Raw genomic sequence first — 51,283 nt, 5'->3', positions numbered from 1 at the left:
GGAAACAGACTTAAGAATTTTAAAAATAACAAATTGGATGTCCATGGCCAGGGATAGAAGAGCTTGGAATTCGATTCTGAGGAAGGCAATGGCCCATCTTGGGCTGTCTGGCCATTGATGAAGAAGATGCACTTTTATATGTGTGTTTATACACAAACATACATGCATATCTACATATATATGTGCATATGTGAACGCATTCATCCATATATACATTTCCAAATTCGGTCCTGATAACAAAAGTGTACCAAATTTTGCTCCACTTGTTAAATGAATAGTGTAAGATAGAATGGTTCTGGTTTATTTGATTAAGGACCATTAATTTCCCCCTGGCACCCTGCGCCGACCCACCCCCCAAACCGTTGCCACAAAATATTATCACGCTATACCATATTTAAAGAAACCAAACAATGAAGAATCTGCACGAATGTATGCACATTTCCCACACCGCGACAAAACAACGGTACCCAGAGACATCAAACCCCGAACAACGCAATCCCCCACCAAACATGGGCATCTGGAAGCCGTAAATTGGCATTTAGAACCTGCCCCACTATCGATTCCATATTCTACAACACCCCAACGAATGTTTGATCAACAAGCTCGACGATTCCAAAGCAAGCAATGGCAACACTGTACGGAACAAAAAAAAACATTCCCATCTCCAGCGCGAGAGACTGTGCATCGGAAATTCTAAAGATATTCTTATAACACTCTTTCTTTCAAAGCAAAATACTTTTTTATGCAAAAATACGATTTAGAACAAATACCTAAAAGTCAAAGCACACTCAGGCTATCTACCTAAGGCCATAGATGATGCCCTTGTGTAGTACTTTCCATTGAAAACTGGCACATATTCATATTATGTGTATATATGCATCAAGAAACTGACATTGTCCACAGTAATTTAATATACTTTATTCTGTGTTACATATGAATGGTACAGTGTTTTTGAACAAAGCTATATGAAGCATACACAATCAACCTCATTCAAATACTAAATATTTAAGTATTTTCTGATTTACCAACACCTAGTTTCAGCATTTTATAAAAGTGTTAGGTTCTTTTTATGCATTTCTGGTACATATGCAACCGTACTTATACGAAAGAAAGCATTGGATTTTTACCTTAAGAACAAAGAATCAAAAATTTGCATTCTATGAAATTGTACTTTTTAAATGACAAAATTTTAAAATGTACAAGCTGAGTATTAGAATATGGTTGGAAAATCAGCATAAAATTTCTTGTTTCTACCAAAATGCTTTTAATATTCTGTGATGGAATGGGATAGCTCTTTTGAAAATTAGATTATGGTACTTGAAACGGCTTCTTGTTTGCTTAAGAAATACAACCAGATAGTGAAGCTCTTACAACAAATTTTATCTGATTACTATAATTTATGCCTTTTTTTAATGAAATGGCTGTTGTATAAAATAATTGTAGTTGTTTATCTAAGAGGTGTGTTATATTTTCCCATGAAACCATTATGGCATACTAAAATTCATTTGATAAGCATAATTTATTTTTGGTTGTTGGGTATTATATTTTATATATATATATATATGCAAAGATATTATGGTATACTGATGATTATCTTCGAACTCCTAATATTTTTACTCTACCTTCAACCATATTCGGCAAACAAAAACTGATAGCAATGTACGTTAGCCCCAATAATGGATAAGCATGATATCAAAACATACTCATAAATTCTGGATGGTTTCATATAACAATGAGAAATCCTTAATAAACCACTTTTATCTGTTGATTAGCTAACCAAATAAATAGGATATGTTCCTCAAAAATTTCCACAAATTTCAACATAAAATTTTTCAAGGTTTTTTACATGCTATATCTGTATAGTTTCTGTTGATCATGTAACTCAAAAAAAAAAAAAAAAACTTTTTTTTGTTTCTCCAAATATCTGTCAGAATAATTTTTGTAAGGATAATATTTCCATCAATCTTCTTGACCAACAGGAAAATATGTAGATAATGTGTGAAGTTATTATAGCATAGAAAAAGACATGGCACCAATTTTACAACAAATCTGGAATTTTTTTAATGTGTCTTTGGTTACTCTAAATGCTATAATTTATTCAGGAAATTTAAATAATTCCTTTGCATAATGTAATTCATATCATTTATGTTGCTACAATTCTGTTTCAATACAAGACCATCATGTCAGTGTAAGATTTCCTATGTTCTTATGTATGTGTCCTTGGTTTTTAATCTTTGTGTAATATAATACAGAGAAGCTCGTACTATGAATTTTGATAAGTATAATTTATTCTTGTATTAGGTTGGAATGGACTCAGTGTTTTCATATAGGATGTTTCATATTCAAAGTGTTAGTTCAGCGTTTCATATTCAGAGATGATGAAATTCATACAATGTAATTAAATAATAGACTTATCACACAGACTTTTTAATAGATTTATTCTTGAATTTTTGGCTCAGATATAAAGTTAATAATTAAAAATAGCATTAGAAAAGCAAAGCTGGTTAAAAGAAAACTTCAGTTATTTTTAAAATTGATATTTTATATTTAAATGCTTTTGTTAATATAAAAGCAACAATAAGCACATTTCTAAATAATAAAATTATTAAGAATCCTTAAGAAAATTTGAAACATTTATAAAGGTTTGCAAGGTGAAAACATGATCAATTTTGTTATAAATCACATGGTTTTGACATGTTTTGAGTATGCTCCAGTGAGATTGGTAGAAGCTTGGTGATCATTGCCCTGCTATGAATAAATCTTAACAGATACAAGATATAACATGTGAATATCGAATCTAAAGGAAAGGTAAGGTTAGATTAGGGTATTTAAAAATGACTAAGCACATTGATTATCAGCCTGAAGAAGAAAGCCTTTATGAAGAAATTTATAGGGGAAACTGGTTCGTATTTGCAAAACACATGCGAAAAATAAAAATAAAAATAAAACCTGCACAGCCAGCTTGTTCACCAGGATTGAACTGCCAGCATTCAGTCATTTTAACCACATATAGGGCAAATCTAAAGAAAATGCTTGTAATATCATGTAATCAAAAGTATGTTATATGGCATGTTATATGGCAGGATTGCTTTCTAAAATTGACAACATTTTGGACACACTTTCTGGAAGCAAGTGGTTCTCAACACTTGATTTAAAGAGTGGGTGCTGGCAGGGAGAAATACATCCTGATGACCAAGAAAAGACCACATTTACTACGGGACAAGGACTTTGGCAGTTCAAGGTGATGCTGTTTGGACTTGCAATATAGGAGATTCGTGAAGGACATTTCTTCCATCGCGAGTCCCACTTCACAAGATGACAGAGAGTAAGCAAAAGTTCTTGTGGACAAAAGAATGTGAGGATGCATTTAACAACTTAAAGGAAAGTTTAACATCTGTTCCAATCCTGATGTATCCTCAGCTCGACAGACTATTTATTCTCAACACAGATGCGAGCAATGAAAGTGTCGGTGCTGTTTTGTCCCAAGAAATAGACGGCCAAGAAAGTGTAGTAGCTTACTGGAGCAAGTGCCTTTCTAGACTGGAGAGGAATTACTGTGTCACTAGGAAAGAGTTGCTCGCCATAGTTAAAACCGTATAACATTTCCATCACTATCTATACGGCAGAAAATTCCTGCTCTGCACTGATCATGCACCATTGAGCTGGCTTTTAAATTTCATGAATACTGAGGGTCAAATAACCAGGTGGATACAGAGACTTCAGGAATATGACATCACTATCCGTCATCGTAAGGGATCATCACACGGAAACGCTGACATCCTGTCTAGAAGACCTTGCCCAGAAAGCTGCTGACATTGTTCCAGGGTGGAAATGAAATATGAGATGCTTAATCCAGTTGTACGACAAATTACAGCATCACCATCGGTTGATCGAGACCCGTGGAGTGATGATGCAGTCAGGAAAGACCAGCAGGAAGACTGCGACATTAAACCCATAATTGATTTAATGGAGTCATCGAACAGAAAACCTACATGTGAGGACATTTCTATCTATAGTCCTACAACAAAACAATACTGGGCACTCTACTATTCACTTCACATTCGAAACGGCGTCTTATACTGGAAATTTGAATCGAATGATGGGAAGACTTTCCGATGGCAAATCATACTTCCAAAAGCCCGAATTCCTGATATCCTTAAAGAGCTACATAACAACTTAACAGGAGGACACTTTGGAATAATGAAGACCTTGCAGAAAGTTCGTGAGTGCTTTTACTGGAATAATGCTAAGGATGACGTGCAAAAGTGGTGCCGATCTTGCGATGTCTGTGCAGGTCTGAAAGGACCGAGGAAACACAGCCGAGGAAAGCTGCAACGTTACAACGTAGGTGCGCCTTTTGAACGTATCGCCTTTGACATCTTGGGACCTCTGCCACGAACTGCTGATGGCAACAAATACATACTCATTGTCATTGATTACTTCAGCAAATGACCTGAAGCGTACCCTATTCCTGACCAAGAGGCTGTCACAATAGCTGAGATGATGGTACAGCACTGGATTTCCAGGTTCGGAATGCCTCTGCAGTTACATTCTGATCAGGGAAGGAATTTTACCTCAGCAGTAATCAAAGAACTATGCAAATTACTTGGCATTCACAAAACTCAAACAATGCCATTACATCCCCAGTCGGACGGCATGGTAGAGAGGTTCAATCGAACCATCCTTAGTAACCTCTCATTAGTGGTTTCCAGAAACCAATAGGATTGGGACAAAAAATTACCACTGTTTTCGCTGGCTTACCACAGTGCTGTCCAGGAGACTACCGGATATTCCCTATCACAGATGCTCTTCAGTCATGACCTTCGTCTGCCTTGTGATCTCTTGTTTGGTAGCCCTCCGGATACTCCTTCATCGCCTGAGGAATATATTCAAGATCTCCGGGCCCGGTTTGAAGTGATGCACAACTTTGCACGAGAGCGAGTCAAATTGGAGATGGAGAAGATGAAGACTCGATATGACGCAAAAGCTACTGAACATCAATTCCACAAAGGAGACAAGGTATGGTTGTGGAATCCGACACGACGGAAGCGAATCTGTCCGAAATTACAGTCACCTTTGGATGGTTTGTACACATTCCTAAACAGGCTGAATGACATCGTGGTCCGGATCCGTAAGTCTTCAACTAAACCTCAAGTCGTTCATTAGGACAAGTTAGCTCATTACTATGGCCATAATACGTAGTGTAAATAATTGTAAATAGTGTAAGACCATGGTCCTTTTTGTTTCGAAATGTGCATTTAGTATTTGATTTGTATTCGACAGCATTTGATTTGTTTTATTTATTGCATTTATTGTTCATGTTGTTTATTATTGTAATGTAATGCTTATTATTGTATTTATGACTTAGTTGTAAGTTTGGCTTCCTATCCAGGGATTGTACTGCTGGGACGTGCAGTCCTTGGGAAGGGGGCAGTGTTACAGATTTGATATTTAAATAGCTAATGTTAATTCAATTATAAATTCAATTGTTTTATTCCGCGTGCAGTGTAGCGCATGACGAATATTATAGGAAAGCTAAGCCGGAAAATTAAAAATACAACAGCACATGCATTTAACATTTAATAAATAAATATATTTTTTTTTTATTTCGATAAAATTCTCGTGCATGATTTAAATCTTATAAAAAGGAGGAAAACCTCTCAATTTAGTTGTTGTTATTTTAGTTAGCTTGTTGTTGTTTTAAGAGTTTGTTTTAGAAAACTGCTCTTGTTGACTGTAGTGAATTCTCAGATTAGCTTTCTCCAGCTGTTTTAAATTAAGTTTTCTTGAACGTTTGAGTAGTTAAAAGATAATTACTGTGAGATATTGTAATACTGAACAAATATTTGAGGAAATGTAAGCATATTTGTTGTGATAATAATAAATTTTGTTCATTTTTCATCGGACTTGTGCATTCATGTCGTAACGAACCCGTACGCATGCAACAATACTGTAAAATGACAGCAATTCATAATACTATAAAAGCTACTCTTATTGCCCACTAAAGAGCATTATTATATCAATTTTTTCAGGAAAAAAAATGGACACAAGTATTTTTCCCTTGGGTCTTACTACTTTCTTCTTAATAGTAACCATTTTAGGAACAAAGGTCAGTTGACAAAAAAGTGAGGTATGAGAATAAAAGCTCTTCTGGGCTAAAATATATATCTTAACACTGTACTGATAGGTCAAAAGATATGTTACTTTTAAAATATTTGTGATTTTGCTGTTGAATTTTATGCAGCATATGTGAAAAGAAATTGGTGTTTAATAATAAAGACAAAAACAGTTATATCCACAAGACTGTCTATAGAGCAGATAGATAAATTGCAAGATCAACAAGAGCATAGAAAACCTTAACAAACTTCTGGTGCAAAATAAAAATCTGAATCTTTCAGATTTTCCCCTCCCCTTCTAATTCTTTTTTATAACAAAAATTTTATACCATCACTGAAAATCATGGCCTTGACCAGTTAATACTTTCAATATGGAAAACATAATGCAGAAACGCTCTATATTGCCAGATAAAAAAATTTAGTAGTTATCTTTGCAAATGGACACATTTTTGTTTCATCATGTTGAACTAAACTGGTGTGCAAAACTTAAGTAACAATGTAAAAATTTAGCAGATAGCCATGAAATTGCAGAAAAGAAAGCCTGGAGATCCGTACAATGAACATGTAAGTCAGTAGAAACGTCATGCGTATGGAAATATCAGGAACGAAACGTCAGAAGCGACGTGAGCGTACACAAAACGCGTGATGTCGGCGCATGCAGCTCAACAGTAGAATAAAAGGAAGGACGGAGACGCAATTCAACATATTCGCTGCAAGTGCCAGTGAGTCAGTTCATGAAATATGGCTAGAAGAAATTACCTGGACGACTTTACATGTGGAAGAATGATCGGAAAGCTGGAGGAGGCATGTACTGTCACCAGTGTAGCTGCAGAGTTTGGAATCAACAAAAGTGTTGTTTCGCGTGCTTGGAAAGCATTCCAAACCACAGGTACAGCTGTTAGAAAGGTTGGTGGTGGCCGCCCGAGGACGACAACTGCAGGGGATGACCGATATATCGTCCTGCAGGCGAAAAGAGGCTGACAGCAGTCAGCAAGCACCATTGCTCAGCAACTCTGTATAGCAATGGGGCGACAAATGTTGCAGTTTACTGTGGCCAGACACCTTCACAAAGGGGGCCTATTCGCCCCACTGTCCTGAACGCTGCCTCCCGTTGAAAGTTGGCCACCGACACCACCGTTTACAGTAGTGCAGAGAGCACAAAAACTGGACAACTGGTCAATGGAGTCAAGTCCTCTTTAAGGATGAGAGTCGGTTCAATACCAGAAGCAATTCTCAATGCGTTTTAATTCGGAGAGAGGTCGCGACCCAGTTTTATCCCAGTAACATCAAATAAAGGCACCTTAACGGTGATCCTGGAGTTCTTGTCTGGGGAGGCATTATGGTGAATGGGCGAACTGAGCTCCACATTTTCGACAGAGGGTCTGTAACCGGGGATCGCTATTGTGAGGAGGTACTCCTTCCCCATGTGCATCTGTTCTGAGGTGCCCAGATTTAATTTTTATGGATAACAATGCACGGCCACATCGGACTCTTGTCATTGAGGAGCTACTGGAAAGTGAAGATATCACTCGAATGGATTGGCCAGCGTACTCCCCAGATTTAAATCCCATCGAAAATGTGTGGGATGCTTTGGGGAGATGCATTGCAGCCCGCTTACATCCTCCGGAGAACACCCAACAACTCAAACAGATGCTGATTGAAAAATGGGCACTCCTACTGCAAGAAATGTTGCTCCAGCTGGTTCTGAGTATGCGGAGACGGTGCGAAGCAACCATTGGAGTGAGGGGAGGGAATATCCCATATTAAGGAACATCTGCTTGTTGTTCTTCCTCTTGGATAGACAATCATGAGTCACGATACTATACGTTCAATAAAGCTTGTTTTTGTTTGATTACATACCGTATGCATTGTATTCCTTTTTCAGCTCCGATGCTTTCGTCATCCTTTGCATACATAATACTCTCCTTCATTTCTGCATTTCATGTCTCTCAGTTGATTTCTCACGGAGTTATGGCAAAAAAAAAAAAAAAAAAAAACCTGCTGTTGCTTAAGTTTTGCACACCAGTGCAGATACATGCAGCTGTCCTTATTAAAATGAAACCTTTTTATAATTTGCATTAAGTCTCATTTTTCATTAGCCACAGCAATGAATTTTTTTCTGAAATATATACATCATTTTAATAAATAGGTTTTATTCAAAGAATATAGGCACTTGTATGATTGAAAGTGTAGAGTGGAAAATGCTCAAAACTTAAGAACAATCCAGTACTATAGAATATCATTTGTTTATAATTTAAATACAAAATAATTCTTAAATCATTGTTTTCAAGCCTCTTTTTTACTTAACTTTTTCTGTGCATTTTCTGATAACTAATAAAGAATTTATTTCTATTTTTAGAAGATCTATTAACAGTAGCTTTGTCAATAGTACAGTTATCTACCTCCCTCACCTACTATTAAAATTTTTAAAACTGAACTTCACTCCATACATTCTACGGAATCAGTGCTCTTAATTATCAAGCTAAAAAATTACAATCAATCAATTTCATTTTCAATAATAATAAATCTTCATACTTTGGTTCTTTACACTTCTTCATAATTTGCATGAACTCACAAAATTGTGCAGCTCCCAGTTTTGATTTAGCCAATTCAAGATAAGACAAAGCATCATTCACAGAGAGTTTGAATTTTTGTTGGCCTTCTATTAAAAGCTTCATAGCCTGAAAGTGATCAATCATAAGTTCAAATAATATTCATGTAGCAATAGCTAATTATTGGAAAGCATCAAATATGATTATAGTATTTGATTAAAATATTAAAGCCTGACTAAACAGTTTGATTCATTTGAATGAGCAAGCACAGAGTAAAGGTATTTTTCTACAATTCTATACTAAAAAATCTAAACTTGAGAAAAATAAATTTCATATTTGCTATATGGCATCTGTGATATTTTATTTGATAAAAATATGTCTGAACATACCTTCCTTGGAAGAATACTTATAACTTAATGTTATTAAAATAAACTTCGAAGCCCCATTTAACACTATCCATAAAAATGCTATTTTGGCACAGTGCAGTTGCCACAATGGCAGTAATCTCAGCATAATAACAATAAATGAACTTCTGCAAAATTTGATTTTTAACAAGACAACAGCTGTACATAAGATTTAAAATAGCATCACCAACACCAGATATTGCTTAACATACTGTAGTGACATATAACTACAGCTTGGAATAATAGTGACATATTATACAAACAGAAGAATTCCAATGTACTGTCCGTGTCCAAATACTTTTCTAACAGACTAGCTGAGTCATCACAGAAAAATAGGGATTAAACTCTATATTAATTCTTACTGTACACACAGATTAACAATGGAACTTGTTTAATTGTACATTCTATGTCCCTGTTAAATAAATGTTAAATCCTTATTTAATACTGCTTTGTTTTTTATTTTGCTTTATATCAAATTAAAAAAGAACAAAAAGCAAAGAACTCTAAATTTCATATAATATAAATGCATTAATAAATATCTTAGTACAGCTTCAATAGTTATCAATAAACAGATTATATAAAAAGCCTGCATTTAAATCTACATCAGTTATAAAAAAATATTTCTATGGATAGTGTGTTGTTGCTGCCATCACCGACAGGAAATAAAATTGTTACATATATGTAAAAATCTGGTTGCAACAAAAGTTTTCTGCCAAAAAAAAAAAAATAAAATAAAGTTAGAAACAAAAAAAAAAAAAACACACAAAAGCAGTACCTTTAGTGTGGGTAAGTAATTACCACCCAAATCTATGATTTTCTGCCAACGTTTTGGTAGTTGTTCAAAGCCTTCAACCCAGAAACTTGGTGCCCGCGAGTCCAAACACAGATCAACCTCATTTTGGATGCCCTGTGCAAAATGAAAGATAGCACCAGCAAGATGTAGCTGCACAAGTGAAAAAGGTCGATGTCCGAAGGAGCAATGTTGGAGCTATATGGTGGGAATGGCAAAAGATCTCATTGAAGGTCATACAGAGTCCAGCCAGTGAATGCAGACATATGTGGTCTTGCATTATCTAAATTGAGCATTAACTTCTTGCACCGAAACTTCTTTCTTTTTTTTTTTTTTTTTCATAACCAGTCACTATCCGGTCAAGAATTTCGTCCTTGTGTTGTTATTTGAGCAGATTAGTGTAGGCCCGAACACATATGTCCTTATCTAGAGACAGCTTATGTGGCACACCCAGTGATTGAACTTGTATGTCAAGTTCATGCGACGCATAACGTGCCTAATGGAGATTGCACTAACATCTAACTCCTCGGCAAGCTTTTGAGTAGTTAAATACTGAAATTCTTCCACAAGTTCTCACCGGTGGGACTCATCAACATCAGTAGGCTGGCCAGAGCACTCTGCTTCTTGAATGTCATAGTCCTTGTTTTTGAACTTTTGGTACCAAGTCTTCACAGTGTCATATGATACAACATTAGCATCTAAAGCTGCACACATGATTTCGTGATGTTCTGTAACTCACTTTTTGCAACAGAACTGGAAGTAAATGATGGTTCTAATCTGGTAGCATGATAGTTCCATTTCAGACACCTTGTACTTAACTCTAACATATTTTTTTACAAATTTCACAACAAAGTGTTCTAAAGTTCTGTTTCTTTCAAATACCAACAATCGTTTGACAAAATATGATTAAACATGCCAACGTAAAATGTTTGTGCAAACAATATTTGCAATGGCGGAAAACTTCCAATAATTAAAATTCAGTGAAAAAAACTTTAACAAAATGAAAAAGAATGAAAAATAACTAATAATTATTCATACACTTTTCCTTTATTCTGAATATAAATTTTGCTACTCAACAAATATATAAGTTTTGCAGAGATGCTATAAATTGTAATCTATAACTGTAATCAACATTCTTAGTAAAAATTACAATATAACCTTGTTTGTTCCCATATGAGCAAGGCATGCATTAAACTGTGTGCAATAATGAGTATCAACATATTTCTCAGAAACTTGCTGTTGTTGCTCCAAATGGCTGAACACTTGCAAGTGAAAGCATTCATCAGAAATGACTAAAACCCAATCAATCATTCAGCTGTCTCACCATCAAAAGCATTTCACAGGGGCAAACAAATTATATACATGAGAATGGAAAGCTCAATCCCAATTTTGATGGAGAAATTAGATGGATCCAATAGTCTGCCACCCTCCTTCCCTACGAGTCTTTCAAGAAGAATTTTCATTTTAAGCATCTTATGCAGTACAGACACAATACATTTACAGACAACCAAGACTTCTCTGGAATTCACCCCTGGGCCCAATAATATAGCAACTACATTCACTAACTACTATACCAATCAGAGTAATGATTCCTTAGAAAGTATCAAAACTATTAAGCTGCCTCTTGAATATGTGAAAAATGAGTTAAAATAAGAAGGGAAAAAAAGAATACTACTTTTTTTTGTATATCTACATAGCTACAAAACACAGTACAAAGTCCTGACTTGTCAAACTTTGACATCTCTGGATCTGGGAATTTTCCGGATTTCAGATCATCAGTTTGAACCTAGTATGGCATACGTGACATGTAGAAATTATAAAATTAAAATTCTGAAATATGTGTCTATGAAATAATGAAGCATTTATGATATCTGGGGAATCAAAATTTACCCTCCCCCTCAAAAAAAAAAAAAAAAAAAGCAAAAAACTTCAATGTTTATTTGTTTGCTTTATTAAACATTTCCTTTAAAGAAAGTTGTTAAGTTGGTTTGTGTTTTGTGCTAATACATTCTCTTTAATTTTAGAGACAAACATAATTTCTTGTATGGTTAAAAAGTACTATATTTACCGTGTTGAGAATTTTCACTACACTGTCAGTCGAAATTTTTTAATTCTCAACAATCTCTTTGTCAACTTCTTCACTATCAGTAAAAAAATTTTCAGGATTTGGAACCATACTACAGATTTTGAAGTCCGTTTGTTGACTGATTATTGGGGCATTGTAAACGCAATGAAATACTTCTATTATATCATCTTCAGTTATTGCCCCTTCTGTAATTTTTCATTATTCATTTATTGGAAAATTTTGTTTTTGTTTGCGATATCTGAAAACCTTCCAATTTGCAGCTAACATCTTAGTGAGCATCCTCTATATACTACTGCCAATGTATCATGAGACCAGCAACTAAAGACATGCTTTTCCACTAAAATTAATCTTGCTCCTATTGCCTACTGAGGAAATTAAGCCTGAATTACATTAGCTTTGTTATTTATTTTACTTACAACCCTTGGTACTTGCATACTACCCCATCAACTGGGCAAATAGCACAATTTAGAACTAATTATGGATGATCCTGTCTTTTTGAATTCCATAATAACGACCAAAATAGAAAATCTATTTTTAGAACTTTCTCTTAAATTTCTCCTCACCAACACACTTAACACTTTGCAACACAGTTGGCTTAAGTTTGTACTCATCATCAATCTAATATCAGCCTAACAGGTTACCATACTCTTGATATTCAACTACTGATATTTAAACAAAAATTGTTTCAGATATCCTTGCCTAAGCCATTTCTCAGACTGCTGTGAGTTAACAATTCTGAGGTGATGAAAGCAAAAATAAAAAAATTATTTGCCAGGTTGGAATATAGGTTATATAATATTCAGTAGGCATATAATCACTGATAAACCTTGATAGGATATTTTAATTTGAGATATACACTGGTTATCATAAATTAAGGAAAAATCACATAAATCACGATTACTGAAAAAGTTACATGTAGAATTTAATGAAACTTACCCGCAATATACAACACATAGTAAGGTATCAAATAACATAAAAAGAAATTACCAGACAAATATAGTAGTATAGAAATTAGCACATGTATAAAATGAACAAATCGAAGGTGTCAGTTTGCTATAGGAAAAGTACCTTCAATATGGAATATGATCGCCTCTAGAAGCAATACAGCACATACAGCGATGTGTAATGCTTTCAATTATGTGGTCTATCAGTTCCATAGGAAGCGAGAGCCATTGCTCTTGCAAAGCAGTTGCAAGCGCGACAAGGGTCTGAGGGGGCGGATTGAGACTAGCTAGATGTCTCCCTAAAGCATCCCAAATGTGCTCGACAGGATTCAAATCCGGGGATCGAGCTGGCCACTCTATGTGCATAATTGTTTCCTATTGAAGATAATCATCTACGGTGCGAGCCCTGAGGGGTCTTGCATTGTCGTCCTGTAACAGGAAAGCATCACCTATTGCCCCGGCATATGGGCGCACATAAACATCAAGGATGTCATCTCTATAAATCTGAGCATTCACGGTTCCCCTTGGAAAGACATGGAGGTCTGCATGTCCACCCAAAGAGATGCCACCCCAAACACAGACACTGCCCCTTCCGTATGCATCTCTTTCACGGATGTTTGACGGATGATAACGGGTTCTAGATTCTCTCCATATCAAATAACGCCTACTATCGCTTTCTAGACTAGACCTGGACTCATCCATAAAGAGAACCGCCCTTCATTGATCAGGCACCCAGTGGACATGTTGTCGTGCCCACTGCAAACGGTCCCTCCTATAGCATGACATGAGCAGCACACAAATGACTGGTTGCCTTGCATACAGACCACCTTCGTGAAGCCTTCTAGGCACAGTTGACGTTGAAATGAACCTTCCGGTGGTTGCAGCAAGGAAGAATCTAAGAAGAGTTGGAGTAGCGGTTCTATTTCTGCGTGCACATAATGTCAAATATCGGTCATCGGCGCTTGTCGTAGCAGTTGGCCATCCTTGGCTGAACTTCCTAGATGCCGAATCTGCGCTTTGAAATTGCCTCTATGAACCACAGAAAGACTCACATTTAGCCATCTGGCCACTTCTATTTGACTTTGTCCTGCCTCTAGTCTCCCAATAGCTCTCCATCGCAGTTCTGCAGGCAAATGATGCCTGGAGGTCATTGTTACGAATTGGTTATCTCAGATTTCTGATATCACTGTCACAGTGAAATATGTGGGCTTACTCTCAAACGTGGACTTTTATGCTCCTCGCAGATGACGTATTCCGAAAGCAGCGCCACTAATTTGCACATCGTGGTTTTACTCAGCTACTCTTACTTGGCAACATATTCAAATTTTACACGGTGTGGGTTATTTTTTAGGGAGTTATCGCTATTTTTGTGATTTTTCCTTAATTTATTATAACCAGTGTATGTGGAGAAGCAGGTAGCTATGGAGCCAAATTATTGATCATATAGATTTATGCTAATAAATGATTTAATTTCTTCGACATAGGGATGTTTTATTTAGCAATGAAGTGAAATTGAAAGACAGGACTCTCCACATACTTTATTATGAAAAATGTCTCCTGTGTATGCACAAATCATTAGCTATTATCGGAATCTAATTCTATCTCTCTTTTCATAAAACGTCACTAGAAAAAAGTGCTGGCTGGGAGGTCCAGATAATAGATAATTCTGGATATTGGATTGGATTTTGAACCTTTCTACTGTATCATACAAAAAAAGTTTGTAAACTCAAAAAAGAGGAACATAAAACTTCTCTTAATCATCTCTAACAAAATAAACTTCACGGGAAAATTCCTTACTTAGGAAAATTATTTTGTTTTATTTTTACATACATTTTGTCTTAAACTGCATCATCAGATTTAACAGCTAAGAAATCACTGAGCATCTTACAGGACAATACCATTTTCTTAAATCAATCACCCTCAATTGAAAACATACTTAATTCACTAAATACCTAAGATCTTGGGACCACAGTGATCTAAATTTATTATCATCCATCTCAATAACTGATTCATTTTAAGTCTGTATGCTTGATGCTTGCCATTGCTTGTCAAAAAAAAAAGAAGAATTTTATTGCTTACAGACTAACATAAAAATCATCTTAAAGTAACATCAGTCTGTTTCTCTGTTTAGATTTGTTTTCATGGTAGAAAATTCTGATTAGCATAATTATAACAAGTGATGGCAATGAACACAAAGAAAAAAATTTAAAACATGTTTTTAAATTAAAAAATTTTGTGACACACCTCATATGGTCTCTTGACCTGCCCAGTTAGTTATGTTGAAACGTGGGTTCGGCTATATTACCTTAATTCCTTCCCAATCAAGTTTTAAGGGAAGGGGGAAACCTACTCTATTCATATAAAGAAATACCATCTAGTATAATTCTAAGATATCTTAAGGCCTTTAAATTTTAGATTTAATTTTTTTATTCAGCCTATAAATAAAAATACTTGCGCATATGTTTGTATGTAAATACAGTACAAAGTATGAAATACGGACATCTATTATCCGCAATGATCTAAAATCCAGACCTCCTTCAAGGACATTTAAAAAAAAAATTTTTTTTTTTTTGTATGCTTTACACATGCGCATTTGATTCTTCCTTCCATAATAAAACATGTGGAGATTTTCACTTAAAAATTCCGATTCATAATTCCACTTAGGCACTAAATAAAATACCTTGTTATGGAAAAACAATCATGTAAGCATAAACTTGTGAGATTGATAATTTGGCTCCATAGCTGAGTATCTGCTTGGCATACATCTCAAATGTTCCATTCCGTTTACCACTGTTCGCGAACATTCACTTATTTTATATCCCTGATGCCGACCTGGCGAGTCATTATTTATTATATTTTGCTTTCAACACTGCATGTTTATCAACACCTGACAGTTTCAGTAATAACTCATGCAGTGATGTCTAATTTTTTTTTTTTTTTTTTTTTTATATTAGTAACTGAATAACAAGAGTATGGCAACCTTTTATGCTAACATCACGCTTGGTGATGATTATAGATTTTTAAATGTTCTATGAAATGTTGACGAGGAAAAATTCAACAAAAATTTCTTTTCATATGCTAAAAATAGATTTTGTTAATAAAACTCATAGGCCAAAAGATTACATTTAGTGCTATTTTAATTAAGAATAACTGATATGTTATTCAGCATAAATCCAGAAGCGGCAGTAGAATATGTCGGCACTGGACGGCAGAATTTAGGGAAGACGAAATTTTTGGAATTTGGGGAAGCACCAAACGAGAAAATTAGGGATGAGAAGTTTTTATGATTTAGGGAAAGCACTGAGATGCAAAGTTTAGGTGGGGTGAAAATTTAGAACTTAGGAAGGCACTTTGTAGCAGAATTTAGGACCCGTAGAGACTGAACTATGCGGTATTTAGCGCAGGCCCTAGATAAAGCGTTAAGTATATGTGGGAGTTTATTTATTCAGGACTCAGATTTGTTTTAAGCATGTGCAAGAAATAAACATAGGTATAGTAAATAACTAAACTAATACAATTCACGCTTAATTCAGTACGCAATAGGAACAAGACAAAATTTAGTAAAACAACTTAGCTTTCGTCGCCAATCTTGTGATACACAGCCAATAATGTATAACGGATGCTATTAAGCTAGGCTAAAATTATCTTTACTGATTCTAAGGCATTTCAGTTAATGTAGTGGACTGCGCTGCTCCCTAATCTTTTAGTTTGATCCAGCTTATTATTTTTTGCAGACTGTTATTATTATGGCAATTTTATAAAAACTAAGTTTGAACTTTTGATTATGTCAAAAGAGTTCCCAATTCTGGAGCTGCCAAAGGATCTACAAAGCGGAACCATGCTTTGGTGTCCATTAAACAAAAAGTGAAATTGCTGCAAAAAATGAATAAAGGCATATCCGTCTCCAAACTATGCTAGGAGTATGGCATACAGAAAGTCAACTGTATATGACATAAGAAAAAAGAACTTTTTGAATTTTTTGTGGAAGCAACTTAAACAAATTAAACTGAAAGAAATGTTTAATAAAGTAAACAAATAAATATTAAGCCTTTTTTTTTTTTTTTTTTTTTTTTTTTTTTTTGTAAATTTTGATACCCTTTACATCATAATTGTTCTTTATTTCATAAATTATGATTTCATATGTTTAATAGTATAATTTCTGCCTGCCATCTTACCAGATTTAAATTGATGATCTAATATCTGGAATCGCCGAAGTCTCGACGAGTCTGAATTTCGGACTTTGTACTGTAATTATAAACTTCTTCTTTTCTTACTACAGCTTCACACTCGATTGATTTTAATTCTGATAAAGTTTGTAGCCTTGGAAAGAATTTACAAGAAACTATCTTCATCGTGTATAGTAAACACTCGCAGCCAGTTGGGTTCTTTTTTATTAATTTTCAACTGTGAAAAAAGTCTGTTCACACATAAATGTACTCCCAAACAAAGCATTTCTTCTTAATGCAAAATTTAATAACTGAGCTCATTTATTTTTTGACAAATATGAAAAGAAGATAATTGAATCTATATCTTCAAATCTCTGAATAAGATTTATCACACTATAAATTAATTAGCTATAGTAGCATGTATTTTAGTGTGATTTTAATGAAGACAAAAATGGTGTTAACTCAGACTTAAAATAATTAAAATCTTGAAATCTGAAACAAACACCATATTTGCAACAAATACACAATTGAAACATTTTTGCAGGAATCATAAAATTGCTTCAGGGGCCGCATGTGGCCCATGGACAACCAGTTTGAGACCACTGGACTGTGGTAAACAATAAATCGCAAATTCATTCACTATCCGTACAATCCAAGTTTTTTGATATACATATACAGAAGGAATTTAAGAACAATTTACATTTATTATAGTATTTAATACAATTTTGCCAGTTTATTTAAAATAACCGCATAATTCAACAGAACTTATTTAATATGTACATTATCAATATTTAATACAGTTATATAAGCAATTTATTCCAAATAACATATATAAACATATTGGGAAATTCTATTTATTATTTTATTTAATATAATTTTGCTAGCAGTTTACTTAAAAAAACCCAATGGAAAATTTATGTTTACAGACTTATTTTGGTGGTAAAGCTTCAACTATTGTTGCTAATAATGCATAAAACATCAACTAAAACTTTTTCCATTGACAGAAGAATGAAAATAGTAAGCATAACATGTATTTTGTTGTCGTTGTGACATATCTCACCGACAGTAACATCAGAACAAGCCCATGGAATTCTTTGTGGCAAGAAGTGCAAGATGCACCTGTCATTAGCAATTTAAAAGTATTCATGTCTTCTCTAGGTTTCGAACCTTTGCCCTACAGTGCAGCATTCAGCATCACAAACCACTATTCTGGTTGGTCAGCACGAATATTTTCGATTGCAAAACCACTATTCTGACACAATGCAATTCCGAAAAACCAAGATTGTTAATCATTTGTTTTTTGCACATGCAAAACATAGCAAATCCATTTTCTTGTCAAGATCAATACAGAAGACAAGTACCCATCTTTCAGTATGGATGATAATTTTGTTATTATTGCAATTGTTTTTCCTTTAGCAGTTTCCAAATATAGCATGAAGCATGCTGATTTTTTGCCTTTAGAAAAGTGTTGAAGGAAAATTACTGTATCAGTCTTCATTCTTCCCATTTATCCGTAATGACATTATTGCACAACTACTTGTGAAGTGAAATAATCAGGTTACTATACTATATGCATTCTAGCACATAGTTATTACTGACATTTTGCTAACTAAAAAGTACCACTAATAGAGAGAACTCGGTCATCTTTGAGAAATTTGGATACTTTATGATAATTCACACACACACACCCGCACAAAAATTCGCAAATTATTGACGACTTTGCCGACAAATATTTGGCTATCTTTATGGTTCACAGATAATGTTCTCATCATAAATAATAATAAAAGGTAACATTCTCTATTTCTTATTTCTCTTCTTAAATGAATCCCAAAGTTGTTCAAAATATTGTATACAATTACCCATCTCCAAGTCCACAAAATTATATTTGTGGTTCACTCTCCAATGCTTGTACCCAGCTTCTCGCAATTCATGACAGCTATATTCCTTCCAGTTACTGGGAAAGATGGCAGTTCTTTCTTAGTTGCTTCTAAATTTCTGCCATCAGTGCCACTACTCATCTACCTACAGTGGTAAGCAGAAAGGTTGACAGTAAATTCATCCAATAATTCTCTCCACAATGAGATGACTTTATCAGCATTATTTTTTAATTTCATAACACACTCCAGTGCTGTTTTTATATTTATTGGAGACAAACGTACTTGTCAGAAGTAATTACACCAATCCACAGTTGTGTTGGGTGATATTCCCAATTCATCATAGAATTTGACTGACAATTCCTTTGCTACCTCATTATCATTTTTATTTATGAAGACAATGGAACTAAATATGAAAGCTTGTTTTTATTTTCATATCAAAATTCAACAAAAAAATTTCCTTAACATAAAATACAAAACTAATTTATGTTCAATACAAATTAAAGTACTATTATGTACATAAAATATAAAATATCAGTATAATACATATTATTTAATGCAATGACTCACAAAATAAATTACGAACAGTACCTTCATATAATATACATAATTATTTTTCCATTAATGTTTATAGGCTGTGTCTGAACATGAGACACATGTGTTAAAGTAACCAATAATTAGCAACAGGAGTTGGCATAGTGTGAGTAAATATATAGTACTATATTTTCAAAAGTCAGACAGAATCTTATGATGCCAATTTCTGTTCTTAATTAGTGAATTCCTTAACACTTAGTTTTTTGGATCATTCTTTTATAACATTATAAATAAATGTTAAAAAATCAGTATCAAACACAATCATCCATATTTGTTTAATAACTTTTTCCTTAAATATGCCAAATATTGAATTACCTACAAAAAAAAAAAAACTTTTCTATTATAATTCAGTACATAAATGGTACAGAAATAAGCAAAAAAATTAGAAACATGTCAATTTAACGAAAAGCTTATTTTTATATGGCCTAAACAAAGAAATGCTCTCGGTGACTGAAAACCCAAATATCTGGAACATGAATGATTAGAGCTTGATTCACTGCCAAAAAGAAACAGCAAACAGAATATATCAATATTTAGAAAAACATTTTTACTTGTGTATGAGCTTGAGTTAGATGGTCAGCTTGCTGCTTGTATGCTAACTGTTGCAAACGTTTCTTTTCCATGTTAGAGAATAGACAAGAATTTATGCTTTTGAATTCAAGATCATAACTAAGCCTGAAATATGAGAAAATTCAGTCATAAAAGCAGAATCAAACCATGTATTATTTTTTTAAAATTCAACAAAATTCTGAAATACTGGAAAATAAAATAACTAATATATTATGCATGAAAAATGCAAAAAATATATTATTATATTACTTAAAAATAAGTCTAAATGTTCCAGATTCCCATCCTCTTTTCACTCAAGAGCATGCATCACCATCTCTTTTGAAATAATTTTTCCCACTTCATTTGAAATTAAAGTCATTCGTTATCTATATAATACATCACTCATTAAATACTAAATGAATGAAAAGTGCAAAAAGTGAACTCAGAAGTTCAAATCTCCTCAGCAGCAGATGCTACTATGGTTATGAGAGAATTTAGAAAAAAGGAAAAAAAAATTATCCTGAATCTCTTTAGTAGCAGGTACAGATACGAGAAATATTAGGAAGAAGAAATAGCTGGTGTATTTTAAAATAACAACATATTAAAAATTACATTTACCAGTAATTGCATTATCATATAAAACTGAACATAAAGTAGTTTTATTACACTAATACTAATCAGAAAAATTGCCCTGAATATTCCTAACACAAAAGTTTTACACAACGTTTACATATCAATTTGAGTACTGACAAGTTAAAACTGAGAGATATTCTTACAAACATGTTGCCGATCTTGTGTTTTTTCATATGCAAGATGCATATGTACCAATTTCCTTTAGACCTATAAGAATGCAACTCTTTCTTCATAGATTACCTTTGGATGCTTTGCCAAAACTGTTAGATCTATAGAATGCAACTCTCCCTTTACAGATAGCCTTTATATGGTTTGTCAGAACTGATTTAAAAAACAAACACATCCACATGCTTAAGGAGTAGTCTTTTTCAAGGTGAAGAATACAGCAATGAATTACAGGACAGATTAATAGCATTACATATGTGCACTGGTTATACTTTTAAATGGCAACATCAAACATGCATGAAGATATAGACATATCATGACTTTTTTCCTTGAAAAACACACAGCTCTTAGACTTGCAAAGATTATTTTAGATACTTCCTTATTATTACAGCCCCTTTCCTTCAATGTCCACACCAGGATTATCAACAAGTTCATATTTTCACCTCACATACACTTTATGGCTAACATGTTTCCACAACTACTTTCAGAATGTCACCAGAATCATATTTTTTGTCCCAAGAGCTTTCGCCACATAAAAATAATAAAACATGCCATATAACACCATATAAACTCTGAAAGGTAAGCCACACGGTGATGATCTACAGAGTTTTCAACATTTTGTGTCTAGGCAGCTTTTGTTAGATAAAAAAAAAAAAAATAAATAAATAAAAAAAAAAAAAAAAAAAATTAATGGTCCAAGTTCATACTAAAATATTTCTAACCTGCTTTTTTTCAGTACTCTGTTTTCAGGCTCACCCAAAGTCTGACTACATCACTGATCCCTTTTCTAGATAGTTAAAGATTTTTGTCATGAGTACATAGTTAAAGATTTTTGCCTTTTTATTTGGAACTCAGAAAGAATGAACTCGCTAATTTCTTGGCATAACCTGCCAAATATCCATTATTGTTGAAAAACCTTACCAGCTTCACTTTTCCCCCATACAAACAAATTTTTGTTTATGACCACAATTTTTTCAGAACTACCTATTTGCTTATATGTTAGACTAGACATAGAGAATAAACTTCTCTTATAAAACTTTTCCAGACCACAGTTGTATTTTTCTAATGGCTCAGTTACTTAGTTCATGTCAGTTCCTCTGCTTAACAGTAAATAAATCACTCTTATTCTAAAACCACTGAACCAGTTGTAAAAATGTTTGTCCTTTTACTTGCACCTAAAGGTTTTACACTGCACCTTCATATGCTTTTACTTAGATGCAGTTTTATTTAATGGCAATTTATGCCTATTAGAATGTGACATAAAATATGTATTTCTTGAAAGAAAGATATAGCACCTTCTTCACTTCTGAGGGAATCAAAAATGTTTTAACACTTTTCTTTTAAAAAGAAAATGCATTAATATGTGAAATACTCAGAGTTTTTCTCATGATGACGAAATTACGAAAGATCATGAACTGTTAACATTTATGTATAAAAAAAATAAAGAAAAAAGAAATGCAATATCATATGGTTTACTCAGAGCTCTTTTGATTACAAGCAAACTAAAAATGACTGTTGACTATTTCAAGATAATTTGAATTATCTACAATCATTTAAAAAACTTACAATTCACATTAATAATAAGGAAGCATCTCATTTTATTTAAGCATATTTCATTGAATAATAGAAAAATAAAGCATCACACACAGAGATTTCAAATGTTCACAGAAATGCAACTGATGACAATACAAAAGCAGCTTACATAATATTAGTAGCATAGAAGCAGATCAGAAAAAATACATGTTAAAATATGAATTCAGATAAAGAATAATACAAAGCTTTAATTTTACTTTATTTCTATTGATTATGTTTTAATTTAGAAAACTCAACATTAGTCTTAGATAAGAGACTTTTATATATATATATATATATATATATATATATAAATACATGTAACAGGAGCATTATATAAGAATCATACAAATGGGATTCATTTTAAAATGATGCAATTTCAAAAGATTTAATGAAAGCATATTACTATTTTTAAGGTAAAATAATCAAATTTAAAGGGAAACTCAAAAGGCTGTTGCAAATTACATATATATATATATTATGTACTTTCGTTCATTCAGCTTAGTTTTCAATAGTTTAAATTTTATTCGATAGTTTAACTTTTCTGGTTGCATTATTCAAAATTTTGTCTTTTATAGTATGTATACAATTGAACTTCCATTAATGAAAGCTCTCCTTTTAAGAAATAATTTCTAAATCAACAGGTCATCATTGTAATTTAAATCATGATAAAAGGCACTGACAGGAACAGACAAGAAAAAGTACAGATAAAAAGATTTTTCTAAAAAACTGTACACTTAAACAAGAAATTAAAAATTATCTTTTAATAATGTTTTTGTACCCCAAAACTAAAGTAAGGAATTCATGAGGCAAAAAAAAAAAAAAAAAAAAAAAGGGAATTCTAAGAAATTTGAAATAACATTAGGATTTAGTACGTGTTTAATTTTCAATGTAATTAACAGATGAATTCCCATAAGAATTCAGAAACTTCTAATACTAGGTTCTTTAATCAGCTTCTTTATCTTTCAGTCATTGGCACTTCAACCACTGACACTGATTGTTAAACACTGACTGAAAAATTTATACATTAGTTATCTTAAGGATTGGATTGGATTATTCAATTATGGCAAAGTACACAAGGGCTATCTGCCTAAGGTGAGGGATGCCTTCGTGGAGGACTTTCTAAGGGAAACTAGCTCGTATACACGTTACACATGGGTAAAACCAGGAAAATGCCTATGCAGCCAGCCCGTTCGTGGCATTCGAACCTCGGACCGAACTACCAGTGCTCAGCGTCTTTACTGCTCGGCCGCTGGTGGGCTAGTTATCTTAAGAATCATACGAAATGAATCTTTAGAAATATTATATGAAACATCAAGAAAATATTAAAAGAAGTATTTTTTTCTACACTTTTACTGAAGGAAAGTTTTGAGAATTTATGAGGATAAGATAAGAGTCCTAAGAAACTTGGAGCACAACAATAGCCATGATAAGAGAAACACAACAGTGACTTCTCAAAAATATTTTTAAAGATGAATTCCAAACATTCCTCTTCATTCTGTAAAAACAAACTCTCATAATGATGATGCAGTCTTTTGCATTCTTCTGCTAATTCTAGACAATTCATATTATGATTTTAGTCTGTCCTTAGAATAGATCACATGCTATAGAATATGGAATATGTATTACTTTTCTTTCATTGGAAATGTTAGCAATGATGTAAATAACTATATATCTTGGTCATATGATGAGTCTCATTATCTGCAGTGACATCTAAAGGCAAGGAAGAGGATAAAGCAAGTTTAGAAAGTACTATTATAAACATTAAAGAATAAAAACATAAACATTAACGAATAACAAATGATAAACATTAAAGGATTACTCAAAAATAAAGAAGTATGATAAACCTGTAATTTGTTTATAAAAGGAACAAAAGTGTAAAAATAGTAGATGAAGGTAAATCGTACCAATTTAACTGCCTTAGATTTTGCTCTGCGCATACAAATAATATCCTTCTAAATGGACCTTTGTGGTAACAAAATGATAGGGTTGATCTTTACATTATGGTAACTTGGCGTTTTTTTGGCGAAAATTTGGCGACCAACTCTCCTACAGCAACCCTCTATTTTTTTTTTCCGCCGCCATTTTGTCTTCACGAAGTAAAGACATGTTTCTTTTCTTTTTATCTACTGAACACTTCTTCCAACAATCTACTAGCCGAATTACACTTATGCTAGAAATTTTATCTAACAAAACTGCTTAATCATGACAAATATTCACTGCAAAATTGGGAAAAAGTGCACAATACCATACTCCTCACGCGTTTTTCAAAATAACACATACACATAAACCATGTACACGCCGACTTATTTTTACTTAAAAAAAATCCCAGAATTGCACAAAAATGGCATTGCGCACACTCTTCACTATATCCATGTACACTGCTTTTTTCTCATAAATTAGAAAAATTTCACGAAAATACATGACAATTTTCTCAATCTTTAAACCCGGTAAAAAGAACATATATGAAATTACCTGATTGCGAAAAAGTATTTACCCTTTCCAAATATGAACATTTCCACATATAAAATAAATAAAATATCCAAAAACTTTTACCTCTAAATCATCTATTATATTATAAACGTCACCAACGCATTCATGCCGCAACCATTACAAATACTTAGTGTCAGATATTTAAATTATTTCCATGCACGTTTACTTCAACTAAAACGTATACCAAATTCCTACAAACATAAAATTCACAAAATAACTATCATTTAATTAAAATATAATTAAATTCAAAAACACTACTTAAAATATAAATGAGCACATACATTAAATTAATAAAAATTACCTTACAATCCTAATTACTTTAAACTAAATCATTGCTAATAACAATTTTTGGTTGATCTTTACAATATGGTAACTGGTAGTTTGGCAACATTTTGGAGGCGATAAAGGTAGTGTTTTTGAATTTAATTATATTTTAATGAAATGATAGTTATTTTGTGAATTTTATGTTTGTAGGAATTTGGTATACGTATTAGTTGAAGTAAACGTGCATGGAAATAATATAAGTATCTGACATATATGTTCTTTTTACCGGGTTTAAAGATTGAGAAAATTGTCATGTATTTTCGTGAAATTTTTCTAATTTATGAGAAAAAAGCAGTGTACATGGATATAGTGAAGAGTGCACGCAATGCCATTTTTGTGCAATTCTGGGATGTTTTTTTAAGTAAAAATAAGTCGGCGTGTACATGGTTTATGTGTATGTGTTATTTTGAAAAACGCGTAAGGAGTATGGTATTGTGCACTTTTTCCCAATTTTGCAGTGAATATTTGTCATGATTAAGCAGTTTTGTTAGATAAAATTTCTAGCATAAGTGTAATTCGGCTAGTAGATTGTTGGAAGAAGTGTTCAGTAGATAAAAAGAAAAGAAACATGTCTTCGGGAAAGAAAATAGAGGGTTGCTGTAAAAGAGTTGGTCGCCAAATTTTCGCCAAAAAACGCCAAGTTACCATAATGTAAAGATCAACCCAATTTTCCCAATAATACCAAATTCATTTACTTCCACCTTACATTTAGAACAATGCATAAAAATAATATCCTCAAATAATTAAAAATGCTAATTTACCTAATCTTCTTCAGAATCTTGATTACGTGTCCGATAAACTTTTCTTCTTTCTGTTTCAGGATCTTTAAAATCATACTTATATTTCACAGCAAGGTACCAGGTAAAATAAATAACTTAATAAAACATCTTTATTTCTATCTCGCACAACCTTAAAGAAACATTTATTACTACCCTTTTCAATACCACTAAATACCCATTTCGAATTCACTTTAGTTACGGCCATGGGATCCAAAAATTCACGAACACTGTTTCACACAACACAGGATAAAGCCAAATACAAAATTTCCAGATTTTTTCCTGATTTCCCCCCTTTTCCGATTAAAGAACCGTAATTCGTCCATTAATATCACATGACATATCCCATGATCTCTCATTTCCCTCACACAAAATAATGCGTAATCCGAACTGGGTACTGCTCCCATTATTACCAAAGTTCCAGGTAGTAACCTTTATCGCCTCCAAAATGTCGCCAAACTACCAGTTACCATATTGTAAAGATCAACCAATGACAGAAGTGGCCAAACTGTTAGAATAATATGACTTTAAAGCTTCAGATTTCTGCTTTGCAAAACTTTGAACTCATTATAACACATTATAACTAGCTCATAATCAATCTGCAGTGAAGTAAAGGGTTGATCTTTGGATTATGGTAACTTGGCGATTTTTTGGCAAAAATTTGGTGACCAACTCTGCTACAGCAAACCTCTATTTTTTTTTTTTTCCTCTGCTGCCATTTTGTCTTCACGAAGTAAAGACATGTGTCTTTTCTTTTTATTTACTGAACACATTTTCCCACAATTTACTAGCCGAATTACATTTATGCTAGAAATTTTATGTAACAAAACTGTTTAATCATGACAAATATTAACTGCAAAATTGGGAAAAAGTGCACAATCGCAAACTCCTTGCGCGTTTTTCAGAATAGCACATACACATAAACCATTTACACGTCGACTTATTTTTACTTAAAAAAACATCCCAGAATTGCACAAAAATGGCATTGCACACACTCTTAACTTTATCCATCTACACTGCTATTTTCTCATAAATTACAAAAATTTGCATGAAAATGCACAAAAATTCTGTGAATCTTTAAACTCGGTAAAAAGCACATATATGAAATTACCTGATCGTGAAAAAGTATATACCCTTTCCAAGGATGAACATATCCACGTATAAAATAAATAAAATATCCAAAAACTTTTACCTCTAAATTATCTATTATATTATAAACGTCACCAACGAATTCATACCGTAAACATTACAAATGGTTACAAATACTTAGTGTCAAATATTTAAATTATTTCCATGCACGTTTACTTCAACTGAAACGTATACCAAATTCCTACAAACATAAAATTCACAAAATAACTATCATTTAATTAAAATATCACTAAACCATGTACACGTCGACTTATTTTTACTTAAAAAAGCATCCCAAAATTTCACAAAAATGGCATTGCGTACACTCTTCACTATATCCATGTAGACTGCTTTTTTCTCATAAATTAGAAACATTTCAGGAAAATGCATGAAAATTTTGTGAATCTTTAAATCCGGTAAAAAGAACATATATGAAATTACCTGATCACGAAAAAGTATATACCCTTTCCAAAGATGAACATTTCCACATATAAAATAAATAAAATATCCAAAAACCTTTACCTCTAAATTATCTATTACATTATAAACGTCACCAACGAATTCATACCTCAAATATTACAAATGGTTACAAATACTTAGTGTCAAATATTTAAATTATTTCCATGCACGTTTACTTCCACTGAAACGTATACCAAAGTCCTACAAACATATAATTCACAAAATAACTATCATTTAATTAAAATATAATTAAATTCAAAAACACTACTTAAAATATAAATAAGCACATACATTAAAGTAATAAAAATTAGCTTACAATCCTAATTACTTTAAACTAAATCATTGCTAATAACAATTTTCCAATAATACCATATTACTTTATTTACTCCTTACATTTAGACAATGCATAAAAATAATATCCTCAAATAATTAAAAATACTAACTTACCTAATCTTCTTCAGAATCTTGATTACGAGGCCGATAAACTTTTCTTATTTCCTCCGCTAAATAAAAAGCAAGCGTATGTGCGCCTGTTTCAGGATCTTTAAAATCATACTTATAGTTCACAGCAAGGTACCAGGTAAAATAAATAACTTAATAAAACATCTTTACTTCTATCTCACACAACCTAAAAAAACACTTATTACTACCCCTTTCAATCCCACTAAATATCCATTTCGAATTCACTTTAGTTAGGGCCATGGGATCCAAAAATTAACCAACACTGTTTCACACAACACAGAATAAAGCTAAATACAAAATTTACAGATTTTTTCCAGATTTAGCGCCTTTTCCGATTAAAGAACTGTAATTCGTCCATTAATGTCACATGACATATCTCATGATCTCTCATTTCCCTCACACAAAATAATGCGTAATCGGAACTGAGTACTTCTCACATTATTACCAAAGTCCTAGGTAGTAACCTTTATCGCCTCCAAAATGTCGCCAAACTACCAGTTACCATATTCCAAAGATCAGCCAAGTAGATATAAATTCTCAGTTGGTGACAGAACAGATTAAAAAAATTAATTAATGTAAATTCTCATTCACAATCTGGATGAAAGCTGTTTCCTTTTCAGTGTGTTACCAAAATAATAATAATAATGAAAAATTCATGGGGGGCTAAGGCTTCAAAAGAACAATTGACAATATTTGCTCTGCATGATGATTGCAAATTTTGAAACACTGCCTATTATAATGAAAACAAAACACTGTTTGCTTAAAGAATGTGACATAAACACAAAGAAACCAACAAATTATGCTGTGTAAGATCAGCATTCATAGTTCTGACTGATTTTTCACATAAAAATGTATCATAGTTCACTGATTTTTTACATAAAAATGTATAAAAAAAATTGCTCATTTTCAGTAATATTCCATCCTAATTGATAGCTTCAATAACGTTGAAGTAACAATTGGAACATAAAGCATAAAAATTAATTTTTTCCTACCAAAAATATATGATATTCTGAAAAATAAATATAGTACAATTTAACTAATAAATTATATGCTGCAAAACAAAGTGGTAACAGTATATCATAGACCATACAGCATATTTATGAAGCACTTATTCTCTCGAATGTATCATGGTAAGGGATTCCGGTATTTTAGCCTTATCCTCAAAGAATAAGGCAAAACTGAAAAATTAATACCTATATTACATAGCATCATGTACAATTTCAAAACATGGAAAACATAAAACTCATGTTTTCCATCACATCACAATACAGATAATGAAATACAGTTTCCAACACAAAAGAAAAGTTGTGTTTACATGGTCAAGATTAAAGATTTATTTATACAAATGGCTGTATTTCAACATATATTACCTTTACTGTTGGTTCTCGGCAAGCACATATGTTATAACTTACGAATTATTCAAGATAATCATAATAAGGGCATAGCCCCGATCCTCTTAGCCAGCACAAGCCAGCCATATGATAAAAAATGTGGGACTGGCCAGAAAAATATATATATATATATATATATGTAAGAAAAAACATATAAAGTCCAAAATCTGAGTCTCAGTGTCAAATTCCAATTCTATCTTTGTTCGTATTTATAACCCTCATTATTGTCTCTGCAAAATCTTTCAAATTTGAATAGGTCCTTTTAAAATCTTCCTTAAAACTCTTTCTATATTTCTCTCTTGCACGCCGGGTAAGCATACATTCATCTAAGAAGTGCCTGGCATCCCCAAACTTATCACATATTAAGCATATATCATTATTCTGTAGATGGAATGAAATTGGGAAACACCCAAGATTAGTCAGTATCTGATTTATATCAACATTTTTTATAATATTTATCTTCTTGTTTAACTTTATATTTTTTTTATTACTCTTTTCTTATTAGACAACTCTCAGCAAAAATTCCATTCTGTATAGACTCAGTTTTCCATTTCAGCAATGGTCTTTTTTTCTTGAATAGTTATAACATTATAACACATTATATTGGATGCCAAAGTTATCGGTCCCATCCACAAGTGCCTCCATTTTAGTAAAGGTGTTCATCCTTCCGTTTCCAACAATTCCACTGTGTGCTTTCACCCAGTGTAATTTAACAATATCTTTCAGCCTTTTTAAACAAGTCTTTTATTTTATTAATGTTGATTTTTATAATCTGGTTGGGAGAGTGCCTGTAGCACAGATAGGGCATCAGTATAGATATTTATAAAATATCGAACTGTTAATTTTTTATTATTCCAATTCAAAGCTTCTGTCAATGAGTATAGTTCTGCTTGATAAACTGAATTCATTGGTTTAATTCCCACCTTGTCTATCTCAACTCTATGAAAATAAATTACCACAGTGCTACCTACTCCCCCATCAATTCCAGAACCCTCTGGGGGTAAAAATGTCTTATTTCACCACCAGAATTATTCAAGATATATAGCATTATAACCATACATTATAACACATGTTATTTTATGATAATACATGCTTTTTTATTATAAAAATTATATATTATAATAATATTTTATATAATTAATTACATACAATAATAATTAATGCAAGTCTGCAAGAACTAACATAGTATTAATTATATATAATAATTATTAATTTATATTAATTATAACATTATGTGTTATATATAATGTTATATTATTACAACATGTTAACATATACAGTCAAAAGTCGTTAATTCGGACACCCATAATTCAGAATGATCTATAATCCGGACCTCAAAACTAAGAACTTTCTGCGCATGCGCCGCGTTGACACATGCGCATAGGCGTTTACGCGTGCGCGTAAGACCTTTTACGACTGCGCATATGAGTGTGCGCAAGTGCAGAATACGTTTTCGCGTGCGCGTTTTATGTATAATGGATGTATAAGCTAAATAATTATCTATTTCAGTTAATGTTGATGATTGCGTTGTTCCTTAATTTTCGAATTGGATCCGGCTTATTATTTTTTGCAGACTGTAAGAGCAATTTTATAAAAGTAAGTTTAAACTTTCGATTATATCAAATAGAATTTCCGATATATATTTGTTAATATGTAAAGGATCTAAAGCGAAAGTATGTTCTGAAATCCGAAATCTGTTTATCAATTTCACGCTGCTCGGCGGGGGGAACGCCGCGGCGTGCGCGTAATGAATTGGAAGTTGATCTGTCAACACTATCCTTATCTTCAGGGCAGATGTTTTTATTTTATTTGGCTTATAATTCCTTATCAAATGTAGTATTTCATCTCGATATGCTCCGTCTTTGATATGATTTAAAACAAGTTCCTCGTCATTATAATTCGCTTCCGATAGCGAAGAAAGTGACAGAGGTTATTGAAAACTAAAATTACGATTGACAAATTAGTCAGTATTCTCGAGACAGCAATTAGAGGACTTGAACAGCGGAACTTTGTAACTGAACAAGAAATTATGTCTGTTTAATAGAATTAAAGAGAAAGTATTATCACATGAAACGAAGCAAAACTTAAACAACTTACATTGAAACAAATGTTTAATAAAGTAAACAAATAAATATTAAGCTTTTTCTTTTTGCAAATTTTGATACCCTTTAGATCATAATTGTTCTTTATTTCATAAATTACAGTTTCATACTTTTAATTTTAGAATTTCTGCATGCCATCTTACGAGATTTAAACTGATGATCTATAATCCGGAAAAATCGATAATCCGGAATCGCCGAAGTCCCGACGAGTCCGGATTAACGACTTTTGACTGTATAACATTATAACATAATTAACATTATAACCTGTTCTAGGCTGACATATATTTTATAAGGTACAAATAACTTTTTTAAGTTTCCAAATTTATTTTAGCTCTAGTGTTGAATTGGGTGCCCTTCCAGTTAGCGACAAATTTTGTTCAATTTTGGCGATGATACTCTATTCCTGGTTACAATGATTGTTTTAGCTTCCTGAATTTTTTTTTTTTTTTTTTTTAGTGAAAATAGATCGATGTGTACATGAACAAAGTTAAGGCAGTGTGCAGAATGGGGCAAAGTGCAGAATCCCCCCACTACTGCGCACGTTTTTAAGAATTGCACAAATTCGGTATCCACGTACACATCGACCTATTTCACTTAAAAAACGGCTATAATTATTATGTAAGTGTAGAATTTGGTGCGCTTTGATTAGCGACATTTATTTTTTAAATTTTGGCAATAAAACTTCACTTCTGGTTACCACGTTAGTTTTAACTTTGTTTTCTGATTTTATTTAAATGAAAATAGATTGATATGCACACGGACGAATTTAAGGCAGTGCGCAATGTTTGTGAAATTCTAGGATGTTGTTTTATGTGAAAACAGACTGATGTGTACATGGACACAGAGTTTGTACAATTTTTTTACTTCTTATTTTGGTTTTGTGTAGCAGCAAATCTTGAAATTGAGCCTTCATGGCCCCCGATCTTGCCGTCAAAAAAGAATCCCCCCAAAACAAGGGGCACCACGCAAAAGGAATGGTTGCAAACTTTGAAAAAGCGAATAAGAAGATAAATACGATGGGTTACCAGGTTTTAACTATTATCGCCAAAGTTAGCAATGTTTATATTTACCAGGTTCTCTGCGGAAGTGCTTCCGTAAACTTTTACCAAAAAAAATTCCCCGAATCGCACTAAAATCGCATTGCGCATTTTATCCATGTACACATGGACTTATTTTCTTTTAAAAAGTCAAAGAAAATTGACAAAAATCCAATTCTTCTTACTCTTATAAATAGCGCTAAACAAATAAGTGGGCGATTCTGCACTTTACCCGCCCAATGCCTAGTTTGTGCAATTCTCTGATTTTTTTTTTAAGTGAAAATAGGTCGATGTCATCGACACCGAGTTTGTGCAATTCTTTGACTTCTTAGTTTGGTTTTGTGTAGCGATCATCTTGAAGTTGTGCTTACCTGGCGCCGATCTTGGCGTAAAAGAAGAATCGCCAAAAAAAAAAAAAAAAAAAAAAAAACCAAGGGCACCCAAATGTAAACTTTTACCTTTATTTTGTGCGGTTGAAGATTTCCGATTAACATAAACACCTTTTCTTACACTACGATATACTTTTTCGTGCTGTCTCTTCCTCTTATTAACACTTAAAAATCCACTTTGAATTATTTCCCATAACATATGAATAACATAAAACTGTTGTAGAAACTCCGTGGGATGCTACGTACAAAATGCCGACAACAGGTAATAAATCTAGTCATCCATAATTGTGATACTTAAATGGATGGAGATAGCCTGCAAGAACTAACATATACCATTTTACTGTATACACAATATGTTTTCATGATTATTTTTAATCACCTTTAAGAAGTACGCAAACCAATAAGGAAAAGCAAAAATTTTCAATATTTATCCTGGGTTTAATTTTGTTTGTAAAAGACTGGAAAGCTAAAATTTAAAGCAATCGTAAATTCCTTCCCAGACTTTCCGCGAAATTTTCCATTGTTTGTTTTTAATGCGAATTTGACGTGTTGCCAATTTTGAAATGTGTAAATATTAATCACATAGGGTATAAACAAATGAGGCCTTGAAATAAGCAATTTTTAACGAAGAACATCTTTTTATGCAGTCAGCGTTTGATTGCTGCAAACGTTTACCCAAAAGTCACCCTATTTTTGTATGCATAATTATTTTATAAGATGCACATCTGCAAAGTTTAGGGATTTGAAAGAAATTTTTTGCGTTTAGTCTTATGCAACACGAAGTGCTTATTAATAAAAGCACAACAATAATGAAGTAAAACTGCTACTTAGATAATGCACTTATTTAATTATGAAAAACGAAAAAAATTAGGGTAGTCTGTTAATTTATTAAAGCAAAGCATGCATGGGCTATTTGCCTGAAGGAGTGATATATTTGTGGAGTAATTTTTAAGGAAATCTCACTCATTACATTACATAAGGAAAGCATGCAGATCCTATACAGTAAGAAGCAAAAGACATAGGGTAAGCAAGAAAACCACACTGATGACAGCAAAGTTTTCCATTTAATGTTGACTAAAATAATTGGGATTACCACGTCCTTAAACTAGTAAATATTCAAATGCGTAATAATATATTTTATGTTTGTCATTATTTTTTATATGAATCAAATTGATGCTGATAGATGTAAATGCATAACGCCTTAAAAATTAAGTTTTGTAAATTTTTTGTAATATATAAAAAGCACTGAAAACTTCTAAGGTTAAAAAAATGGCATTGACAATCTTCTTTGTGAAACATCATTCTGTACTGGGCCTGATTTCTGTCTCCAGATCATGATGCCTTTCGAAATCGCTGTAGCAACTTAAGGTTACCAGAATAAATTTTAGGGCCAAGCGCATTGTTCAAAAGTAGCGAAGGTTTTGCTCCAGTAATATTTGTTTCGAGGTAGTGGAAGGGGAGTGTAATTCAAATGAACAATATTTCATCATCAGATTTCAGCTGCAAAATGCAAATAAGCTCTGTTGTTGGTCATGGAAATTTTAAGGCATCTGCAATTATTATGTTTGGTGGTTCAGCAGATGTACGAGGATATTCCTAATGCAAGAAGGTTAGAATGTCCTTGTCCATTGAAAATTCCTTATACAGCGACTTTCGGTTAACTGGATATTCTCCGGAGAACAGCCTTGTTTCGACAACTTGGTTGCTGTAAGGATATGGGCGACATTTCATTTTTATTGCACTATGTTTTGGACACCATTTTATTTGGGAGGGCGTTGCATGTAAACAGGAATGGCGCCAAAACAAAAGCCAATTTTCGCTGGGATCCATAAATATATTTTTCCTTTAGCTTTAATTTTTGGCAACAGCGCTTTAGTTTTTAGGTTTGTTATCCGCGCACAAAGATCAATCACGGATTATACTCAGTGAGATCAATACAATAGAAAAAAAGCTTCATCTCCTTTCTTCTTGCTTAAAAGCAAGATTGCAAGTTTCAAAAACCTTGGCCGCGTGCATAGTCACAAAGCGTATGCATGGAGCATCAAAGTCAAAGAATATGTATTGTTCCTGACCATGGAGGTCCATTCTAATTTCCTTGTTCTTATCTCATGTTTAACGCTGTTTGAGAACACGAAGCATTTTTTACATCGTTACATCGGTTCTTATCAGAAGAAGAATATCATGGCGCTTTTGTGTGTGAGGTTTGTAAAATGTCGTTAAGATAAATGCGTGAACAACTCGCCGACTGAAATGGATGTGAGGCCGAAAGCTGATGGCAAATAAGTTGGCGGAGAAGGTAAGTCTTTCTACAACATAGAAAATATCGTAACGGCTCCTGTTTCTTCTTGCCGTGAATATTTCCTAGCAACATGTTGTAGTTTTAAAATGGTTTCATCTCCTTTATATGTAATTTGAAGCAGTAAATGAACAAACTAAGCTTCGTGAGTGCTACGATGTGAAATCATGTTAGTGCGAAATAAAACAATCTTATTTTTCATGAAATGTGTTCTTGAAAATCATGCCATGCGTATATCGCTCTAGATGTGCCATTTGTACAATATGTATTAGGGTTTTATATCACATGTGCTTGCACCAAATACTTCTGAGCATTCCAGGTTTGGCCTTAAAATCATAACATCTCCCAAAATTCCAGGAATATGTGATAGATTCGTGATTATATCCAAAATGACTTTTCAGTTTTTCCAATGTATTTGATTACAACCTGCATTGAAAAATGTCATGCGGAAAATGAAACTTCTTAAAACAGCTCATGCCTACACACCCAGCAGAATAATCTCAAATATGTGAGGTAGGTAAAAGTGATTTACACAAAAGCATGAATTAAACCCGCATTTGCTTCTTAATGAAGGATGTGATGTAATAGTTAGGTGAGGTATGTAATAATTAATTTGCTGATAACTCTAGTTTCAAAGTCCATATGCTTATTCACATAAGGGAGAAGCCTCATGTATGCTGTGTAGAACAAGTCGTTTAGACTAAAGAGCAATCATATATGTACTGACACAGGAAAGAAACCTTGTGTGGGAGGTATGTTTAAGTCATTTAGACAGTATGGTTTTTTTAGAAAAACATCTGCATGTACATACAGGAAAAGAACTCATGTAAGATGATTTGGACGAAAGAGCATTTTAAACATGCATATGTTTATTCATTCAGGAAAGAAACTTGTGCATATGTTTATTCATTCAGGAAAGAAAAAGTATGTGAATTACATAACAAGGCGCTTAATCAGGATGGTCATTTAAACGTTATTTTTATTCATACAGGAGAGAAATCTTATGTGTGAGGTATGTGACAAGTTGTTTTCTTGAAAGAGTTGTTTAAACAACCATATACGTATTTACACAGGAGAGAAAACTTGTGTGTGAGGTATGTAATAAATCTTTACTCAAAAAGCCATTTGCTTATTCACACAGAAAAGAAATTTCATGTGTGTGAGTTATATGTAATAAATCATTTACTCTAAAAAGTCGTTTAAAAAGCCTTATGCTTATTCACACAGAAAAGAAACTTCATGTGTGTGCAGTATGTAATAAATCATTTACTCTAATAAAGTCATTAAAAAAGGCATATGGTTATTCACACAGGAAAGAAACCTCATGTGTCTGAGGTACGTAACAAGTCATTTACTCAAAAAAAAAAAAAAAAAAAATTAAAAAGTCATATGTTTATTCACACTGGTGAGAAACCTCATATGTGCGAGGTATGCAATAAATCATTTACTCAAAAAAGTCATTTTAAAAACCATATGCTTCGTCACACTGGAGAGAAACTTCATGTGTGTGTGGTATGTAATAAATCATTTACTCTAAAAAGTTGTTTAAAAAGGCATATGCTTATTCACACAGGAAAGAAACCTCATGTGTGTGAGGTATGTAACAAGTCATTTATTCAAAAAAGTCATTTAAAAAGCCATACGCTTATTCACTCTGGAGAGAAATCTCATATGTGTGAAGTATGTAACAAGTCATTTTTTCAAAAGGGTCATTTAAATGAACATATGCTTAATCACACAGGAGAGAAACCTCATGTGTGTGAGGTATATAATGTCATTTGTTCAAAAGAGTCGTTTAAATGTACATATTCTTATTCACACAAAGAAACCATATCTGTGTGAGATATGTACTAAGTCATTTAATATAAAAAGTTATTTAAATGAGCATATGCGTAATCACGCAGGAGAAAAACCTCGTGTGCGAGGTATGTAACAAGTCATCTGCTAGAAAGAGTCATTTAAAGGACCATATGCTTAATCACACAAAAGAGAAACCTCATGTGTGCGAGATATGCAAGGCATCATTTGCTCACAAACATAGTTTAAAAGATCATATACTCATTCACACCAGAGAGAAACCTCATGTGTGTAAAGTATGTAATGAGTCATTTGTTTGAAAGATTCATTTAAATGACCATATGCTTAATCACACAGGAGAGAAACTTCATGTGTGTGAGGTATGTAATAAATCATTTTCTCTAAAATGTTATTTAAAAAACCATATGCTTATTCATACAGGAAAGAAACCTCATTTGTGTGAGGTTTGTAACAAGTCATTTACTCAAAAAGGTGGTTTAAAACGCCATATGCTTATTCACACTGGAAAGAAACCTCATGTGTGTGAGGTATGTAACAAGTCATATGTTCGAAAGAGTCATTTAAATGGGCATATGCTTGAACACACAGAAGAGAAACCTTATGTCTGTGAGATATGTAAGAAGTCATTTGTTTCCAAACGCAATTTAAACAACCATATACTTCTTCACACTGGAGAGAAACCTCGTGTATATGATGTATGTAATAAATTATTTACTCTAAAAAGTTATTTAAATAACCATATACTTAATCACACAGAAGAGAAACGTGTGCGAGATGTGTAATGAGTCATTTACTCAAAAATCTAATTTAGAAAAGCATATACTTCCACAAGTTACTCGAATGATAGAAAAATTGAAAGAAGCATGTGTGCAGAATAGAAGTTTAACAGAAGACTAGTGTTGTTTGGAAAAGTTAGATTAATAAGAACCTTTACTTACCTGTGCAGTAATGACTTGTCTACACTATAAAGAAATGTCTTTGTGTGAAGTTTGCCTAACTTGTCATTTTATCTCGATTCTTAATAAATCATTAATTTGTTTCTACAGGAGAAAAACTTCATGAGATAAGTCATTTAAAAGTTTTTCTGATTTAAAACATTTTCTTACTCTTAGTATTTAACTAGTAAGGAAAGTTTTAAAACAGCATATTTGAAAAATGAAAAGTTAGAGATTGATTATACTATTTTGAGTGAGGAAATTTTATGGATATCGCATTCCTGCTATGGAGGTAATGTTATGTTAATTGTTGGAAAGTTTGGAAACATTTTCATTTGTATGGAAATTTCTTTCACATGACTGTAATCCTTTTTTGACTGTGTTCCTATAAAAAGTACAAAGATGTGAAATATATCGTTTTCTGATATCTTTAATACTGTTTCTCTCTTCCTCGTTATCTTTTGTAACTACCTTTTTAATGTTGAGAATGTTTAGAATTTACATTTTGCAAAGCTTATTGTGTTTAATATCCTACATGGAGTATGTTGTTGTTGCCACAATGCAGCCAGTATGTGGGTTGTAGTGTCTTTGAAGGAAATTAAATTTTTTTTTTTTGGAAGTAAGGTTTTTTTTTCTGATGCTTATATATTAATGCAGCCACCTTAGCAGAAGTTACCATATTTTCAGAATATGCCAAACTTTGGCAACTATGCGCATAATGATTCTTCCAGCAACCATGGTCAGAATAATCTTCCAAAAAAGTAACACTGCCATTTTGTATGCATTCTTTTTTGCTGTAGCCCAAGGTACAATAGTTTTTATAAAAAATCATGATATTCCTTCTCTTAAATTTAGTTTTAAAATATGTCCTTGTGGAATTTATGAGAAATGGAAAATACTGTGGTAAAATTTCTGTAAGAACACAGAATTTTGCTGAAAATTTTGTAAATGGTGCAACAAGGAAATGCATTTCCTTGATAGGTGAGTATTGCACAAACGCAATTCTCAGATAATCTCTGGTGTTTTTCTTAAGCGAAAACAGATCATTGTGTAGATCAAAGTTGATCTTTACATTATGGTAACTTGGCGTTTTTTCAGCGAAAATTTGGCGACCAACTCTCCTACAGCAACCCTCTATTTTTTTCCCCGCCGCCATTTTGTCTTCACGAAGTAAAGACATGTTTCTTTTCTTTTTATCTACTGAACACTTCTTTCAACAATCTACTAGCCGAATTACACTTATGCTAGAAATTTTGTCTAACAAAACTGCTTAATCATGACAAATATTCACTGCAAAATTGGGAAAAAGTGCACAATACCATACTCCTTACGCGTTTTTCAAAATAACACATACACATAAACCATGTACACGCCAACTTATTTTTACTTAAAAAAAATCCCAGAATTGCACAAAAATGGCATTGCGCACACTCTTCACTATATCCATGTACACTGCTTTTTTCTCATAAATTAGAAAAATTTCACGAAAATACATGACAATTTTCTCAATCTTTAAATCCGGTAAAAAGAATATATATGAAATTACCTGGTCGCAAAAAAGTATTTACCCTTTCCAAATATAAATATTTCCACATATAAAATAAATAAAATATCCAAAAACTTTTACCTCTAAATCATCTATTACATTATACACGTCACCAACGAATTCGTACCGCAAGCATTACAAATACTTAGTATCAAATATTTAAATGATTTCCATGCATGTTTACTTCAACTTAAACGTATACCAAATTCCTACAAACATAAAATTCACAAAATAACTATCATTTAATTAAAATATCACTAAACCATGTACACGCCGACTTATTTTTACTTAAAAAAACATCCCAGAATTGCACAAAAATGGCATTGCGCACACCCTTCACTATATCCATGTACACTGCTTTTTTCTCATAAATTAGAAAAATTTCACGAAAATACATGACAATTTTCTCAATCTTTAAACCCGGTAAAAAGAACATATATGAAATTACCTGATCGCGAAAAAGTAATGAACATTTCCACATATAAAATAAATAAAATATCCAAAACCTTTTACCTCTAAATCATCTATTACATTATGCACGTCACCAACGAATTCATACTGCAACCATTACAAATACTTATTGTCAGATATTTAAATTATTTCCATGCACGTTTACTTCAACTAAAACGTATACCAAATTCCTACAAACATAAAATTCACAAAATAACTATCATTTAATTAAAATATAATTAAATTCAAAAACACTACTTAAAATATAAATGAGCACATACATTAAATTAATACATACATAAATACCCATTTCGAATTCACTTTAGTTACGGCCATAGGATCCAAAAATTCACGAACACTGTTTCACACAACACAGAATAAAGCCAAATACAAAATTTCCAGATTTTTTCCCGATTTCCCCCCTTTTCTGATTAAAGAACCGTAATTCGTCCATTAATATCACATGACATATCCCATGATCTCTCATTTCCCTCGCACAAAATAATGCGTAATCGGAACTGAGTACTGCTCACATTATTACCAAAGTGCCAGGTAGTAACCTTTATCGCCTCCAAAATGTCGCCAAACTACCAGTTACCATATTGTAAAGATCAACCGAATTTTGCAAAAAAATTACATGAAGATTTGAAGAAGAATATAAGTGTTTTATTTTATTTAATTTATCACATAATCCTTATTTAATAATTCAAATTTGATATGCCCAAATTTGTATTTTCAAGTATATTTTCTTTTGATATCTTGATAATGTTTACCAACTTGCAATAAATATCGATAATTTGGGAATCTTACAAAAAGAAATGCACAAAAATCACTATCTTGCACCTGATAAGTAACCTTTAGCTTTTCTTCTGTGAAAATCAACAAATTGTGCTAAGCTCATTGCAAGCGTACATTGCTCATTGCATACGTAAGTACCTTTTTTCTGGATCATGGCACCATGCGAATATTTGAGATATTTTTATACTTGTAAGTCCCTATTCATTGCCTAAGTGTTCAGTTTTGACATCTGGTTCCTGTAGAATCTACTGACTATAATGGTACCACCTTCAAATTCTTGTTATGAAATTCTGAAGAATGGTTAAATATTGTATCACCATTTGTATGCTGTAACTTGTAAGTGCAATGTCTTGTCTGTTTTTATGTTAAGACAAAATTTAATTATAGTTGTGTGATCAGACATGAAAATATGTTTTTCTGCTTCAATAAGCTTCAATCAATTTTTGCATATATTCACGAAGAAAAGTCCCATGTGCATAAATATAAAAAAAGATGGTACTATTCCGTTTTGAGGACCATAAAAAATTTGGAGCGAAAATGTACGCGCAAAAGCGCCAAATGTAGCAAATGCGCCCATTTAACAGCGTGCTAATTTCAGATTGCGTAAGTTTATATAGTTCTATATTTTTTAAGATGCCATTGAAATGCTAGTTTTAATTTTTAAATCCTTTTTGATATCCTATGGATTTAGCAATTTGGGAATTGCCCATGACGAAAAGTCTGCAGTAGAATTTTGGGTAAAGTGCAGAATCACCCACTGCTTGATGCGTTTTTAAGAATTGCACATACTCTGTATCCATGTGCACATCGACCTATTTTCACTTAAAAAAAAAAAAAAAAATCCCAGAATTGCACAAAAATGGCACTGTGCACACACACCCTTGACTTTCTATGTACACATCGACGTATTTTCACTTAAAACTAAAAGAAAATTGACAAAAATCCTATTATTTTTACCCTTGTAAAAAGCGGCAAACAAATAAGTGGGCGATTCTGCACTTTACCGAGAATTTTTTCAAAGAAAAGGCATCATTCATTATAGAAAATTATGTTTGAACAACCAACGAGATGAAATTATGCTTTAGCAATAATTCGGTAGCGAAATAGCGATGAAGGCATCCATTCAGTTATGTTTAGCAATTTTTATATAAATTATAATAATGATCTGAAATAGTTATTTACTCTTATGCTTCCATTGAGTCATGTTTAACCTTTTTTATTTAAATTATAATAATAAAAACATATTATATGAAATTAACCTTTCATCTAAATTAAAACATCAATCTTGGTTATTTACTATTATACTTTCTTTCTTTAGGGTTGCCGCAATTATTTTTGGCAGCACTTTCATCAACAATAGTTTGGCGATTTTTTACGGCCCTCAAAACTGAATATTACCAAAAAGACATTTGGAAAATAATATAATTGTAAGAAACATTAACTTACTAAATGGGTCTTTTAGAAATATTCTATTTTTTTTTAACCAGTGGTTGAAGAAAAATAAGGGCACACACTTTCTTTCTATGCACATTAAACTATGTATGTAAATAGAATCTCATCTTTATCTTACGATTCTTGCTTGGTTTGGAAGTGTTTGTGCAAATCGTTATTATGAGAAATAGGAACCTAAATTTTTTTTTTAATTCATTGAGAGAGCATGGTGAAATATTTCTTAATAATGCAGCTGTAGAGTAGGAAAGAATCTACCACACATTCAATATAAAAAATATGCTCAGTAAATGTATGCAAAACAAGACTCTTAACAGAAATAAGAATTTTGTTCTAGCAACATTATATCAACAGAATATAACTTTGCCAGATCATTTAAATTTTATTGCATGGGATTGATTGCAGTGACATTCCATCTGCGTTAGTCTGTTTTATTTAATGAATCTTTTTTTTTTTTTTAATTATAGCTATAAATGCTTTTTATCATTATTTACAGTCTTAGCTGAAGAAATGAATGTATTGAATTTAAAGTATTTAAATATAAACATTCTAAAATTTGTAATATGAAAGTTTAAAATTCCATATTTTAAATGCCTTTTACATATGTGAAAAGATTATTTTGATCAAAATCAAATATTAACTAATATGTATATAAAAAGTAGGTTATGGAATCAGTTTTGCTAGTCCCATTTGATACAAGTTAAAAATTAAATTTTCATGAAATAGCTTTAAATTTAATTAATTATTTATTTTTAATACTTTGTACATGAAGCATAAATGTAAAAGTACAGAATTTTGTCAGAAATTCTCTAAAAGAAACAATGACGAAATGAGTTTGGTAGATAGCCTGTGTTGCACCCTCTGATGTCTTTCTAAGGAAAAATAGATCGCTGTAAGCCTCAGGAGCAGAATAGTGGTGAAAAATTTGGAGACAAATGTAAATCTTTTATTCTTTTAATGTATCACATAATCCTTATTTAATAATAAAAATCTGTGTTTTCAATCGCTGAAGTATATATATATTCATGTGTTATTCGGCAATTTATGAGAAATGTTAATTTGGGACTCTTTCCAAAAAAAAAAAAAAAAAGTATGAAAACCACCACCTTAAAACCAATAAGTAACTTTTACCTTTTCATCTAATTAAAAAGAACACCAAATTGCACCAAGATGCGTTTGTTTAAATATTTTGTCTGCTGTATTTCATAAGTAATCATAGAGTTTAATAATCATACATCAGTCACTGCAAATAATATGTATGCAGTAGGCTTTTCTGGAGAAACATTTGTGTCTTTAATGCTTAAAATAATGCATATAAGCATGTCTACACACATGGTGCAGAACAGAACATGTTATCTCATCACAGACAAACAAAATATGGTACTATTCCATTTTTAGGACCGTAAAAATCGCCAAATTATTGTTGATGCCAGTGCTGTCAAAAATAATTCTGGATAATAGTAAATAGCGATCTAAGATTGTTTTAATTTAGATGACAGATTAATTTCATGTAATACTTTTTATTATTATAATTTATATAAGAAAGGTTAAACATAACTGAATGGAAGCATAAGAGTAAACTATTTCAAATCATTATTATAATTTATATAAAAAAATGGCTAAACATAACTAAATGGATTCCTGCATCACTAATTAGCTACCAAGTTATCGCTAAAGCATAATTTTATCTCGTTAGTTGTTCAAACATAATTTTCTATAACGAATGATGCCTTTCCATTGAAAAAATTCTATTGCAAACTTTTCGTCATGGACAATTCCCAAATTGTTAAATCCATAGGAAAAAAGGATTTAAAAATTAAACAAGTATTTCAATGGCGTCTTAAGAAATATAGAACTATCTAAACTTACACAATTTGAAATCAGCCCGTACGCTAAATTTGGCGTGTTGTTAAATTGGGTGCGTTTGTTAGATTTGGCACGCTGTTAAATGGGTGTGTTTGCTATATTTGGCGCTTTTGTGCATACAATTTCGCTACAATATTTTTAAACAAAACGGAGTAGTACCCAAAGTATTTTATGTAGGTATGAGTATTTACAACAGTATTTATTGTTATATGGAAGATAAAACTAACCATACAAATAGAAGTAACTCGTTGTTAATTCCATATTTCATTAGTACTTAACTGATACAGAGTGTAACACTAAACAGCTACCTATACTGGGCAATGTCTACCAGATAAATTACCTTAGTGCAAAATACTTGTATCAGAATGTGTTTTATATTTAAATTGACAAGTTAATCATAAATTTATCAATACTTTGAGTATTAATTATAAAATTTATTGGTCCTACTAGTAGGCACTAATTGTAACAAAATAACTATTGGATAAGTGCATGTATATATATATACAGAATTATGAATGCATCTCTAAATATAAATGCATATAGTATCAGAGGTACATACAAATATTTAAATTGGCATTTAATTAAGTACTTTTGTTTGTAAGATAAATATACATGATACATCATTTGTAAGTATACTGTGTGTAAAAACAAGCATCTGAAGTCAAAATTTCCTCTTTTTTCCCCTTTCTTCAGAGCTATAATAACATCTTTGATAAGATTCCAGTCCCTTTATATACTTTTCTCATTTCCAGTTACTGCTAGTAGTTAATGGATAAAAAGTGATTTGAATTATCTCAAATGAAAAGGAGGAAATTATTTTAGTGAAGGCTCATTTCAAGAAAAAAATCTGGATAAACTGCAACTTTGAGAGTTATTTCTAAGGTTACAGAATATAGTCCATACTGGTATAGATATCAAGTTCATACCAAATATTAGTTATGGATGTTGATATGTAGGCATGCTGGAAGAACCAGGTGAAAATAAGAGATGCATGGTAGTACTTAAGTATGCATCTACAAAATATATATTGTATATATATATTAATGAATCTAAATATAAATTATATAAGATAGTGTTAATCACAATACTGTATTACTGCGAGTTATTTGTGATTCCTAGCAATTATATTCATAAACTTGTACAGAATTGTACTAAATACAAATGCTTATTAGCAATAAAAGCAACCTACACATATGGCTGAAAAGAAATACCGTATTTGACGGCATATAAGATGCACTTTTTTTCCTAAATTTGGTCTCAGAAAAGTTACCTGCGTCTTATACATGAAGGACACAGGTTAACTTTCAATACTGAATGCTATTTTTAGTCCGGATAAAGGTCTAGACACACATAACTTTTTGTACATCTACATGTGTGTGGCCTTCTAAATAAGGGTGCGTCTTATATGCCGTCAAATACGGTATGTGAAATTATATGCATGCATTTCATACCATTATATTATTTGCAAGGCAATTTGCTTTTAGGAATTAACATGGGTAAGATATTAACTTGTTTTTTTGTTTCTTACATCATTTAAAGTGTATGTAAATGGTGTACGAAATGATATTGTATTTATTGAGTAATAATATTAGAGCATTATAAAGTTAGCATTTTGACATACAGGGGAACCTCGAGATACAAGCACCTCTTTATATGAGGAAAGTATGAGTGAAAAATTTGTCTCTAAATATGAGCAATGAGTCAGGCTGTTGGTTTTGCATGGCATTATTTCCCGATCCGGCTCAATTCGGGGAATAACCTCGTCAGATCACTCAGTGTTCTTTGATCTACGTGTTTGTGCGCTTGTGAATCAATTGTTTATTACATTTAACGTGAAAATAATTATTTTGTGATGCTTCCCAAGAAGATTGTTGTCTCGGATAGTGCTGTAAAGGAAAATAAAAAAGCCCTGGTCATTGAAGTTAAGAAAGAAGTCATAAGAGTGATGGAATAGATGCCTCAGATAGTGCTGCAAAGATAAAGAAGGAAGCTATGGCTGTTGAAATTAAAAAAGAAATCATAAACATAAGCGTGGTGTAAGAGTGACGGAATTGACAAAGACTTACGGCTGTTCGATATCGATGATCTGCACTATTCTGAAGAAGAAGGAAGAAATTAAGAAACTTAATGTGGCCAAAGGAGTTACTGTTACTTCCAAGCACCGTCCAAAATGCCTAGAAGATGTTGAGAAACTGTTGTTGTAGATTAACGAGAAGCAGTTAAAAGGAGATTCGGTGTCGGAAGATATCATAAAGGTAAACTAATGGTTATATTATTAGTTACCAATGGATATATTAGAAAAATTGATTTTTATGCTGATATGTTTGGGGGTGTGGAATGGATTAACTGGATTTCCATTATTTTTAGCGAGGACGTTTATTTTTAGATACGAGAAATTCGCTATACGAGCTTAATAATCCTGTTCATAATGATATACATTTCTTGGAAAGCTTGTTACTTTAATATCACAATTCAAATATTTTAGTCGCTGAAGAGGGGGAGAAAACTGTTTAATGTTTAGTAGTACCATGATGTGCTTATGTTTATTATGATTTTCCCTCTCACACATGTGTATGTAATGTATGAAGCACGTGTTTGCAAAGCATTTACACTGTATAAGTACAGAAATTTAGGTATCAATGAGAACATACAAGAAAACGTTAACTGATTACTTGCAATGCACATAAACATATGCTAAAATGATAATAAACCATTTTTGAACATCGATAAGTACAGGGAAGCATGACCAAATAAATGAACACGGAAAATAAATCAAAGCATTAAATATTTACAGGTGCAGGACATATATTTTTACTTAAATTATCAATAATTATACCTGGAATTACATTTTATTCAATTATGTGCTATTTTTAATTTAAGTCTCTTTGCTAAACTGCATTAACAAGGAAACAGCAAGCGCAACGATATTTTACAAATATGTACCTGATATGCTATTGTGAAAAATCTATAAGCAGGGGAAAAGTATCATGGATGGCTCCCTAGGGGAAGTACATAATCTGATGACAACCATAGCTTACCATATTAAGCTGTTTCTCCCTTGTTTGGCGTCAAGGTTGTTCTCTGAAGAATATCCCCAAATGTTTCATTGTTTTATATTATATTCGGTAAAGATGCATTTGCCCCACCATTTAAGGTTCTGTAGGTTGATAATAGATACTTTAAAAGTTTTTGTTGGTACGAGAGATGTTGGCTGCAAGCACAGAGGCAGCAATATTTTAAGAGAGTCAGCTAAATTTCTGTCATGAGAACAGCTAGTGTAAGCTTAATTTAACCCTTTGCGGCTCAGTGTTCCACTACATGGAACACCCAAATTGAATTGCATCTAAAACCTTTAAATTCAACCGTAAATAGATAAAAATGCCTTTATAATATACTTTGAACTTTTCTTTTTAAACAGTAGATAGCAGCATATCACAAGGAGACACAGAATTTTCATTTATTATATGTTATTAAAATTCACTTTTTTTCAAGTAATTTTCTCTATTTTTTTAATGCTATAAAAATTTTATTTGGAAAAAAAATTAGGCATAATTTTGCTGGCTGTACTCCAAATTATTTGTTCTATATTTTTTTTAATCTTTCATACAAAAACCATACGCAGAATCATTGAATGAAACCGGGTGTTCCATTAGCAGGAACACTGCGCCTTTAGCGATCTCATGCTGTTACGAATCAGAACATCTGTGTTTGGGAGAGAACATCCGTTGTTTAAGTTTCCTATTTCCGTTGTTTTTTTTTGGGGGGGATGAATTCAAACAAAGCAGTATTGAGGGGTGAGGTGTGTTTTGTGTTATGAAAGCCCTAATATTGGCATCTCTAATTTTTTGGGAGTAGATTTTAGGCAGGAATTTTATTAGTAGCTTGACTCATCTTTTCTTAGAACTGCGCGAATTTTTTGCTGTCACTTTTTAGTCTCATTCCTGTTTATTTTCAATAATTGTGTAGATATTTTTCGTGTATGTATATATTATAGGCTTATTTTTCTTTATTGTTAATATTAATTGTAGTTGGTTTGTGCTTCCATCAAGAAGGTGTGACTTGCTTTGAACAATTTCACGAAGCTAAGAAATAGGAAAATTTGTAAATATTTTTGTATATAGGACTTGTGTATATAGATATCTATCTCATTTATCTGTATATATTCAAGAATATTGTGTATATCCTAGAAACCATGTATACAGCCATAATACAGAGTTTTTTCATTCTTATACAAACGCTACTACTCATTTTCATGCTTCACTGCAATGCTTGTTTAGTCGCACTTTTAAAAGCTCTGTCGGCGCAGTGTTCCACCTCATGGAACACCCACAGAATTAAAACGGTAAGTGCAATTTTTACAAAATTTTACCTAGTACTAAATAGACTGCATACAACTTTTTTTTGTTGAAATTCCAACGTTATCGTATAGTACGCTGCAAAGGGTTAAAAGGAGTGTGGTTGCACTGATCACTTCTCTTTAAATGAATTTACTGCCTTTTCTTCTTGACATTTTAAAAGAATGCAATACATTTAATTTTAGTGCTAATTTTATCACTTCTTGCTTGTCTTCTTCCACATGATAAATCATGTCACCCTACCCCCAAATAGGCCTTTCTATTGTCATTATTGAGAGTTACTTCCTGAGGACTTTTTTTCTCACTTCTCTAACCAATCACTTTTCCATTAAGAATAAATGAAATAGCTCTCGCTTTTTGGCATACCACACTGTTCTACTTTTAATAAAACCACCTATCCAATCCAGATCTAATTTCAGAATTATTTCTCCAGATTTATACTAAAGAACATGAAGCATCCTTTTATGATTTTACAAATTTTAATAAAGGGAGTAATAACGATAATAATAATAATAATTTTAATAAGGGAAATTAACTTCAATTAATTAATTTTAATATTCTCATTCAAGGAAATCTCAATTCTCCAGCCTCCAAAAAATTAAAAAGTTGGATGATAAAATTATGTTCTGACCACTACTTACAGAACTTATTTCTTTCCAAACCAATCCCGAAAAACACTGCTGTCAACAAGCCTGTTATCTTGACTTTCATCAATGAGTCACCAAACCTATTTATCTTTCGAAGCAGGAAAGTTCATTTCCCATCTTTAATTAACAGCTAAGAAAAACTTGTCGCATTTTCCTTCGAAAAAAGAACAACGTACTTTTCAGCCACCCAACCAGGATAGTTGTTAGGGATGCTGACTTCCGTACCGAACGGCCAGGGTTTGAATCCTAGATAAGGTATAGATGTAAATATATAGTGCCTGTGTGGCATGGGTACACTCTAAATATGTGGCAAGCTGAAAGTCCTCTTGAGAGGTTGGTAAAGGGGACTGGCCCCTTGGGGTGCTCTCCATCAAAATTAAGGGCGGAACTGAACAAAGTTGTACCATCACTTGTATGGTGCGCAAGACTCTTGCCAATGACAGGCGCAATTTTGCACTCCTTGGCATGATGAATTTCGTGGGCTTCTTCTGATGTTACTATCAGACAAGTGAAATAAGTCACAACAACAGCTTATTTTGCAAACTGAAACTTTCCCGTTCCAAACAGCACACCAGTGAAAATAAAGAACAGTGGCATCCTAACACTGACTACTGAACACTAACTCTGCATTTTTACCTCCAAAATGGATACCTAGAGAAAACTTCCTGCTGTGAAAAACTAAGAACTGAAAAATAGCGACTAAGCTTTTAATTGACAAAATAAGTTCTACACTAGTGCAAACAACTTCATTTGAAATTAAAAACCTTAATACACAATTAATTTAAATACATTAGCACATAATTAAAATTTTGCTACAGAACAATGAGAAGTATAAGCAATTATTCCCCCTCATCTTATTTTTTTTTTCAGTTCTTTAAAAATTGTTTTTTGACATGTACCTGTTGTTAAAACAGTAACAGCATGAATTATAATTCTATGACATAATTTTTTTCTGCTAAAAAGTTTTATTTCACTTGCTCTGTATATAACACAGGTTTTGAATCCCTCACATATGGAAAATAAGCCAAAGCAGATGACTTCAAAAACATTTATGTATGAAAAATGCTATAAAAACTGCATTCAAGATGGCAAATAAAAATTAAATAAAATTCATATAAGTGTATAAAAATTTAAAGAAAAATTACTAATCAAAAACAGGATTCAATTATAGTTTCAGATTTGTGAGGCAACATATGCTAGAAATGCTATCCAGAGGTGCTACAAATATGATGAATTAAGTGGGTGATGCATTCCTTAGCCATCATAATCAGTTGATGAGTTTTGATCGATTAATGGAGGATCTCATCTCAAGAAATGCTGAGGCAGTTGGATGCATCCACAGCAGACTGCATGTGTCACTAATCCATGTTGAAAGATATGTGCTGCTAGTGTAAAGAACTCTATGTATGATCTTATTATGTGTAGGCCATACTGCAATGTTATCAATATATAAAATAATAATAAAACTGTAATACCTTCCATGCAGTCCTTCATTTCTCCTTATTTGTTTACTTCTAGTGCTTCAAAATTACAAATACAGATATACTACATTATTAATATGATTTGCTGGTGTATGCAGGGGATTTCAAATCATCTTGTATGTATTATATGTGCAGATAACGAACACAGAAAATTAAAAATGATCTTTTTCAGCATTTTTAATAATTTCATAGAGGTTTCATTTTCAAATAATACTTGTAATTCCAACCTCCCAAATGAAATTTTTCAAGCATTTGCCAATCAGGTGTTCACTGAGAGATGGTGGAATCCATCATATTAATTTCATTACCAGAAATATTGCTCTGGATACACCAGCATGGCTAAACCATATTATTGAAAGAGAAGGAAGGTGCACTGTGCAAAAAAAAAAAAAAAAGAGACAATTCTATATCCCCCGTTCTACTGGGCCGATTGACGAAATTCTACTTGTGTTTTTCATGTCTCGAAAGCGCGACTTAGGATATCTATTAGATTTATATATCGCATTGTTCCAATATAAGTATTTTGACACAAAATCAGACTTTTTCTGAAATAACATAATTTTTTTTCCATGTTTTGATTCTACGACTCAAATTACACCAAACTACAAAGTTTTGAAAATTGCATTTATATAATTT

At 32.4% G+C, this 51,283-nt stretch overlaps 1 long non-coding RNA gene across 1 annotated transcript; it reads left to right on the top strand.

The window, feature by feature from the left end:
• The first annotated feature begins 34,318 nt into the window (after nucleotides 1-34,318).
• LOC146995852 (uncharacterized) lies at nucleotides 34,319-50,645 on the top strand. The gene is made up of 2 exons (XR_015042571.1): nucleotides 34,319-35,302; nucleotides 50,338-50,645. It is a non-coding gene; the product is annotated as an uncharacterized LOC146995852 (long non-coding RNA).
• The last annotated feature ends 638 nt before the right edge of the window (nucleotides 50,646-51,283 follow it).

The sequence above is a fragment of the Stegodyphus dumicola genome, chromosome 8 (assembly GCF_044657685.1).
Source record: "Stegodyphus dumicola isolate Sdum_Otavi_A_Nest chromosome 8, ASM4465768v1".
Classification (NCBI taxonomy): domain Eukaryota; kingdom Metazoa; phylum Arthropoda; class Arachnida; order Araneae; family Eresidae; genus Stegodyphus; species Stegodyphus dumicola.
This window is presented reverse-complemented; position numbering and strand designations above follow the sequence as displayed.